This window comes from Panicum hallii, chromosome 7 (genome assembly GCF_002211085.1).
Source record: "Panicum hallii strain FIL2 chromosome 7, PHallii_v3.1, whole genome shotgun sequence".
Taxonomy (NCBI): domain Eukaryota; kingdom Viridiplantae; phylum Streptophyta; class Magnoliopsida; order Poales; family Poaceae; genus Panicum; species Panicum hallii.
Genome location: NC_038048.1, coordinates 28,283,736 through 28,344,683, shown reverse-complemented (window position 1 = coordinate 28,344,683; position 60,948 = coordinate 28,283,736). Strand labels below are relative to the sequence as shown.

The 60,948-nt window shown below is 48.0% G+C and overlaps 2 protein-coding genes and 2 long non-coding RNA genes across 4 annotated transcripts; 2 read left to right on the top strand and 2 right to left on the bottom strand.

Annotated features, from left to right (window-relative positions):
• Nucleotides 1–3,220: 3,220 nt before the first annotated feature.
• On the bottom strand, nucleotides 3,221–4,096 carry LOC112901659. Its single transcript, XR_003230333.1, has 4 exons — nucleotides 4,046–4,096; nucleotides 3,859–3,942; nucleotides 3,337–3,408; nucleotides 3,221–3,256 (listed from the first exon to the last, which is right to left on the bottom strand). It is a non-coding gene; the product is annotated as an uncharacterized LOC112901659 (long non-coding RNA).
• Nucleotides 4,097–15,568: 11,472 nt separating this feature from the next.
• Nucleotides 15,569–16,063, bottom strand: LOC112900581 (glycine-rich cell wall structural protein 1.8-like). The gene has a single exon (XM_025969427.1). It carries the CDS (start codon nucleotides 16,061–16,063, stop codon nucleotides 15,569–15,571), a length of 495 nt encoding a protein of 164 aa, XP_025825212.1.
• A 3,456-nt stretch (nucleotides 16,064–19,519) lies between these two features.
• On the top strand, nucleotides 19,520–20,103 carry LOC112899069. Its single transcript, XR_003229975.1, has 2 exons — nucleotides 19,520–19,699; nucleotides 19,833–20,103. It is a non-coding gene; the product is annotated as an uncharacterized LOC112899069 (long non-coding RNA).
• A 10,624-nt stretch (nucleotides 20,104–30,727) lies between these two features.
• Nucleotides 30,728–31,399, top strand: LOC112900580. Its single transcript, XM_025969426.1, has 4 exons — nucleotides 30,728–30,813; nucleotides 30,939–31,122; nucleotides 31,194–31,319; nucleotides 31,379–31,399. Exons 1-4 carry the CDS (start codon nucleotides 30,791–30,793, stop codon nucleotides 31,397–31,399), a joined length of 354 nt encoding a protein of 117 aa, XP_025825211.1. The 5' UTR covers nucleotides 30,728–30,790.
• Nucleotides 31,400–60,948: the final 29,549 nt, after the last annotated feature.

Here is a 60,948-nt window from a genome sequence, read left to right as displayed (position 1 = left end):
GTTGACATGCAGTCGGACATAGCTTCATAGGTAACAACAGATGATTATGGCCTACAAGTATAAATCAGAGTTTTCTCCAAATATAGTTCTATAACCTAATATAACTCATCATGGGAAAATTTGCCATTTGAATTTTTACAGAGGAAAATGGATGATATTAGATCTTCTTGCTTTAACCCCTGTTAGGTAAAACTAAGGTTTCTGTTAGTCCGATCAAAACTATTGCAGGTAGGGTACGAAATTGGGCTAATTTGAATTCTGTTGACGAAGTGGAAGAAGAAGCTCAAGATAATTTAGAATAGAAACATAATTTTTCGATCATAAGTTGGATTCAATTACGTAATCCCTGCGCAACATTTGTAGTTTATTGTAGCCATTTGTAGTCCTTTGTCCTTTGTTCTTCACCGACACTAGTCGTCCTTTGTTCCGACGCTAACTTTGATTCCACATGTGCTAGCAACTTGGAGGCATCTAATAATGCAATACCACAGTATATATCTATCTCGTGCTCCAAATTACTGAGCATGAGCATTGCAGTTTATTGTAGCCATTTGTAGTGCAGAAAATGGAGCCCCAATATCAATGAACTGATGTGCATTTCCATGCATATAAATACATGTAAGATCATTCTGACTTCCACTCCCACATCACGAAGTAGATGTCATACTTTGCAAGGCTTGGCATGTGGGCAATATATTCTCGAGCCTAAAGCTCATATTCTTATTGCTTACCAACACGACATCTTTTGGGATAGGAAATCCTACAGTGGTCATCGCAGAAAATAGTGTTTCTGCACAGGGAAGTGACTGGGATCGATGCAGTGTGGGTCTGAATGTCTGATCTGGGAGCTGGTTTGCCTTGGCGCGATGGGTCCACTTGTCGTCAGGCGAAGAAGGAAGGCAATTTCGAAGAATGCAAGCTAGATGCTATATGTACATGTAGGAGAGACAGACCCTTTAGCTCATATTGTCGCCACTATTTTTTGACATGACCATTCGGTTGTTTCCTGCTCACAAACTTTCAAATTGTGTAAAACATTAAGGTGGATTCTGGCTGCAAGTCTGAGTGGTTTACAAGTGATACTCCAATATATACCGGAAAGCAAGTTCTCATGGTCACTCTAGTCTCTACCCATGATATAATCTATGTAGTAGGGCATGCTAATTAACCTAGATGTTGCATGCTAATTTGGTATGTGGCACAAAATAAATATTGCTGCTGAATATGGGGCGTTGCGCTATGGATTATTAGGATTCGGAGCCACCGGGAATTTTATGTGCTGATCAGCTGATCACGTGCAATACAAGGCAGAGGTAGCAGACGCCTACGCCACCGGGAATTTTATGTGATGATCAGCTGATCACGTCCAATCAAATAGTTCACGAGTTATGGGCTTTGGTCGCCGGTGGCGGAGCTGCAGCACCGTTTGAAGCTAATTGATGATCCCCCGGAATGTTGCTCAGCTTGCTCGGTTTTAGAGAGCATGAAATATTATAACAATTTTTTAATATGCATTGTGATGTCCACTGCTACCCTGCAAAATTTGAAATTTGAATTCAACATGTGTATGGAGAAACAAAAAAGACAAATTGTATTTTAGGGTAAAATGAACTAAATGACATAGTTTAGGGGGTAAACTGAACCAAGTTATAGTTTAGTGGGTTATTCAGACTTTGGCTATACACTACCGGATTCAGGATCTTTGCCGAGTGTCTGGGACACTCGGCAAAGCCCCGAATACACTCGGCAAAGGCTTTGCCGAGTGTAACACTCGGCAAAGGGCACTCGGTAGAGAATATTCCGGCAAAGACGTCTTTGCCGAGTGCCTTTTGTCGGGCACTCGGCAAAGGATTTGCCGAGTGTCAGGGCAGGCACTCGGCAAAGACTGGCTCTTTGCCGAGTGCCAACCAGAGGGCGCTCGGCAAAGAGCGTGGTCTTTGCCGAGTGCCTATGATGTGGCACTCGGCAAAGTTTAGGTCACTTTGCCGAGTGTTTTTTTATACACTCGGCAAAGAGTTTTTTTAAAATATTTTATTTTATTTTTTCCCACCATTTTACATAGGCACATATTCATATAAGCATATTATATATTCACACAGGTATATTATTTGAAATTTTGCATACACAACCAAATTCACACAAGTCTTATCGTCGCAACCAAATTTAACAAAGTCTCGTCATCACACAAGTAAAATCACATACACAAGTTCACCATATAAGTGTTAATAACGATAAAAGTTCATTTGAAATTCACCACACAAGTTCAAGTTCACCACACAAGCTCCAATATCACATATAGTCTCCAGGGGCAAGACCGTTGAAGTTGTAGCTGAAGCTGCCATAGCGTGCTGAGTGGTAAACAGAGGGACAATGACCACCTTCAGTTATGCTTTCATTCGTTTCTATCACATCCCCTCCTTCAAAGAATGAATCACCAGTAACCTTTACGTTGGAATCACAGCCTTCAATTGCACCGCCACCAGCATTAATGAAGAGAACAGAGTCGTCTGCATCATGACAGGCAACAGAGGAGGTAAGAGCATTGCAACAGCATTGCATCATTTTTTTTTTTGCTGGCAAAGAGAGTGCATCAATTTTAACAATATACTCACCGATTCACCACGATGTCTTGGGAATGTATAACCTTGGTAGTCCACATTTCCCTTGGCTTCTTCTAGGTAAAACTGCAAATTAGTCATGGAATACCCGTTACAAGTACGTTCGAATAAGAAAACAAGGGCTTATGATACATTACAAGAACTGCATTATGCAATGATGGGAATTCAGAGTTCAGATAGAACAAGGAAGACAGAACATGCTATTATCACCATCAGATGTTTCTAATGCAACTAGAATTTCAATTGTTTATGTGGGCATAAAAATGACAGTCTGACAAGAATTAAATGGGGCGTAGCTGTGTAACAACACCATGGTTTGCTCAGATCTTTCACCAACAAGAAAGCTCAAAATGGTGTGCTACAGGTTGAGGCATTTCACAGTAATGATCCACTTACAGAAAATTTTAGCAATTATCTATGCTCAGTTCATATTCTAATTACAATCACGTTATAAAACTAATCAATAACTGACGACCAAAGAGGGAACAGTTGGCAAGTAGCATTTTTAATAGGTCACATTCTGCAACACTCAACTGACTTTTTTTATTCAGTGGCTCAGTGCATCAATAACTAGACAAAGGACCATATCTGTAAATGTCGGCTCTTGGTTGTCAGTCGGTATATAGAGACACAAGGACCTAAAAAATAAAAGCAATAGCTTCAACATATTCACAGCTATTTATGATGAAGAAGCAAAATAAAGAAATAGAAATCAGACCTGCTGTGGTCTTCCATGGTTCTTTTTCTCACCGACGGTCTGCCAACCTCCATCATTTATCCTCTCTCCTTCCTAAAATATTCCAAATCGTAAGCTCAACAAAACACTCTAAGAAGCAACCATCGTTTGGGATTCTAATTCTTATGAATTGCTAGTTCTGATGGTATCTTTAACCAAAACGGGTAGAACAAGCTATGCATGGGCAAAGCTCTAAAAGATAACCAAGAGAGCTGTTGTGCTATTGCAATTTTGTTCTATGGAAGATTTCCAAAAGCAAATAAAAACCTTGCATCTTATGTTAGTGCATTCTCCACCCTATCAGCTCAATAGTGCATCGGAGAACCATTCATTCAACAGAACATAAACATACCACACTGTTCCTGTGACTAAAACACAAACCCAAAATTTACAATATGTGGACATCGGTTGTAAGTACGATTAACAAGTTATAATGAAAGACGAGCAGGTGAATTGCCCAATCCTTGTTACGAAAGTAAAATGAGGCAAAAAGAAAAATCAAACCTGCTGCTGCCTCCCGTATCCTTGTGACTGCTGCTGTTGCTGCGGCCGCCAGCTGCTGCCATCCCTCCTGTCGTCTCCATCGTACTGCAGAAATTGTCAAATAGAACCCAGAGCAGCTCTATCAGCACGCTGCAATCCAACGAAGAAACCAAAAACACAAACTCAAGTTGGAGATTCAGGATTTGACCTGCGGTGGCAGGGGCGCGGCGGGGGCGCGGCCGGGGGAGCGGCGGGGCCGCGGGCAGGGGCGCGACCGGGGGAGCAGCAGGGCCGCGGGCGGGGGCGGGGGCGCGGGCGCGAGCGGGGCCGCAGAGCCGGCGGGGTCGGGGGTGGGGCGGCGTGAGAGCTAATGAAAGTGTGTGGATAAGGTGGAGGGAGCCGGCGGTATATTCAAAAGCTTTGCCGAGTGCCAGATCTGGGGCACTCGGCAAAGATCCCTCTTTGCCGAGTGCCATATTATAGGCACTCGGCAAAGGCCCCTCTCCGGCACTCGGCAAAGAAAAAATTGCTGTATTTATTAAAATTTGAACTACAAGTTATGAAATTTAAACTACAAGTCACACGAATAATGGAAAACAATGAATGAAAAAATAATATTCACGTTATTGAAGGATGCGTTGAGACCTTATCGAGAAAAAAATTATAAATTTCAAACTTGTTGTCCACCAAACATGACGACCAACTTCTTGTCTAGTTGTTTTTAAAATGTATAAAAAGAAAATATGGACCGAAAATTATGAAACTTGTCGAGATGTAATGATATCACATGGGGAGGCTATGATAAAAATCTGACGAGATTTCGTGAAAGTTACAACATACGATGCTTATAAATTGAAAGTTCTATAAAGAGATGTAAGATTTTATATGAAATCCGATTAAGTGTTAAGCATCGTAGATGTCAAACTTTCATGAAATCTTATACAAATTTTATCACAGTGTCCTCACATGATAACATGACATCTCGATAAGTTTCATATTTTTTCGACCAAATTTGCCTTTTCTACTATTTAAACACGACTTGAACACAATTTAATCGCCATGTTTCGTGAATAGTAAGTTTAAAATTTCTGGTTCTTTCTTTGATAAGGCCTTAAAGCATGCTCATTAACATGAATAATAATTTTTCATTCATTTTTTGCACTATTCGAATGACCACGCAGTTCAAATTTGAATTATTCAAGAAATTCAATACAATGAAATAAATTATCGAAATATAGCAAACACTTCGATAAAAGAACCTAAATTACATATCTTGTTGAGGAGAATGTAGGATGGCAATAGAAAAAATTTTAGAGAAATTAAAGAAAAAGAATTTGTATATTTTGCCGAGTGTCTAGTCTAGGCACTCGGCAAAAGGCCTCTTTGCCGAGTGTCTCGGACCAGGCACTCGGCAAAGAGTCATGCCATGAATATTCGTGCGCTCGTTTGCCGAGTGTCACCCTTTGCCGAGTGCTCGACACTCGGCAAAACATTCTTTGCCGAGTGTTTTTCTTTGCCGAGTGCCAGACACTCGGCAAAGCATGAGTTCACCATGTGTTTCTCTTTGCCGAGTGTTGCACTCGGCAAAGAGGCTCTTTGCCGAGTGCCCGATATTTTGCACTCGGCAAAGCAGTTGGCACTCGGCAAAGTGCTCGTTTCCGGTAGTGATAGTTGAAGGAGTACATTAAACTTTTTCCTTCATTTAACTTCAATACTCAGAACTGGAGTATACAAAACATTTCCTTTTTATTTGAAGATGATCTGTAATTTTGCTGTCACTGGTGCCTCTTTAATTTAGCAGGCATTTATTAGTAGGCATTTATATCGAGTGCCAGCCTCTGCGTTTCTTTCTTTTGCCACACCGGCAGCCCCTCATGTATGGCCTTCCAATAAGCTGGCGTGATGAGTGATGACCATCGATCCAGCAGCAATCTGAACATGACCACAGTGGAGTGGAGACCATGCTGTTGCCCTGTTTTTAAGGGCCATGGACGAGGACAAGCTTAGCGTACTATGGGAACTCGAGGAAAGGACCGTGTTTCCACTGAAAATAAAATAAAGAGCACAGTCTGCAAACGAATTAAACTAAACACTAGCAGGGAATCCGTTTGATACCCATACGCACTTATTTATACATCATTGACAAATCAGTAAAGATAACTGGTGGTGGCATAAGAATACTATTTAAACTGAAAAAATGTGGCAAAATAAAAATAGTGGCAGTTAATATTAATGGTATTCGACTACAGTGTTATAGATTTTGTATCTTATAGACAAAAATCATTAACTACTATGACTACTTCCTGTCACCTGTTTCTTTAAAAGTGCTATTTTTTAATGAAATATTTGCCAGCCATAATCTTTAAAACATAAATATAAGAGATACACGCATGTGGCTTATTTTCTTTTCAAATATTTGCCAGCCATATTCCAGTTTGCATATTTCCTTTTCTGTTTTCAATGACCAGCCATCGCAACTTCTGATGGTTAGCTTGAGGAGTTCATGTAGGCATTGACGTTGCCCATGGGTCTTGACAAAACATGTCGAGCGTCCCAATATTTTGTACAGGGTGCGTGAGCATATCTTTCAGTCACTAATAACATAATTAATTAGGGGCACCTAGGTCGTTTCTCATTACTACTACTGATTTGTCTAAAGAATCCACAGATTGCATTGTTTTTGGACCGGAGCGAGTATTAGATAAACGAGGTCAATAACTTATTTTCATATTTCAAATGTAGTTTATTGAAACTGGTGGGAAATCGTCATTGATATTTGTTTGCCCCTAAAAGTATCATCTTCCATATGGAACAACATTTGGCTAAGCTTGCACTTTTGCTGCTGCTCACAAAACACAAAATATCATGGCTGAAGCACCGCATTGTAACAAAAAAAAAAGTAAGACAGTATAGGATGGGAAGAGGATACTGGGCAATGCTCCACATGTTCCTCTTTTATGTCTACATGGAAATAATGTGTTTATGGCAAGGTGGTGTGCTGCTCAGCTCTGGTTTGTGGTGGTGGATCAACTTAGGTGGCAAAGATGTGAGCAGAGCCGAATGGGGATGCTGTGGTGGAGATGTTGCGGCTTGTGGTAGATATGATCGGTGCGTCGGACGTGCGAGGGGATGAGATGGAGAACGAGAATGGCGGGTATGTGGCAGTTGTAGCAGCCGGAATCGAGCCCTCACGCTGTGGTCTGGAAAGAGCATCAGTGCCATCATACTGTTGCGTGTAATCCTGGGCTGACTATGCTTTTGTTTTTTTTCTGAATAAGCTCGCCACGGTGTGATGGTGGAGTGAGTCTTTAGGAAGCTTGACGCACGCCGCGTTCGTGCGGAGCAGGTCTTTAGGAAAGTGGACGACGAGTCCGTGGGGACGTGGGATGGCACGTTCTGTTGATCGGCTTGCCGTCTGTTTAGGAGAGTCAGTTAGTTTTCTTAACCTGTATTTAGGGAGATCAATACATCAGAAAACGCTGCCGTTCTTTTGCAGCACATATCTGTGTGTCCATCGTGTTCGCGTGCGTGTGTTTGCAACTAGCTGTAGTCCGGAGATCGCCGGAACAGCAACAATTGGCATCAGAGCCGCGTCGATAGGGCCTGGACTCGATCGCGGCGTGGTATCGCCACTAGAATCGAGACGTAGCTATCCGGTACGCACTCATGGCCGGCGACGCACTCATGGCCGGCGACGACAACGTGAAGACACCTCCTGTCTCCCCCAAGAAGCACGCCCATGTGAAGGGCGCTGACGCAGGCGGGAGCGGGAAGGAGGAGACGGTGCGCGTCGTCCGGGAGATGAGCGGCGGCGCCGCGAATTGGCCCATGCTGACCAAGACAAACTACACGCAGTGGTCCTTGGTCATGAAGCTGAAGATGCAGGCTCGCAACTTGTGGGATGCAATCGAACCCGGCGGCGTGTCGCTGCAGGAGGACCGCATGGCTCTCGACGCCATCACGAGCGCCGTGCCGTCGGAGATGGTGGCGTCGCTGGCGGCGAAGGAGACCACGCTGGAGGCGTGGAACGCGGTGAAGAACTGGCGCATCGGCAGCGACTAGGTGCAGAAGGCAGAGGCTCAGCATCTCCACCGACAGTTCGAGAACATCCGCTTCACCGACGGCGAGGGCATGGATGACTTCACGTTGCGACTCCAGAACATCATCACCGCTCTAGAGACGGTGGGGGAGACGATCGAACTGCAGAGGGTGGTGGAGAAGCTCCTCCGAGTCGTCCCCAAGTCCCTGAGACAAGTCGCCATCGCGATCCAGGTCACGGCGGACCTCACCACACTAACGCTGGAGGACGCCAGCGGGAGGCTGCGCGCGGCGCAAGAGTGCAAGGCCGAGGACGACACCCTGCCGCCACCTCACGCTGACGGGAAGCTGTACCTCACACGGGAACAGTGGGAGGAGCAGTCGAGGGACAAGCAGAGAGATGTTGGCGGCTCCGGGTCGAAGTCCGGCAACCGCCGTGGGCGGCCGCGGCGTGCTCCGTCCGGCGGAGGCTCGCACTCTCGGTCGGAACACAAACTGGGCATCGACCAGTGGAAATGCTTGAAGACCGGCCATTGGGCCCGTGAATGCCCATCGGGGCCCAAGAAAGCTGAAGCCCATGTGGCCCAAGTCGAGGAGGAGGAAGGTCCAGCCCTCTTCTTCGCCTCTGCATCGATCAATGCTGAGGCTGCGGCACTCCCCACCGTCGTGCATCTGGTGGAGGAGAAGGTGCTCGCGCAGCTTGACGGCGATGACGGCGGCGAACATGATACCGGGCTCTGGTATCTTGATACCGGAGCCACCAATCACATGACAGGGGCACGCGAGGCCTTCACCGAGCTTAACACCCGCGTCCAAGGCACGGTCAAATTTGGGGATGGATCCGTGGTCGCAATTGAGGGCCGCGGGTCGATTCTCTTCGAGGCGAAGACCGGCGAGCACCAGCGCCTCTTCAACGTCTACTACATCCTGCAGCTCACGGCCAACATCGTGAGCCTCGGGCAGCTCGACGAGGGAGGCTGCAAGGTCCACATCGACGACGGCGTATTGCGGATCTGGGACGAGAGGCGGCGTCTGGTGGCTCGGGTGCAACGCTCCACGGCACGCCTGTACCTGCTCAAGCTGAAGCTCGCAAAGCTAGTGTGTCTTGTCGCTCAGCGCAGCGATGAGGCATGGCGCTGGCACGAAAGATTCGGCCATCTCCACTTCGACGCGTTGAGGAAGCTCGCCAAGGACGACATGGTATGTGGACTGCCCGACATCGAGCACATCAAACAGCTCTGTGACTGCTGCGTGGCGACGAAGCAAAGGAGGGTCTCATTCCCGGCAGTGGCGAAGTACCGAGCGCAGGGATTGCTGGACTTAGTTCATGGAGATCTCTGTGGGCCTATCACACCGGCGATGCCAGGAGGGCGCCGTCACTTCTTGCTGCTGGTCGACGATCACTCGCGGTACATGTGGGTGAGACTGCTGAGGAGCAAGGATGAAGCACCGGTGGCAATCGAGCAGTGGCAGGCACTCGTGGACGCGGAGACAGGGCGTGTGCTCCGGGTGCTGCGGACTGACAATGGAGGCGAGTTCACTTCGGTGGAGTTCGGGGAGTGGTGTGCAGGCCGCGGTGTGCGGCGTCATCTGGCAGCTCCCTACTCACCTCAGCAGAATGGAGTTGTTGAACGGCGCAATCAAACAGTGGTGGCGATGGCACAGAGTTTGCTGAAGGAAAGACAGATGCCGGCGATGTTCTGGGGTGAAGTAGTGGTGACGGCGGTGTATCTGCTCAACCGCGTGCCCACGAAGAGCCTGGCCAGGAGAACTCCGTATGAGGCCTGGCATGGCGTCAAGCCGGCGGTACACCATCTGCGCATATTTGGGTGCGTCGTGCACGTGAAGACTGTGAAGCCGCACCTGAGGAAGCTTGAGGATCAGAGCACGAAGATGGTGCTACTCGGGTACGAGAAGGGCACCAAGGCGTACAGGGTGTTTGACCCGACGGCGCAGCGAGTTCACGACTCGCGCGACGTCGTGTTCGACGAATCTACATAGTGGGACTGGAGTGCTGGAGCTGGTGGTGAGGGAGACGGTGTCGTGGACAAGTTCACCGCCATGAAGTACCTGGTGGACGAGGACGAACCTGCAGGGGAGAGCCCGGCCACATCTGCATCCACTGCGACGCCGGGTGTCGTCGCCGCGCCCACGACGCCGTCTGCGCCCGCGATGCCTGCGACGTCTGTACCCGTCGAGTTCGCGACACCACTGGCTGATGCTTACAACATGGTGGATGCAGACCACGACGATGACGCTCCTGCCCGGTTCTGCACGCTTGACAACGTGCTCGGCCCAGGTACGCCACCTGGTCTGGCTGATCGTGATCTTGAGGGTGGGGCACTCATGTTCACCACCGCGGAGGAGCCGACGACATTCAAGGAAGCTGAGCAACATCAGTACTGGCAACGAGCAATGCAAGAGGAGATGAGGTCGATCGAAGATAATGGAACCTGGAGCTTGGTTGATCTCCCTGCAGGCCACAAACCAATTGGGTTGAAGTGGGTGTTTAAAGTCAAGCGGGATGAGCACGGAGTAATCGTGAAGCACAAAGCACGTCTGGTTGCAAAAGGCTATGTGCAGCGCCCTGGAATTGACTTTGATGAAGTGTATGCTCCGGTTGCAAGACTGGAATCTATCAGGCTGGTCTTGGCTGTTGCTGCCCAAGAAGGATGGGAGGTCCATCACATGGATGTGAAGAGCGCTTTCCTGAATGGGGACTTAGCCGAGGAGGTGTATGTTGCACAGCCGGCCAGGTTTGTTGTAAAGGGAGCAGAGCACAAGGTCTTGAAGCTCAAGAAGGCGCTGTATGGACTTCGTCAGGCACCCAGGGCCTGGAATGCCAAGCTCGACGGCAGTCTGCTATCTCTTGGTTTCCAGAAGAGCACAGCAGAGCATGGGGTTTATGTTCGGGGGGCTGGTGAGACACGGCTCATTGTGGGTGTTTATGTGGATGACTTGATCATCCCTGGGCATCAACAAATTCAAGGCAGAGATGAAGAAACTATTCAAGATGAGTGACCTTGAGTTGCTTTCTTATTATCTCGGGCTTGAAGTGAAACAGATGGAGGAGGGGATGACCGTGGGGCAGTCAGCATATGCAATAAAGCTTGTTGACAGGAGTGGCATGTCAGGGTGCAACTCATGTGCAGCGCCACTGGTGCCCAGGCTCAGGTTGAGCAAGAAGAGTGACATTCCTCTGGTGAATGCAACTGACTATAGAAGTCTAGTTGGAAGCCTTCGTTATCCGGTGAACACACGCCCTGATATTGCATACGCAGTGGGGTTTGTTGGCAGGTTTCTGGAACAGCCTCATGAAGAACACATCGCAGCAGTGAAGTACATATTGCGTTATGTTGCAGGAACACTTGGTCACGGTCTGTTCTACCGAAGGAAGCAAGAGGGAGGAGATGGAGGCCGTCTGATAGGCTTCAGCGACAGTGATTTTGCCGGCGATGTTGATGATCGGAAGAGCACCACAGGGGTGCTGTACTACCTGGGACACAGCCCCATCACCTGGCAGTCGAACAAGCAGAAGGTGGTGGTTCTCTCATCGTGTGAAGCTGAGTACATTGCAGCTAGGAGTGGAGCGTGTCAAGGTGTCTGGCTGGCTCGACCGCTGAAAGGATTGCTCGGGTCAGAGTCTGGAGCGCCAGTACCGAAGGTAGACAACAAGTCTGCCATTGATCTTAGCAAGAATCCCATCCATCACGACAGAAGCAAGCATATAGAGGTGAAATATCACTACATCAGAGAGTGCGTGGAGGGCGGGAAGATTGTCCTAGAGCAGATCTCAACAAAGGATCAGCTCGCGGACATTATGACAAAGTCACTCGATCGCGTGTTGTTCCAGGAGCTGCGTGATCGTGTTGGAGTCATCAATCTCAAGAATCAGCATCAGGATTAGGAGGAGAATTGTTGCGTGTAATCCTGGGCTGACTATGCTTTTGTTTTTTTCTGAATAAGCTCGCCACGGTGTGATGGCGGAGCGAGTCTTTAGGAAGCTTGACACATGCTGCGTTCGTGCGGAGCAGGTCTTTAGGAAAGTGGACGATGAGTCCGTGGGGATGTGGGATGGCACGTTCTGTTGATCGGCTTGCCGTCTGTTTAGGAGAGTCAGTTAGTTTTCTTAACCTGTATTTAGGGAGATCAATACATCAGAAAACGCTGCCGTTCTTTTGCAGCACATATCTGTGTGTCCATCGTGTTCGCGTGCGTGCGTTTGCAACTAGCAATAGTCCGGAGATCGCCGGAACAGCAACACATACAATTCCTTCCTCCTAGCTAGGATATATATAGAAAGTGCGGTATGGTGTAGACGAAAGCAGCTAAAAAAATCGACGGGTGCAGTGTATTGCCAAAACTCACCTTTTGGGTGTCATACTGAATTATTTTCCCGTAGTTGTCTAGGTGAATTTACAGTAACACTGAAATAAAAGCCATGGATCCACGGAGTTGTTGTATATGCCAAAAAAAATACTCCATTTGCTTTGCTCGTGCGGTACTTAAAAGGCAAAAGAGAGCCAGCCAACTTAGGCTCTACTTGTCAATACAGTACATGGCACAACATAGTTGCTAAATCATAGGCAAAAAAATTGAATTAGTATTGGGATACGCCAGGAATTCTTCCCCAATGCGAAGTGAAGAAACTTGTGACCCTCTTGATGGATGCCAATCAAATGTTACCAGCAGGGTATCCTGATGGACTTGGGCTATCGCTGTTTATTGATAAGCAGGGTGGAACCCCTTGCATTTGTGCAGTGTATTAGGATGAGTAGGGTGGAACACTGTTGGGATCGAACAAAGGAACGGAGACACCTCGAACCCACCATGTTTTACTCTGCTTCCTGCTACATATTCTCCCTCAAGTGTAATGATTTTTATATGGTGGTTGCTTCCACACTAATTTCTGTTCTGCAAAGTTCTACCCTTAGAATTTATAAGCACGCCAGATTATTCTTCCATTTGAATTCTTTTGTCATAAGAAACAACATGTCTAGACTGATCCTGCAGCAACAACTTTATTGATATGTTTTTCCACAAATTCATCCTCTACCTATCATAAAGTATGTGACTGACCATTGAAGAACTTGTATAAGCTTGTGAGCGTTGCCACATCTACAGATGGACGCTTGCGTCCTTCACAGTGTCGTGACTGCTACTTCTCTTTGTTGAATCTGTCAGCATATATATACATAAATATTATGTTTAGATACACAGCAAAAATTATATATATATGTTTGCCGAAACAACGGAGGGAGTAGTTGCTAGAAATAATAGCAGTTGCGGACCCAGTTTAGAATGATATACGGGGACACAAGAATGAGACTTGTGGAGGCAGTGGGGGCCGGGTGAGCACCGGTGACAGGTTGATGGGCAGCGGTGATGGCTGCAAAAGGTCCAGTTGGACCAGGGAAGGAGGCTGTGGCAGCTGGTGCAGGCGTCGCACTCGCATATGGCCGTTTGCTCAGTAGCGCATATTTGGAGGTATCATAGTGTAAAATCTTGCGCATATTTAATTACTCGGCATGATCATAACAATCTAATAATGCATATTTTTTTTACATCGTAGTGCAAAGATTTCAGTTATTTAGGGAAGAAATTTTTTTGTGGCTATGCAATGGACTTATTCTCCTACTTCAAGCATAAATAAATAATATTTTTCTGGTCAGATCCACATAGTTGTTGGTGGAGAAAATGCATTTATTGTGTACTTTAGACTTTTCAATTGCGAAAGGGTTTTGCTTCTTAGAGCACATAAATACAGCCGTTATAACATTCACCTCTCTGGCTTCGATGGAAGCAGCTTGAACACCTAAGAAGCTAACGACAATCCATATTTTTGTTTTGAATCCCCTACACTAGGAGCCACGTAGAACGTTACCATGTTTGCATTGTCTTGCGTAACATTCTCACCAGTAGCAGTGGCACCATGTTTCCTGGTGGAATGTTACACACTTACACACACCAGGTTATCCAGCCAGAATGAACAATGGTTTCATGAGAGGACAGCATTCAACTTGCTTACGCCGTTAGCAATTTTTGTTTTGAAATCCCCTACACATGTCAGGCTCGGGCATGTGTATATCCATGGACTAGGAGGCATACGGAACTTTAGCATGCGCAACATCCCCTGATGGAGTGGTACTTACATCTGGATTCCCTGTGGCAAGAATGGAAAATAATGTTTGAGAGAACAACATTCCATCAGAGGAAAGACATTGGGAAAGCTAAAGCACAAAACTAATGAACTGATGAAAGTAGTTCATTCCAGGCCGGATTGACTGGTATTGTAGTAAGGAAAACTTGCTTATGCTGCTCAAACTGTAAGGGAGCAAAGCGATGTACTTGCCTGAAATATCTATCCGGGTTAGCAATTTCAGAGAGAGAGAGAGCTCATTCTTTTGTTCTTGCTCCTTTTTTTATTTGCAGTTACCTTTTTCATTTCTCCGACTTGTACAGGTTATGCACTATTCACTTTTTTAACATAATATAGTCTGTAGCATTGTTCAGAGATCCGTACTATAGACAGCAGAGATTTCAATAATAATTAAGATGCTCATTTTACTTTTCCTGGCATAAACTATTGTTCTAGCTTGCACATCTGCATCTGGAGTAATAGAATTAAGTATAATCCAAATATCAAACTTCAATATTTTTATCGATTTCCAGGAGGTCAGCATCTTTTAGGACCATGAGGTGCATGGATGATGGATCCTACACTGCTCAGAACAATAACTTTTTTTGTCAGATGAGCTCAAAGATCAACTCTATCGATGAAATACACACACGTGTATAACTTTGAACTGACCGATGGCTATTGTGATATTATGTCGCCCCAACTCCCAGCAGCCTCTACTGCTGGTCACTATATTGCTTTTATGATTTTGAGTTGATATATACATGGTTTGAAACTTGCATATTCATGCTCTTTTGTGAAGTGTAAATTTCGAGCCTTGTTCAAGGAACAAACCTTAATGCCACGTGTAGACAATTATTCCACCTCTGCCCCAGGAAGCAAACTGTATTGATGTACATGCAAATAAATAATACTTGCAAAGCTTGGGCATATCCGCAGTTCTTGATCCTAAAGCCCGTTTCCTATTAATTCCCTAAAAAATATCTTTTAGGAATTGAAGGTGCATGGAATTCTACAGTGTTCATCACAGCGAATTTCCCCACGAGGATGCTCGCCATAACCGGATCGGAGCATAGCCCCTCCATTACACAAGCCGGCCATGCCTGTCACGACCCAAGTTAATGAAAGATATGATTAAGATTAATACCACATCATCATGAGCATCATCCATTCATAATCAAGTATCGTGTGCATGTTTTGGATGGTGTATTTAATTTTTTCTTGTCTTGTTGGAGTGAAGCTTGTGAAGAAAGTTCACATTTTGTTAAGTAACTATGCCCCCAAATATTTTATTCAAATACTAGATTTCAAATGTTGAATTTTGAATAATTTTTGAGAATTTTTGGATATTTAACCCGAGCCATAAAATTTTTGGAAAATTTGAAAACTATGGTTTGCTCGAATTTTTGGGAGCAATCTTTAATAGCTCTTTGAGTGTTTGTTGTTGCATTATGTTCTTGGTAATTTAATCTTCCTCTAGTAAATTTTTGAAGAAATTTTGGAGCCCAGGAAGTAGCAGTTTTTGAATTTAGAAGTTAGAGCTTGCCTTTTCGGTTATTTTTCCGGCCCGGCCCCACCGGTCAGTCTCTCCCTGCGCCCTCGGCCCCACCCGTCAGCCCCTCCCTCCGTCTTCCCCGCGCCTCCGCCCCTGCCCGTTGGCTCGCCGCGCGGCGGCATCGCTTCGACGCCCGCCGGTTGGGCCAGCATGGCCTCAGGCGGGATTGACCCCGCGGCCACCCGCTCGCCTCCTCTCCCTCCCCTTTCAAACGCGCCGTTCCCCTTCCCCAGCCAAACCCTAGCCCTCTCGCCTCCTATCCCCTCCGCTCCGCTGGCCGCCGCCATCCGCCGCCGCCGGTGAGCCTCCGCCCAATTCCGCGCGCGTGCACCACCTCCGCCTCCTCCGCACCCGATTCCGAGCCTCCACCGCCTCTCTCCCCGCCCGCAGCCGCTCACCGACCCGCACCTCCATCCGCCGCTGCCATTCCCTATCGCGTCGCCGTTCGCCACCTCGCCCCGCTCGCCCGTGCCGCGGGTGAGCACCACCGCCATGCTGTGCTGCTCATGTGCGCGCGCTTCCGCCCCGTTCCGCCTTGGGCTGTGCCGCCCCCGTCGCCGTCGCAACGTCGTACCGCCTGCGCGCGCGTTCGCGCACGGGCCACGTCGCGGGCGCGCGCTAGCCGCGCCCCGTGGCGAGTCAAGGCCCGCTGCTGGCCTTGACTCCGCCCGGGCTGGGCTGGCAGCCTGGGCCCGCCTGTCGGCGCCCAGGAGTGCTAGATCCACCGGATCTAGCGGTTGCAGCGCGTAGTTAATTGTGTAGATCTCCAAAATGGTGAAACTTGTTTTGTTTGTTTACTCTATGATAGATCTACCAGGAAAAATTATTGTTGAGCATGTTAGAGTCGTGTGCTTTGAGTTATATTTTATTCATTCCAAATCAAGTTAATTGCTTAACTTGCTGTGTGATGCTCTAAAAATGCCAAATTAAATCTTGTTAGATTCCTTGTGAAATGCTCTATCTAATGATGTAACTTGTATAAATGACCCTAGGCTGTTTGATAGGGTTTAGTGTGTTTATTAGTTTTCTGCCCTGCAAGCTTATTAATTTCATAACTTAGATTTGAAAAATGATAAAATGGGAAAAAACACTTCTCTTACCTTTGTTGTCATGTCTATGCTTCCTGGTAATTTTCTGTGGATTTATGGAAATTTTTTGCATGCCTTTTAAGATTTAACTTGTGCAAGGCAGCTGAAAATTGTAAAGTGCATAAGTAATTCTATGAAAATAATTTTGCTGCAAATTCAACTCTCATGAGTTCCTTTTGAGATTTCCTATATGGATAATTTAAATCATGATTTATGCTTGTTAAGTAACTCGTTTGAGCAAATTTCGCTTATTGGTCCCTATGATTAAAGTGTAGTGATCGAGTTTTCTTGTCCTTATCATTTGTATTGCTTCCTTGTTTGGAGTGATATTTTTTTCTTCTATTGCATATCATATATACCACATCATTTTCATATCATCGGCATCATTCTAATGCATGCATCTCATTCATGCATTATAGGGCGTGATTGGTTACCGCATGCCCCAGCCTGCATCGCACCGGCCGAGCCAGGCTCTCCTTGGCCAGGCTGCTGCCATGCAATTGCTCACCGTTTGGTTGCCTGGGCGCATGCAGCATGGCCAAGCAGGGAAGCTGTTTGGTTGCCTGGGCGCACGAGTTGTCCTTGCACCGCTGCTCTCTCCTCTTATGCACCTCGCGCATCCCAGCCTGCATCGCGCCGGCCTGGCCCGACAAAAACGCTCGATTCCTACGTTTCCCGCGGGCCTGGCTGGGAGGCGCATCTTGCACCACAGGAGCCTGGCTCGGCCACTGGCGCAGGCAACCAAACGCTCAGAAGTTGCATGCCGAGAGCCTGGCCGGGCTGGAACCAGGCAACCAATCACGCCCATAGTGACCAAAACGCCGGAGGACGAACCTGTTGAGCCCGCCGAGACCGTCGAAGCCAAACCGGGAGCCGAGTTTGTCGTTGAGCAAGAAAATAACCAAGGCAAGCAGCTAAGCATGATTCCTTGACCCGCTTAACTTGTTTAGAATTAGTTATCTCACTTGAGTATATATGTTTATGCTATATATTTATCTATTACATCGTCGATCATAATTTCATGCTATGACTTCCCTTGCTTTTACTTCCACATCCTTAACATGTGTAGTTAACAACTAATTGATTAAGCAAATGCTTAGCCATGCTTAGAGTCGGTTTTTAGTTTGCAAGAAGCTTTGGAATAGGGTCACCTTGCTCACTACACCACTTTTAGCTATATTCGCGCTTATTCGGTTTAAATGTTGGAAGTTCGGAAAGGTTTAGTTGGGAAGTTATGTCATGATTCGAGCGGAAGGTAGGGCCTGGAGAAAGGAGTCTCGGAGGCATAGTCCGCTTGAATCGGTTAAGGACCGTCCGTGGATGACCTCGGATTTGAGCACTTATCGTACTACCACATATCCATTCATGGGGTGGATAAACCGATTACCTTCTATTTCTAATCTTTGATGCACGGTCCTAGATGCGTGGCCATAGGGCTTTGTAGAAAGGCTTAGGGGTGTCCCCGGTGGACCTAGGTAACTCTCCGCGCAAGTTAGGCGTGATGTTCAACGATTAAAACTTGTCGGGAAAGGTTGATGCGAGTACCCCTTTGCTCAACGTGATCGATTGAGTGAGTCGCATGGTCATTATATCGTGTGGTTAAAGAAGTACACCCCAATTTCCAATGTAATCTTCGTAGAAGTATCGGTTTTGTTGGATGGTACATGTTACCTCTTTTACGATGCATAGTGGTTGGATGATTCAATTAACTAAAACCTGAGGTGGGTTGGGCAAGTTAATTAAAATGCTAGGAAGTTAGATGGTGAAATTAGGGAGCTCATGCTTACTTAATATTACTTAACCTTAAAGCCTTATTTTTGTGAGCCTTCATGTGCATAATCCTTGGTTATTATTTAGTCGCGTAAGTCTTGCGAGTACCTTTTCTACTCATGTTGCTTTATTAATTAAGTTGCAGGTGAGCCGGATGTGGTGTTTGGCCACTTCTACCTCGCCGATTCCGGCGCGGGTGAGGAGTAGACCGATGTGGATATGATGGTGTCCTTAAGCAAGATGCCATTGTTCTATCTCGTTATGTTTATTCGCTGCGCTTTCGTATTGGGGATATCAGTTTGAACATTAAACTTTATGGTTTATGCCTCTCTCGAATTTTAAGTGTGAGCCCAAGGCTTGTATCTCGTATTTGGACCTTTAAATTCCAGATTGGGAACCTTCCTCTATATTACTCTTGTAATGACTAGTTGTTTAACTTTATATTAAAACTTGGTCTTTGTGGATCATCGGTGATATATGGGCTTGTGACGGTGTGTGTATGCATGATCTTAAGCATATGGTGGAGCACATGCTGGGACTATCGGATTTTATATCATTTTTAGATAATGATGGGTTGGTCCTTTATAATGTAGATGTGGGTTAACCCGTGGTACGCCATTAGTGCGAGCGCGTGTTAGTTCTCATCTTCATAAGAAGAACCGGCGGTTCGCTTAAAATGATGTTAAATTAGGCGGTTTTCACAGTGCCAAAACCTGCAAATAGTGTTTCTGCACGGGGAACAGATTGAGATGGATGCAACCTGCTTTGCTTGTGATACAATCATTAGTGGTAGATTTTATACTTCTATACAACTCAAGGTTGAATGAGTCTGCTCAATTATCAAAGAGTTATAAAAATTTATTCTTAGCAATGGAAAAGAAGCTACCAGGTGATGAGCAGAGAGAACGCTGCTGCGTTCACCGTTCAACAAGTCCACACCCTGGCCCACTGCATCCATTGCAGTCAAATATGTCCAGCCCATGTTTGTTGAAACGATGAGATGCAAAGTACGAATTTCCTGCATCCATTCTAGAAAAACAAGAGCAGTTAGGTGTCCTGTCACCTCAACTCAAGCCTGCATAAATATCGCTGAAGAGCCCTTTGATTTCCCAAAGGACGGGTACACCTTCAGGGTTCAAGCCGACACTCTGTGGTTCTCAATGGCGTCCGCATCTGTTAGAGTTCGCAGTCTGACTGTGCTAGTACAGGCCTTGGTGATCGTCTGCGTGGTGATCATGTGCAGCTGCAGCTACACCTGCGAGGGCCGTCGATGTGCGTGATGATCGAGCACGAATCCTAGTTATACTTTGTTTCTACATTACTTTGCTCCTTTTGTTCAGAGCATGCATACTGCTTGTCTTTGCAGATCGGCTAATAAGACTTCGGTATATATGCATCTGTGCAGCTCTGCTCCCGTTCTTCCGTGAGGAGAAGCCGCCCATCGCACTTAAACCTGCTCCATGCTTTATTCCGCCGTGCCCCAAGAACTGATGCACAGGTGGGGCATTCTGTACGAGCATCTCCGTTCCTACTGCGAATAATATACAAGGGAATGATGGTAGCTTAATACAGCAAGTAATAACAGATGCTCAACTCACGGGCTAGTGCTGTCCCAAGCACACGATTCTCAGCAGTTTGTTGAGGTCATAATAATAAAGGGCCACACAACTCCTACATAGTGTGTCTGTTGGAGTTTCCTGCTTTGTTTGTGCTAGAGTGTATAGCTGTGTGCGTATTCTTGAGGCCCATATTGGGCGTATAGGCCCATACTGGGCGGCCCATGTCGGGTATATACATCTTCTTGTATTACAAGTCATATTGGCTATATAATGAGAGGTCACCCCCCCATATAGGGTGTGGTGTTTTTCCTATTCCCTCTATCTGTCAACATGGTATCAGGGGAAGCAACGATCCTTTCGTTTCCGCTCCCTTCCTCTTCCGCTTCCGCTCCCTCCCTGCGCCCCACCTCTCTGCTCTAGGGCGCCACCTCCTGGCGCCGCATCTCCTCCCCTTCCTGCGCGCCCTACCTCAGGGCCGCCGCCATGAACCTCTCCTCTTCCTCCGGCGCCGCCAGATCGGACGCCTCCGCGCCTGTGTTCCCCCCCGCACCAACACAGGCCATCGTCGTCCACCCCTACACCACCGTCAACGTCAAGGCTCACGTTCCCGTGACCCTAGACATGAAGAGCGGCAACTACTCCAAGTGGGCGTCGTTCTTCACAGCTTTGTGCGGCAAGTTCAGCCTCCGCCGCCACATCGACGGCACCGCAGCGCAGCCCGACAACCCAGATTGGGACGTCGCGGAGTGCTGCGTGCGCAGCTGGATCTTCGGCACCGTCGACAATTCCGTCCTCGACCTCGCCATCACCGACGAGAACCAGACCGCGCGCCATCTCTGGGTCGCGATCGAGGCTCTGTTCCGCACCAACACGGCCTCCCGCGCTGTCTTCCTGCTCGAGGAGTTCCACACCCTCAAGCAGGGCGACTCCACCATCGACGAGTACTGCCAGCGCCTCAAGACGAAGGCTGCTGCCCTTCGGCAGGTCGGCAACCCCATCTCCGACTCCCAGCTCGTTCTCAGCCTTCTGCGCGGCCTCAATCCTCGCTTCGACTCCACCGCCGACGACATCGCCAACGCCACGGATCTTCCGTCCTTCACGCGTGCCCACGAGCTGCTCTCCCTCAAAGAGCTGCGCCTCGCCAACGACGCGAAGAACACGGTGGCCACTGCCCTCGTCGCCTCCACCACCGCCTGCTGTACCAGCCCCTCTTGCCGCTCATCCTTTGCGGGGGTTGCTACGGGCGGTAGCAGCAAGGGCGGGGACAGCGGAGGCAGCGGCGCGCCCAAGCAGAAGGGCGGCAAAGGTGACGGCAAGGGTCGCCGATCAGGTGGTCAAGGAGGCAAGGGCACTGGCGGCCCGCAGACCGGCGTCCTGCAGGGCACCCCACAGGGGGGACAGTACCGCCCAATGGGACCCTGGGTATGCTTCAACCCGTACGCCCCTCAGGGTCCCACGGGTCAGCAAGCCGGCGGCTCCTGGCAAGGCGACCGCGGCGGGTGGCAGGGCGTGCAGGGCGGGCGCACGCCCGGCCTCCTCGGCGCCAACCCCCAAGCGCACACCGCGTTCGCTCCGGCTCAAGTCTCCACCCCTCAGATGTGGGATCAGGCCGGCCTCATTGCCGCCCTAAACCAGATGGCGCTCCAGAACTCCAACTCCTGGGTCATGGACTCTGGCGCGACCTCCCACATGCACTCGTCGGATGGTATACTTCTCTCCCGCCACCCCCCCTCTCATCCCTTCATCACCGTGGGCAATGGTCAGACCATCCCGGTTTCCAGTCATGGCAGCTCATACCTACCCACCCACACGTCCAATTTTTCCCTTCATAATGTTCTTGTTGTCCCATCTCTAGTGCGCAACTTGCTTTCAGTTCGCCAGTTCACCAAAGACAAAAATTGCACTATTGAATTTGACGCTCTTGGTTTTTCTGTTAAGGATATCCCGACCAGTCGCGTGATTCTTCGCTGCAATAGCTCCGACGGCCTGTACACCATCCCTGCCAGCCCTGCAGCTCCACACGCCAGTCTCGCCATCTCCACCAGTCTCTGGCATCAGCGTCTTGGTCATCCTGGGGTCGCCACCATAGAGTTGCTTAGAAATAATGCCTCCATCCAGTGTAATAAATCTAGGCAGCCATTTTGTCATTCATGTCAACTTGGCAAGCATGTGCGTCTGCCGTTTAGTGCCTCTAGTTCTATCAGCACTATACCTTTCGACCTAGTTCACTGTGATGTCTGGACCTCTCCTGTAGCGAGTATTTCGGGTGCTCAGTATTACCTCGTCGTTCTTGATGATTTTACTCATTTTTGCTGGACTTTTCCTCTTGTTCACAAGTCCGAAGTTACTGGTCATCTAACCAACTTCTGCAGCTTTGCCCAGACACAGTTCGGCCTTCCCATTAGAGCTGTTCAGGCTGATAACGGCACTGAGTTTGTTAACAATGCTCTCGCCACCTTCTTTGCATCCCGCGGCATTCACCTACGTCTCTCGTGCCCTTACACCTCCCAGCAGAATGGCAAAGCCGAGCGCGTTCTCCGAACCCTCAACAATAGCATTCGCACCCTGCTCATTCATGCTGGCATGCCGCCCAAGTATTGGGCCGAGGCTCTCGCTACGGCGACCTATCTCCTAAACAGGCGACCCTCCTCTGCTATTCAGAACAGTGTTCCCTATGAACTGCTCCACCACCAGCCACCCGACTACGCTCATCTTCGCGTTTTCGGCTGTCTGTGCTATCCCAACATGACTGCCACTACCAAACACAAGCTTGCTCCTCGTTCAACACCTTGTGTCTTCCTCGGTTATCCCTCCTCCCACAAGGGGTACCGCTGTCTCGACCTCACTACTCGTCGGATCATTATCTCTCGCCATGTTGTGTTCGATGAGACCTGTTTTCCGTTCAGCGCTCACCCACCCAGTGTGCCTCCGAGCTCTCTGGATTTCCTTCTTTCAGGTCACGCCACCCCAGTACCTCGAACTGCGGCTCCTACTGCAGTTGCTCCGTCGCTTGTCGACGTCGAGCAGCCGCGGTCCCGTGCTCACCTGGAGGAGCTCCTCGAGGACCCTGCTGTCCTCCAGGTTGGGCCGGTTGTCGGCCACGTGCCGGTCGCAGCTCCGGCCGGCCCTCCCCCAGCTCCAGTCGCCCCTCCTCCACTCCGGGTGTACACTCGGCGTCGAGCACCGAGGGCTCCTGCAGCTGCACCGGCACCAGCGCCCACTGCTGCTGGTCCAGCTGCACCTCCCGTGGCGGCCCCTCCACCGCCGCCTCCTCCGCCGCCTCCACCGCCGGCTCCAGTCAGCCAGCCTGTGACGCGGTCTCAGACAGGCTCCCTGCGGCCTGTTGAGCGCTACGGCTTCCCTCCAGCTCCTACGGCTCAGATGGCCTTCGCAGCCACTGCCATCTCCCCGATCCCGGGGAACTACAGGACCGCCCTGGCAGATCCACAGTGGCGGGCTGCCATGGCTGAGGAGTACTAGGCGCTCGTCGACAATGACACTTGGCGGCTCGTTCCCAAGCCTCCTGGTGCCAATATTGTGACGGGCAAGTGGATTTATAAACATAAATATCACTCCGACGGCACACTTGCCTGCCACAAGGCTCGCTGGGTTGTTCGCGGCTTCACCCAGCGACACGGCGTCGACTACGGCGAGACGTTCAGCCCCGTCGTCAAGCCTGCCACGATCCGGGTCGTCCTCAGCATCGCTACTTCACGACGCTGGCCGATACACCAGTTCGATGTGAAGAATGCCTTCCTTCACGGACGCCTGGAGGAGATCGTCTACAGTCAGCAGCCTCCTGGCTTCGTCGACCCTGCTCATCCTGATCATGTTTGCTTGCTACAGCGCTCTCTTTATGGTCTGAAGCAGGCTCCGCGAGCGTGGTACCAGCGTTTCGCTACCTACCTTCGCCACCTGGGTTTCGTCGCCTCTGCCACCGACACCTCCCTCTTTGTTCTTTAAGAGGGAGGCGCCACCGCCTACTTACTGGTGTACGTCGATGACATCATCCTCACGGCTTCTTCGTCGGACTTGCTCCGGCAAATCACAGCTCGTCTTCACTCCGAGTTCGCCATAACGGACCTCGGAGAGCTGCACCACTTCCTAGGGATCTCCGTCACGCGCTCCTCCGACGGGCTGTTCCTCAGCCAGCGCCAGTACGCGTTGGATCTTCTCCAGCGGGCAGGCATGGCCGAGTGTCACTCGACGTCGACACCTGTTGACACTCATGCCAAGCTCTCGGCTACCGAGGGTCCTCCTGTCGCCGACCCCTCTGAGTATCGGAGCCTCGCCGGCGCCCTACAGTACCTGACCCTGACGCGTCCGGATCTGGCATATGCAGAACAGCAAGTCTGTCTGTTCATGCATGACCCCCGGGACCCTCACCTTGCGCTGATCAAGCGCATCCTTCGCTATGTGAAGGGCTCCCTATCAGCCGGCCTCCACATCGGCACTGGGCCGGTTGACAAGTTGATCGCCTACTCCGACGCCGACTGGGCAGGCTGCCCCGACTCCCGCCGCTCTACATCAGGCTTCTGTGTCTTCCTTGGCGACAGCTTGGTGTCCTGGTCGTCCAAGCGACAAACCACGGTGTCCCGGTCCAGTGCGGAGTCCGAGTACCGGGCTGTTGCTCATGTGGTCGCCGAGTGTTGCTGGCTGCGCCAACTCCTTCAGGAACTTCATGTCCCGTTGAAGGTAGCTACCGTGGTCTACTGCGACAACGTCAGCGCCGTCTACATGACTGCCAATCCGGTCCACCACCGCCGTACCAAGCACATTGAGATCGACATCCACTTCGTTCGCGAGAAGGTGGCTCTCGGCGAAGTTCGTGTTCTTCATGTGCCATCACAATATCAGTTCGCAGATATCATGACGAAGGGACTTCCTGTGCAGCTATTTCAGGATTTTCGGTCCAGCCTTTGCATCAGGAATCCTGATGCTTCGACTGAGGGCGGGTGCTAGAGTGTATAGCTGTGTGCATATTCTTGAGGCCCATATTGGGCGTATAGGCCCATACTGGGCGGCCCATGTCGGGTATATACATCTTCTTGTATTACAAGTCATATTGGCTATATAATGAGAGGTCACCCCCCCCCCCCCACATAGGGTGTGGTGTTTTTCCTATTCCCTCTATCTGTCAACAGTTTGTTACGATCAGATTGTTTTCCTGGGCTGTTAAACCGTTGTAATCATTCGTAATGAAGTGCGGATCGACCTCCGCTCGTCTTTCTGATGGTAAATGAAGTTGTTGATGCTGCTGTGATTTTACAGTGAAAAAGTATGGGATATTGTTCAAGCCTTGAGCTACCGACTGTGTTTATCTTAAGCAATTTTCATGCACAAGCTAATTTGCCACTTTGTTGAGTATGAGGGACATGATTTGGGCACCTTGCTCTCAGACATCTAAACTTTAAACCAATAAAAATACTTTAAACCAACGAAAATGACCTCACCGGCAATAGCTTATAATTTTAGTGATTGCGTGACAACATATTTGCACAATACAATGTGTTTGTCAATATATAGGTTTGACATGGTTTGATAGTTCCGGAGGATACAATGAAATAAAAACATTGGAGCCGGGATAAAGATGAAAATAAATCATGGAATGGCACAAAGATTTGTACAGACACACCCTATGATCCGGTGATGTCAGTTATGGTCGCTGGACTATCGGTTTTGATAACTGAACAAAACTGCATAGACTGTAGTATTGGAGTTAGGCTTAGGCATGAAGCTGCAAAGGATATGATCAAGGAATCACTACAGGAAAACAGGACATTTTCGTCGGCCAAAATTAATTTCGTCGGCCAATTAAGTGGCCGACGAAATTACCCATATTTTTTCGTCGGCCGTAACTGACCGACGAAATTACCTGTTGTTTTCGTCGGCCCAGATAGGCCGACGAAAACATATCACTATTTTCGTCGGCAACAACCTAGCCGACGAAAACAAGGACTTATTTTCGTCGGCTGACTGGCGGCCGACGAAAATAGAGACCTATTTTCGTCGGCCTCTCGTGGCCGACGAAAATAACGGGTCCTATTTTCGTCGGCAACCTAGGCCGACGAAAATAAAGTTACCCTAACTACCGCGCGCAGTACCCCCACCCTCACACCTTTCTTCCTCTCGCTCCCCAGCCCGACCCCGCGCCCGCCCGCCCCCGCCGCCGCCGCCCCCCGCGCGCGCCCCGCCTGGGCCCCCGCCTTCGCCCCGCGCCGCCCCGCGGCCCCAGCCTCCGCGCCACCGCCGCCCGCACCGCCCCCCCGCGCCCCGTGCGCCCTGCCGCCCCGCCTCGGTCCCCGCCTTCGCCTCGCGCCGCCCGGCCCCGCGGCCCCCGCCCCCGCCGCCGCCGCCGCCCCCCGCGCGCGCCCCGCCTCGGCCCCCGCCTTCGCCCCGCGCCGCCCCGCGGCCCCAGCCTCCGCGGCCCCACCCCCCCCCCCCCCCCCGCGCCCCGTGCGCCCCGTGCGGCCCGCCGCACACCGGCCGCCCCTCGCCGCCCCGTGTGGCTCGGCCCCGCGGCCCCGCGGCCCCCGCCTCCGCCGCCGCCCCCGTGCGCCCCGCCGGCCACCCCGCGCCCCTGCCCGCGCGTGCCCCTGCCCGTGCCCGTGCGCCGCGCGGCTGCCCGCGCGCGCCCCTTCCCGTGCCCGTGCGGCCCTGCCCCCGCGCGCGGCAGCCCTTTGCCGTGCCGGCGCCCGCGCGCCCCTGCCCGCGCGCGCCCCTGCGCCCCTGCCCGTGCGCCGCGCGGCTGCCCGCGCGCGCCCCTTCCCGTGCCCGTGCGGCCCTGCCCCCGCGCGCGGCAGCCCTTTGCCGTGCCGGCGCCTGCGCGCCCCTACCCGCGCGCGCCCCTGCGCCCCTGCCCGTGCCCGTGCCCGCGCGTGGCAGCCCTTTGCCCTGCCGGCGCCCGCGCGCCCGGGCACGTGCTGCCCCGCCCACGGCCGCCCGCCCCGCGGGCGCCCGCGCGGCTGTGCCCTGCGGCCACCTCCGCCGCATCGCGGCCCCGCCGCCGCTGAGGACCCACGCCGTGCCCCGCTGCCGCCCCCGCAGGCACCCACGGCACACCGCGGCCCACAGGTATACTTGCCCGTTCTCTTTGCTGCTAGTTTTGAACTGACCGAATAACTATTAAACTTAGTGATGCATTGTTGTCCACTACATAATTATTTGTATTACTCTTAAACTGTATTACTTTTAAAATATTTGTGTTACATTTCCTAGATAATTATTGTTTGCTTAGTATCGTTTATGAAGTAATATTTCTCACTTTGATGTGAAGTAGTTATTTTGAGAAAATGAGAGACGATCGAAGTTGGATGTATGATGGTTGGACAAGTAACGGAATACCTACGCGAGAGTGGATGGTCAACACACAGGCTTTTGTTGATCATGTTTTTTCGTTGTCTCCTGGTGGTGGTTTGGCAAAGTGTCCATGTAACAAGTGTCAGAATTGTTCTCGTCAAATCAAGATTGATATGGAGCGTCACCTATGCAAGTGGGGTTTCATGCCGAACTATAAGAGGTGGTATGAGCATGGGGAGTCACAGGAGCAGGAGCCGTACAACCTAGTTGATAGCTTTGAGGAGAACGAAGATAGGATGGATGCAATGATGGATGATTTTGTCCAACAGGTTGAGAATGCTGCTGAGGTACCGGAATATTTTGGTCTGCTTGCATCATCAAAAAAACCATTACATGGGGCTACTACTTTATCACAGCTTGCTGCTGTGACACGGTTAATGGCTATAAAGTCCAAGTACAACTTTTCAGTAAGTTGTTACAATGATCTTGTTGACTTAATTTCGGACATGCTTCCGAAACCTCATAAGTTCCCGAAAGATTTTTACTACTCAAAGAAGCTGTTAGCTAGTTTAGGGATGCCGTATCAAAAAATCCATGTGTGCGAGAACAATTGCATGTTATTTTGGAAGAACAATGAAAATCTCAAGTATTGTTCGTTTTGTAAGAAGTGCAGATACAAGAAGGTGGTGACAAAGGATGGAAGTGTGCAGATAACAAGTGTGCCCGTTAAGGTGTTACGGTACCTACCATTGAAACCCAGGCTTCAACGGTTGTACCTGTCTCTGAAGACTGCAAAACATATGAGATGGCATAAAGAGGGAATTCGTAATAATACAGGATGCATGAGCCATCCATCTGATGGTACAGCTTGGAAGGCCCTCGACCATTATGATCCAAGTTTTGCAAGCGACCCTCGGAATGTGCATGTTGGGTTGGCCACTGATGGCTTCACTCCCTTTAACTCAAATGCTGCCCCCTACTCATGTTGGCCAGTGATAACAATTCCATACAATCTTCCACCATCATTATGCATGAAAGATGAGTATGTGTTCTTGACGCTCATTATACCTGGTCCTGACAATCCCGGTAAGCATTTGAACATGTTCATGGAACCATTGATTGATGAGCTGCAAGACTTGTGGAATGGAGTTAGGACGTATGACAGCAGTCGGAAGGAATACTTCAATATGCGAGTAGCATTTCTTTGGTCTATTCATGATTTTCCTGCATATGGAATGTTCTCGGGTTGGAGCACGCACGGTCGTCTACGTTGTCCGATATGCATGGGTGATACAGATGCTTTTCGTTTGAAATATGGTGGCAAATTCTGCTTTTTTGACTGTCACCGTCGGTTCTTATCTCACGATCACCCGTTCAGGAGTCAACGAGATGTCTTTCGCAAGGACACAATCGTTACTAAGGGTCCACCCAAGCGTTTGACCGGTCAAGAGATTGTAGCAAGCCATTGTCGGTTAATTGCCACAGATGATGGGTTTGAAGGGGTCAAAGAGGAGCATAATTGGACTCATATAGCTGCTATTTGGAGCCTTCCTTATGCTACTGCTCTGATCCTTCCACATAATTTAGATGTAATGCATCAAGAGCGCAATGTTGCAGAAAGTATAATTAGTATGGTTTTTGATTTGAAAGATAAGACTAAAGATAATTTCAAAGCTCGGCAAGACTTAGCTGAAATATGTGTTCGGCCAACCCTTAATCCGAGACCCAATCAAGCTGGCCATATGGGGAAGCCACGTGCGAAGTACTATCTTAAGCCTGCGGAGAGGAAAGAAGTTCTTTTATGGTTGAAGAACCTTAAATTTCCTGATGGATATGCAGCGAATCTGAAACGAGCGGTGAACATTGTAACTGGAAAAATGAATGGTCTGAAAAGTCATGATTACCATATCATCATGGAAAGGTTGTTGCCTGTGATGCTACGTGGGTACCTCCCTGAAGAAATCTGGACAATTTTGGCCGAGTTAAGTTTTTTCTACAGGCAATTATGTGCAAAAGAAATTAACAAGAACACAATGAGAAAATTGAGTAAGGAAATACCTGTCTTAGTATGTAAGATGGAGAAGGTGTTCCCCCCAGGTTTCATGAATGTAATGCAACACTTGTTAGTGCATTTGCCTTATGAAGCTGAGGTGGGTGGCCCCATACAATACAGGTGGATGTACTTTGTTGAACGAGACTTAAAGAAGCTCAAAGCAACCATCGGAAATAAAACACGAGTGGAGGGATGCATTGCCGAGGCATTCTATCTTAACGAGATCTCACACTACACGAGCACATATTTTGCAGAAGAAAATAACATTAATGCTCATATACCGCGCTACCACACCTCGAATGAGACACCGAAGAGCAATCTCAAGCTGTTTCAGTGGACTGGCAAGGCCGTCGGTGCTAGTTTGGTCTATGAAATGTGCATACAAGAATGGAATACTGCATTGTTGTATATGTACACAAATATGGAGGAGATGGAAAAATATTTCGTGTAAGTACCATGACATATATCTCATATGTGAAGCACGCTTAGCAATGTACTTGTGCTAAATAAAGAATCTGTAGGTTGTTTGACCAGGAACAATGGAGATATGCACGACAACCAACTGCTAAACAGCTCGAAACCTTACGGCGTGAGGGTTTACGTGGTGGTCCAAATTTTGTCACATGGTTTAGAAGACATGTAAGCATCCTTACTCTAAGTACCTTATTTATATAACTTGTTATGAGTTAACAAAATTTTAAAACTTGTAGTGCATGAAGGATAGCAGTGTCCATGATGATCTAAGACAGCTTTCACATGGAAGCACGACTGCTAGGAGTTATGGTTGTTATGACATAAACGGATTTCGGTTCCGTTCAACCAAGTTTGAAGCAAAAAATCCACATGCCGCCACAACAAATAGTGGAGTTGTGACCACCGCAAGTGCCTCAGATGGTTCTATCACGGAGTATTTCGGTGTCATTGAGAATATAGTGGAGCTGAAGTTTGAAGGGTTAAAAGATTTAAGAGTTGTGTTATTTTATTGTGATTGGTTCAATAGTAAATTAGGTTCTGGGGTAAAGCATAATAAAAAACTTGGTTTAGTGGAGGTGAACCACAAATTGCGACTTTCTGGTTACAATCCATTTGTCCTTGCACATCAAGTTGAGATGGTCTATTACATGTCGTATCCATGCCGTTTGGAAAGTTTGGAACCATGGTGGATTGTTCAGAGAGTATGTCCTCCAGGTCGATTGCCTATTCCTGGAGATGAAGGTTACGATGAATGTGAGCTTGATCGTACTGTTTCTGAAGCATTTCAGGAAAATGACTGTGATGGAGCCTTTGAAGTTGATATTGGGATGGCACTTGACAGATTAGATGGTGACACTGGTGATGTAATAGTTTCTGAGGTTCGAAAGAAGAAACGGCCACGTCGTGCAAGTAAAGTAATGTTCACAACGTCTGAAACGCGGCATGGTACTACTCATGGTGGCCCCGTAGCTGAAGAAGATGACCCCGATGAATTTTAACATGTAATGTGATGTTATATGTAGTTTTTCTTAATAGTGTTCTATTTGGTAATTTTTGTTATGAAACTTGTTATCTTTTATTTACCTTTGCTTCATATGATATTAACTAACCATATTTTATTTTTTAGGATGAGGTCATTTGTGCACGCTCTGAAGGGGAAGGGAAAGAAGGATGTATCCTCGTCTTCAAGGAGTCAGGGAAAGAAGAATGATGGATCCGCATCTTCGGATAGGCCTTCTCTCTTTAGAGGCAGCAGTTCTCATCTGAGCCGAAGAAGTGCACTTCAGCGATGTCTAGATGAGGCTATGCAAGTAAGTCATATGTAGTTTGCATGTGTAATTTATTTTTTAATAACAATAAATATATATTTGTATTTGAACAGCAAGAAGAGGAAGGTAGGGGTGCGGATGAGGAAGAATATGTCGCGAACGTGGATGGCGATGGAGGTAGCGGAGAGGGAGATGGGTGCGAGGACAGAGAAGAGTGCGAGGATGGAGATGATGGAGATGCAGAGGAGGAGGAGGAGGAGGATGAAGAGGAGGATACTGCTGCACAAACTGTGTTCAGGTACTTACAATCATTTCATGAAAAATTTTGTATGAGCTAGCTAACTAATACACCACATTTAGATTTAGAGGCAACAATGTGATGACTCCTGCAGCAACCAATCCAGCAAATCGTCGACTGATTAGGCCACATGGGGATTGGTAAGTAATATATTTTATTATTGTCATTGTTTTATTTAATATATTGTATAGTTCCAATAAGAAACATGATGGATAACATGTTCTAATTGCAGGCAGTGGGACGATATTTGTTGGGAGGGAAAAAATAGGTTAAGACCTGTGAATGCAACATTGGGAACACTTTGTCGGTTTCACTACCCAGGAATGGTCACAGTTGGAGGTGTGCTTCAGCCTGCATTGAAGTGGGAGCATTATAAGCTGCAATCGGATGACCAGGGCGTCACGACGGCAGCGAGAGTTTGGAATGACTTTTGGGTACTTTTTTATCTTAACTTGTCTAACTTGTATAACTAATATCTATTTGATTCATTTATGAGTTGACTAATGAATTAATTTTTCTTTTTAGGAGAGGTATCGTTTGCCGGAGGAGGAGGAGCAGTGCCTACAAGATAGGGCTCGTTCTGTGTTTGACAAGGCAGCGACGAAGGTGGTGAGGGACATGATGTCCAATGCTCGTATACAGTGCGTTTGTTTGTACTACAAGAAAATAAAGCTGCAACACATGAACAAGAAATTGGGTGCTTCTGAGATATATCTTCGAGAGGATGAGTACCTTGAAGCTGATATTAGCGGTTTGCCTTGGTTGAGAAAGTGTCCGGATGCTTGGCGAGCACTTTGTGCTTATTGGGCTTCACCTAGCTTTGTGGAAAAATCTAGAATGAAGAGAGCTAATCGTCAAGCAGGACCACGGGTTACGCAGAGATATGGGGCTGATGGACATCTTCGTTTGGCTCGTCGAATGGTACGTGTTTATTATTCAATTTGTTTACTATGTGCTTACTTGCAATATCACAATTTTTTCTTTATCAGGAGGCACAAAGTGGGGTGGCACCAAGCTATATTGAAACATACATTCGAGGCCACCACGGCCCAGATCCTACACAGCCAGATTTGCTTTGCAGTGACAATGCCACGCAGACTCTGGTTAGTAAAATAATATGATTTCAATTAAGCGATGATTTCAATATAATCTTATTATTGGTTGTCTAAATGGTAAGGCGAGATATGGCAATGAAATGGTGTCACGTCATGGGGAGGAGTATGATTGGAGGACGAGTGATGTGGATGTCGGTGCATTATACTCAAGCGGGGGAGGGAAGAAACATGGCAGGTTTAGCATGTTGAATGGAGTTATTGATACAAGTGGTGCTTTGAGTGAGGCAAGGTGTTCCCAGTCCACTCAGAATTCTCGAGGCTACCAACAGCAAAGTCAAAGGGAAACTGTAATGCAGGAGAAGATAAGGCAGCATGAAGAGGCGATGCAGAGGCAAGAGGAGTGGGCAAGGCAACAGCACGAGTACATGCAAAAAAAATTTCGCTCAGCATCGACAGATTCAGGTACTATGCAAGTTTTATATTTTTTCAAGTCTTTATGCACTTTTCATTGCTATAAGATATTTAATCTACTTTTGGTTTGTAGGAAATGCTAGCGGCTACTCTTGGCTCACAATTTAATTTGCCACCTCTTCCTTCGCCTCCTCCTCCACCGCCGAATTTTGTACCATTTGTGCGTGTACCGTCTCCACAAGTGGTAATTATATCGTATAACTAGCAATGCTCAACTTGTCTTACATATGCGTACTAAATAGATTTAACTTTTTCTATAATCAGGGTTCGACGAGTACTCATCCTCGAGGAGTTTCCGCCAGCCCGTCCACGCCAGCATCGGCACCGCGTAACATTTCTGGAGGTGACTGCGGCAGCGGACATAACATTACCCCTCCTCCTTGATTTGTGTTTTCGCGTTGTAGGCTCTTGCACTTGCCATGTAGGACTAGCAGGGGAGCGTGTCGAAAGTACTTCGGTGGATAACTTGCTTTGGATATGTTATGCTTTGGATATGTTTGTTATGAATGTTAAGTAGGCCTAGCAGGGGACCGTGTCGAAAGTCCTTCGGTGCAGAACTTGCTTTGGATATGTTATGCTTATGGATATGTATGTTAAGTAACTGCTTTGGAGGTTATCGATATCATGTGATATCGTATCTCGTTCTTCAATTATATTTATTGGATGTTGATGTATTTCATAAATATGATCTGATTGTATGTTGATGGAGGATCTATATAGGGCATCAGGTAGCTGAACCTGCTGGCTGGAGGTCCCAGTATTTTCGTCGGCCACCTGGCCGACGAAAATACTGGACAGTTGTCCAGTATTTTCGTCGGCTTCTGACCGACGAAAATATACTGCGATAATTTCGTCGGCCTTGGGCCGACGAAAATACTCCATGTATTTTCGTCGGCCAAGTAAGCCCACGAAAATGGCTAACTTATTTTCGTCGGCTAACTTGGCCGACGAAAATAGGGGTGTATTTTCGTCGGCTTTTGTGGCCGACGAAAATAGTCCTATTTTCGTCAAGTTTATTTCGTCGGCCTATTTTCGTCGGCAAGCCGATGAAAACGACTATTTTCGTCGGCATTAGGCCTATTTTCGTCGGCTTCTGCCGACGAAAATGTCCTGTTTTCCCGTAGTGGAAGGTCGGTACATGCCGTATAATATGGTGCTCTGGAAGAATATACTCCCGAGAAATGGTGTTTATGTCATGGATTGAAGCAGCCGAAGACCAAGATATCTGCATACACTGTACTATCTGGTGCTAGGCAAAAATACACGTAGTAGTATTGAATAACGAAGTCAACAAAAGGCATCGAAGATGTGCGTGTTTTGAAATTTATTATTTTACTAATAAAACAACATGCGGAGTCATTCTAGATAAACAATATCGGTATGAGAAATTTTACGATTGTTGGAAAAATAAGGACCGTCCGTCGAAAAGAATCTAGTAGTTGAGAAATAGAAATAGAAAGTACCTAAAGAAAAAAGTACTGGAAAGTATAAAAAGGTGGGCCTAGTACCAAAAAAGTGGGACTGTAACTCATATTAATTTATTTTTTATTTTGATAAAGGGTATATTTGTAAACTTTGAGAGAACCGTTGCAAATCCAGGTTATTTCGGTGTACCGTCACAAAACCCTTATTTGGATCATTCTAGCACCACGGTTGCATCATTCATGACTGTTCATGCATCGCCTAGATGAGCGATGGTTACAACTTACAAGCATCAAGCAAAAGCTGCCATCAAGTAAATGCAGAGTGTGGAAGGTACCGCTGCAGGTGCCAAGCATATATATGCGGATTGCCGGCCACCGGCCGTCGGGAGGATGCTGGTGATGAGGCGATGATACAACGATGCCATACAACGTAATAGTGTTTTGTGTCGCAGCATGCAAATCGGTTTTCCTAAGAACGAATCAAAGTTGGGTGCGAGACGGGATCCGGGGGAGCTGGGAGATGACGAACGAGCGGAACGGGGCCGGATGCTCGCCGAGCGGGCCAACCGCATCTGCAACGTGCGCCAAATGGATTGATCACGATTGAGGATAGGAAAGAGGATTGGTTGCTGAAAAAGGGACAATTACTGTAATATCCTTATGTCTATAAATTGAGTTCTAAAATTATTTCTCACAGATCATTGTAAAAGAGCTCGATCGGTATACATGCAAATAAATAATACTTGCAGGATATATTTGTACTGATTTGCATCTCCAAGCACGTAACTAAATAATACATACATAAAGTCTTATTGATCCCCTACAAGATATCTTTTCGGAATAGAAGGTACAAACAGGAACTCTACAGTGCTCATCACAATAAATTTCCTTACCGGGACCCTGACCATAACAGGGTATAGCCTCTCCATCACACAAACCCGCCATGATGCCTAAACTTGCCAATAGTACTGTGATGCAAGCAACATTATATTGCTTGTGATACAAACGTTAGTGGTAGATTTTGTACAACTTCTATATATACATCTCAATGTTGAATGAGTCTCCTCAGTTTTAGAGAGTTACAGAAATCTGCTCTTGGAAAGGAAAAGAAGCGGCCAGGTGATGAGCAGAGCGAACGCTGCGCTCACCATTCAGCAATTACACACCCGGGGCCTCTGCATTCGTTGCAGTCAAATAAGTCCAGCCCACCTTTGTTGAAACTATCAGAGCCAAAGTACGAATTTCTTGCATCCATACTAGATAAACAAGGGCACTTAGGTTTCCTGTCACCTCAAACCTTTTTTTTGGGATAAAGGAATATCCTAGCCTCGAACGCTCACAGGTGAGTGTCTACAGCCAACATAGACACAATACGCAGACTGCAACCAAAACAGTTTTAAACATTAAACACAACCAGCAGAGCAAGGACTAGCCTAAACCTCCAACTGAAGATCAACCATGTTAACCCCCCAATCGCCTCCTGCAATTCCACACGTCAGATGCGCCAAAATCCAGCAGTACACTTTCCAAGCGCCTGCACATCTTCTTCGGGAACTCCCTCGTTTCCTCTTTAGATAACAGCGACCAAATTCTCGTTCAGTATGTCCCCCTAGAGACGATCCGCAGGTACGAGTTAGGCATGGTTCAACTAAAAACTGCATCATTTCTAGTTAGCCAAATAGGCCAGCATAAAGCTTGGTGCTTGTTTCCTAAACTTGTGAGGAAAACCCTCAAGCCAGGAACCCAACGGTTCTGAAACAATAGAAGGGGATTGAATTCCAAACGTATAGAACAGAGAATTCCATACAAATTTGGCTATATGGCAGTCAAAAAAAGATGTTGTATAGTTTCATTAGAATAACAGAAACAACACCTACCCTCCCCCTTCCAGTTTCTCTTGATCAAATTATCCTTTGTGAGTGTCACCCCTTTTTCTAGATACCAAAGAAAGATTTTAATCTTAAGCGGTAATTTCAGTTTCCAAAAAATATGTCTCCTAGGCACCCTCCGAGACAGCATCATGTCACTATACATGGCTTTTACGGAGTAAGTAGATTTTGTACCTAGTAACCGTACCCAACTATCTCCAGCTTCCCCCAAACTCACACTAAGGACCAAAGTAACTAGATCAAACCACATCCTAAGTTTGTCCCCTCTCAGAGCCCTTCTAAAGGAGATATTCAGAGGTCTAGAACTTAATGCACTAGCCACAATCTGATTTTTTCCTTCTTGAAATATTGTACAGAGCAGGGACCGTTTCATCAAAGGTTCATGACCAATCCACCAATCTTCCCAAAACCTTATTTTCTCACCATTTTTGTACCACAAACTTGCCGCTGTAAGAAGATGATCCCTGGCTTCTAGCAGCCCTCCCCAAAATTGGGAATCCCCTGGTTTCTTACTTACTTGAGCCGAAGTGCTATTCCTCAAGTACTTTCTTTTGAGAACTTGCTGCCACACACCATCCTCATTCAGTAGTTTGAACACCCATTTGCTTAAGAGACACACATTCTGAATGTCCAGGTTTATTATCCGTAGACCACCACACACTTTGGTAAGCAAAGGATGCTCCACTTAGCCAACCTGTACTTCTTTTTGTGCCCATCACTCTGCCTATAAAATCTAGATCTGTAGTAGTCTAACTTCCTTAGTATTCCTTTAGGAATTCTAAAAATGGACAACATGTATAGAGGCAGGCTAGACAAAATGGAGTTTGTCATTACCAATCTGCCACCCGTTGATAATAACTACCCTTTCCATCAACTTAGTTTCTTCTGAATTCTCTCCTCAATTTGATTCCAATCTCTATTGGCAAGTCTATTTTGGCTCATTGGAATTCCCAAATACTTGAAGGGAAAAGCTCCCTCTTTACAACAGTATGGACAATCCATCATCCACCAGATGGGGTATCACACCCTTGATCTGCTCATTATCCCTGGCCCTTGTTACTAAAACAGCTAGCATATCAGCCACCGCATCGAAAGCACAGGGGATAGAGGATCCCCTTGCCTCAATCCCTTTCTAGTTTGGAAGCAGCCACTTATCTCATCATTAACTTTAATTCCAACACTTCCACCACTTACAACGTTTTCAATCCATCTACACCATTGAAGTGAAATACCCTTCATCCTTAAAGCCTGCTGCAAAAAACTCCAGCTAACTTTGTCATAAGCCTTTTCAAAATCTAGTTTCAGCATAACTCCTTTTTGTTTTCTCCTCTTAATTTCATGGATTGTGTCACACCCGGTTTAGGAAAGGTAACCGAATGAATCCCATATGTGCGCCAGGATCAAGTTCCACACATACAGTAGACGTCACAAGCGAATATCCAAAGCAGTGCATTAACGAATAAGAGTATAATAGTACTTTATTACATGACCGACAGTCTTAATCTTAAGCGAATAATTAAACGTCGATAAATAGCAGCGGACTTCAACTTCACAGGCAGTTGACTGGGAGACACTCGCCTAGAAATCTCCAATTTCTTCGGGAAACTCCGGAAAGTTATCTTGTTCTGAGCAGCATTGGTTTTAATAAAGCAAGCGTGAGTACACTTATGGTTGGTACTCAGCAAGTGGAGTAAATTATATGACATGCAAGGCCAAATCAAGGGTAAGCTGACATGGTTTGACTGCGATAAGCATTTTAGTTGGTCAAGTTTTATTTAGGAAGCATTAACTAGGTTAAAGTTTATACCAACCCTTATATAAAAACTGATTAGATAAACAACAACCACAAATAAAGAACATCAGCTTAATTCATTCTTCAAGTTCAATTATCATGTGAGGGTCCAAGCCGCGCTTAACCGTGAGCACGACTGATATATCAGTTTTCACTCTGCAGAGGTTGTACACTTTACCCACAGCTCGTGTTTCCCTTTATGCCCGGGTTTGCAAGGCCCTTAAACACTTCCAAGGTGAGTGGCAGGGATTCACTACGAGGCCTTTACAAAGATTTCCTAACTTATGACAATCCGCTAAGGTTTCAAGTCAAAACGGTCATAACTCCTCCTAATGAGGTGGACACCTTACCCAGGATCATATCACACCCTCAAGAGGACCGAGCTATACCCCGACGATGCAACCCCTCTTGCCCTTGCGGTAAGATCATCATAAGCCAAAGTTTCTAATTAATTAGCCAAGACCAGAGCCATATAGTACTGTGGTTGTACTGTTTTCCTAGGTGGTTCTCCATGTTCCAATTCATTCAATAATCTTATTCATCGCCATAACAGAATTCCAAAGGACATGAAAGGTATAGGAGGTAACATGATTTCCAACTATCCAAAAAAACTATTAATAAGCAACTAGCGTAGCTATAACATAAATAAAACAACACAGGTTTAAACAAGGAAGTTAAATAAAATCTAGTCATATCCTTAATTGGGTTCCATCATATTCTAGACACATGCATGCACAAAAGTAAAGGTGTAATTGTGATATTAATAGGACGGAAACATGATCAAGGACCACTTGCCTTCGTTAATAAACTGCTGCTGCTCAGGGAATTCTTCGGTCTTGCCCCTGCGGATCCTCGAACTGCGCACCATCTAACATCGCACACAAGCACATACAAACAAGCAAACAAAATAAAATAAGAACAGTACACCAATCAATGAAAACAGAACAAAATAATATTTTAGAAACATTGCATAAGTCGTAAGGATCGCGTGAGCGCAAGAATCGATGAAATCGGAGTTAAAACGGAGAAGTTAGGGCTAAAACAGGGTTTCAGGGGCTTATCTGCAAAGATTTGGATCTAAAAGGACTTAAAACAGAGAAACCAGGGGCTAGATCGTAATTAAACCCTAGACAGAGGGGTTAGAACACAAACCTAGGGATATTGGACGGCGGGTTCGATTTTGAAAAACCTCAAGGGCCTAAACAGAAGAATTAGGACCTAAACGCGAATACTTTTGAGCTGGGAAGGACGGCGGGTTGATTTCGGGGAAACTTAAGGGCTCATTTGCAAAATCGGCGCGGTTGACCGGTACCCGATCTGTTTGACTCGCGGGTTAGGCGGACCTGAGCCGTTGGATCTAGATCCAACGGCCAGAGGGGGACGGGCTGGCTCGGGCGGCGGTGGGAGATGCCGGCGGCGAGCTGGGGATGGCGGCGCTTCGCCGGAGACGCGCGATCGCGTGCTCCCGGCCTCGGTTTCGCGCGCGGGTTGGACGGGGAGCTAGAGGGCGACGAGGGGAACTCGTTTGGGGGTTAGAGAGGGAGAGACAGCGGCCGTAGGCGGCGGCCGGCGACGAGAGGCAGCGGCGAGCTTCGGTGCGCGCCGGGCGTGCACGGGAGGAGCGGGGGAGAAGGAGAAGACGGCGGCCGAGCATCCTCACCACCTCGGGATGCTCCGGGGGCGATCAATCGTCGGCGCGCGGCAGCGGGATGGCGGTGCGGCGGTGGCCCGAGGCGCGGCTGCTAGGGTTTGGGCGGGGGCGGCGGCTGCGGAGAGGGGGCTAGGGCACGGGGGCTGCGGCTTAAATTGGGGCGCCGCGGAGTACCAGGGCGTGCGGGCCCGAGACGGATGCGGCGCGGAGGGGCGGACCGAGCTCGGACTCGAGCTCAGGTCCGGCTCGGGCGCGAGGGAGGGGAAAGGCCTGACAGGCGGGCCCCGCCGGTCAGCGCGATAGGGAGAGAAGAGAGAGAGCGGAGACGGGAGCGAGGCCGCGGGGGAGAGAGCGGGTTGGGCCGGGGCGAGGAAAAAAAAGAATGGGCCGCGCGCGCGAGGAAAGAAGAGAGGGAAAGGCCGCGAACGGCTGGGCCGGGGGGGTTGGCGGGCTGCGCGAGGGGAGAGAGGAGGAAGGAGAGGGGGACTGCGAGCCGGGCTGCAGAGAAAAGAAAGGAGAGGAGGGGGTGGCCAGCCGGGCTGGGCCCAAAGGAGAAAAGAGAAAGGGAAAAAAAAGGAGACAAACAAACAAAAAGCTTTTGAGTTTGAAATATGAAATTGGAATTCAAAGAAAGACGACCAAAATATTAATGCAAAGAGCATGAGATGCACAACATATGGTTTTTCCCTATATTTATTTAATACTTTAAGAAAATTGCTTATCAAAAATCATGTAACCCTTTAGCCTATCATGTCATTCAATTTATTTTTGTACTTTGCAAAATTAGGGTGTTACAAACCTACCCCCCTTAAAAGGAATCTCGTCCTCGAGATTCGGCTGGGCTAGCAAAGAGCTGGGGAAAATCTGCCTGTAACTCATCCTCTCGTTCCCAGGTAGCCTCATCCTCTGAATGGTGACTCCACTGAACTCTGCACATTCGTACCCTCTTACTCCGGGTAGCTCTCTCTGCTGTGTCCAGTATTTTGATCGGGTGCTCCTCATAAGTCAAGTCCTCCTGCACATCCAGTTCTTCCAGTGGCAACTGCTCCTCGGGTACCCTCAAGCACTTCTTCAACTGAGAGATATGAAACACATTGTGCACGTCTGATAACCGTGCAGGTAACTCTAGTTGGTAAGCCACCTCGCCTTTCCGTTCTAGAATCTTGAACGGACCAATGTAACGAGGCGACAATTTCCCTTTGACCTTGAATCTGCGCAAACCTCTGATAGGTGACACCTTCAGATATACGTAGTCACCTTCCTCAAAGGTCAACTCTCGCCGTCGAGTATCTGCATAGCTTTTCTGCCTCGACTGAGCCACCTTCAGGTTCTCACGAACAACCTGTACCTGCCTTTCAGCCTCTTTAATGATCTCAGGCCCGAACAACTGACTTTCACCTGTCTCACTCCAATACAGCGGAGTCCTGCACTTCCTGCCATACAGTGCCTCAAACGGTGCCATCTTTAGACTGGCCTGATAACTGTTGTTATAAGAGAACTCTGCGAATGGCAAACTCTTATCCCAACTGCCACCATGTTTCAACGCACAAGCTCTGAGCATATCCTCTAACACCTGATTTGTCCTTTCGGTCTGCCCATCTGTCTGCGGGTGATAAGCGGAGCTGAAGTTCAACTTCGTATCCATTGACTCATGCAACTTTTGCCAGAATCGAGACGTAAACTGAGTACCCCTGTCTGATACTATCTTCTTAGGTACCCCATGCAAGCACACAATTCACGAGATGTACAACTCTGCCAATCGTGCACCTGTATATGTAGTCTTTACCGGTATAAAGTGAGCCACCTTGGTCAGCGGTCCACTATGACCCATATAGAATCGTAACCATCTTGTGTCCGTGGCAACCCCACAATGAAGTCCATACCGATTTCTTCCCATTTCCACTCCGGCACCTTCAAGGGTTGTAACAATCCGGCTGGTCTCTGATGTTCTGCCTTAACTCTCTGACACACATCACACAATGCCACGTGAGCTGCAACGTCACGTTTCATGCCATACCACCAATATCTTTCCTTCAAATCCTGATACATCTTAGAACTGCCAGGATGTATAGAATAAGCTGAGTCATGAGCTTCCTGCAGAATTTTCTCTCGGAGGCGGTCCACATCTGGTACACATATCCTCTTTCTGAACCATACTGTCCCATGTTCATCTTCAGTAAAATCTGGTGCCTTGCCTGCTTCTATCATCTCCTTTATCTCCTGAATCTTAGGATCCTTAAGCTGACCCTTTCGTATGTCCTGGTCGAGAGTCGGCTCTACCTCTATAGTGATTCCTTCCGTATGAGCGACGAACCCCAGGTTGAGTCGTTCAAATTCCTTGTACAACTCCCGAGGCATCTGACTAATCATCGTCGTGTTCACATAACTCTTGCGACTCAAGGCATCCGCAACCACATTTGCCTTCCCTGGGTGGTAGTGTATCTCCAGATCATAATCCTTGATCAGCTCTAACCACCTTCGCTGCCTTAAATTGAGGTCATTCTGAGTGAAAATATACTTCAAACTCTTATGATCGGTGTATATCTGGCATCGGTGACCTAACAAATAGTGCCTCCAAATTTTAGAGCATGTACCACTGCTGCCAACTCCAGATCATGCGTGGGATAGTTCTGTTCATGCTTCCGCAATTGACGGGATGCATATGCAATCACGTGTCCCTCTTGCATCAATACACAACCAAGACCCTGCTTAGATGCGTCACAGTAGATATCAAAGCTTTTGTAAATATCAGGCATAGCCAACACTGGTGCAGTTGTCAGCCTCTTTTTCAACTCCTCGAAACTGTCCTGACATGCCGCTGACCATATAAAGTTTCTTGTCCTTCTCTACAGTGATGTAAGGGGTTTCACTATCTTAGAGAAACCTTCAATAAACTCCTGTAGTATCCCGCAAGTCCTAGGAAACTCCGGATTTCCGAAACGGTCGTGGGTGGCTCCCATTTCAACACATCTTTTCTTTCCCTGGATCCACTGCAATACCTCCGCTGGTAATGACATGACCCAGAAATGAGATCTCATTCAGCCAAAATTCACACTTGCTGAGCTTAGCATACAACTGATTATCCCTGAGCTTCTGCAAAACGAGTCTCAAGTGCTCCTCATGTTCCTCCTCATCCTTGGAGTATACCAGAATATCATCAATGAATACCACCACAAACTTGTCGAGATACTCCATGAACACTTTGTTCATCAGGTACATAAAGTAAGCTGGAGCATTAGTCAACCCAACGACATCACCGTATATTCATATAATCCATATCTGGTAGTGAATGCTGTCTTGGCAATATCTGAAGGCCGTATCCTCAGCTGATGATAACCTGACCTCAAATCAATCTTTGAGAATACCTTGGCTCCCCTCAGCTGATCAAACAATCTTCTATACGCGGCAATGGATACTTGTTCTTGATAGTTACCTCATTCAAGGCCCTGTAGTCAACACACATCCGCTGTGTACCATCTTTCTTTTCAACGAATATCACAGGTGCTCCCCACGGTGACGAACTTGGACGAATGTACCCCTTACCTAGCAATTCTTTCAGTTGTTTCTTAAGTTCCTCTAATTCACCAACTGACATTCTATATGGCCTCTTAGCAATAGGTGCAGTACCAGGTAAAAGATCTATAATAAATTCAATATCACGTTCGGTGGCATACCTGGCAAATCATCCGGGAAGACTCCGGGTACTCGCTGACCATTCTGATATCCTCCATCGAACTTGCCTTCAACTGATTCACGCACAATCTGCTGCCGACGGAAGCGTTGCAACAAACTCGAATCTTTCACCTTCTGGACTAGTGAGAAGTACTGACCTTTTGGCACACTGAATACTGCATCAACTTTGCTCAGCCATCCCATTCCGAGTATGACGTCGATTCCCTTGGAATCCAGCACCACAAAGTTTGCACGGAACTCTCTGCCCACAATTTTGAAATTGACCCCAAGCACTGATACATGGCCCTCATATTTCCCCCAGGTGAACTAACTAGCATGTGGTTTGACATAGAATGCACGGGAATGCCATGTTTTGCAACAAACTGAGCGGAAATAAAAGAATGCGATGCGCCGGAATCAAACAAAACTGAAGCAGGGCAGAGTTGACTAGGAACATACCGAACACAAGTCCTGAGCTTCCTGAGCGGTCTCCGCAGCGACATGATTCACACGCCCGCGGACGTAGTTTTGCTGACCCTTGTTGCTCTGGGGCGTCTGCATGTTGTTTCGGGGCTGTTGCTGCTGCTGTGGTGTCTGCTCTGTCCACTGCTGTTAAACTGGCCTGGAGTGTTCTGGCCATTTCCCTTGGGACAACGGTTTGCATAGTGTCCTGCTTCACCACATCTGTAGCAAGTATTACCACCGGCGGGAGCAGTAGCATTGTTTCTCATCGGTGTACCCGTAGGGGTGCCCTGGCGATTCTGCTGAAAGTTGGAGCACTGCACTGACTGACTGGCATGTTGAGCTTGCTGCTGCGGCTGCCCTGTTGGTTGAAGCGCGGGTACTGACTCTGCCCGAAGTTGACATTCTGTCCCCCGAGCGGAAAGGTGTTCCCTGCGGGGCGTTGAAGCGAGGACGTGCATTACTGCTGAACTGCGTCGGTGGTTCGTACTTTCTTTTCTGCTCACCCATCTCCTTGCGAGCATGCTCCACCATGATGGCTTTGTCCACCATCTTCTGGAAACTGTCAAGGTGTGCACCATTAGTTGATATTTGATAGGACCAATCAGACCCTCCCTGAAGTGATCCTGCTTCTCCTCATCATCTGCGACATCTGCAGGGCGTAACGAGACAGTTGGATGAACTTGTCACGATACTCGCTCACAGACATTGCTCCTTGTTTCAATGCAAGGAACTCCTGCTGCTTGAGCTTCATCAGGCCCTTGGGTATGTGCTGCTCCCTAATTTGCTCCTGAACTCCTACCAGCTGATAGTGTCGGGGTTGTCATGAGCTGCTGTGTAAGCATCCCACCAATCTGCAGCGGTCCCTTCCAGTCTGCCCGAAGCATAAAGAACCTTCTCCCTGTCGTACACTGGGCGAGGTTGAGCATCTTCTCCACAGTCTTGATCCAGTCATCAGCTTGGAGTGGATCCGGTGAATGAGAGAATGTGGGAGGCTTGTGACTCATGAACTCCCTGTGCCTGTCCCTTGCTGGTGGTGGTGGAGGTGGTGGCGCTTGGTTCATCTGAGCCTGCATGTTGGCGATGGTGTTCGCCATGTTGGTCAGCAGCTGAGTCTGGGCGGCGAGGAACTGCTCCATTCCTGCGGTGGCGTCTGGTGCGGTTGACTTGGTGGCGGGTTGGGGTTGGTGTTGTTGCGCACCCTCCGTCGCGGCGCTGCAGGCTGATCGACTCCTGACCCGGACCTGGTGTTCACCATCTGATTGGGTTAGAAAAAGGAGACTCATGAATTCAATCATGGAAAATGGATAGGAACAAGGGCAAGGTAAAGATAGCGAAGGAAAAGACATCCCCAAAATTTTACTAAACTATATATTTGTATTAATAACTTGATTTGGTTGTGGTCATCACTCCACAACCTACCGCAATCATTACAAAGATCCAACTCAAACATTGTCACAAAACCAAGCACACTTTCACATTAATCTAATTTAACACACTATTAAGATCGTTCGTACTAACGATTACAAAAGACTCTTAGAAAACTCCTATCTAGAAAGAAAATTTACTCCTATCTTAACTCCTAAATCTATCCTCTAACGGTAGGTAGTGCGTAGCCGGGCTCTCCATAATGAATACGCTTGCGAGGGGGTGACTCCGGCAAGTACTCCTTTGGTTCAATGCTGTCGCACTCCGGAGGTAACACTGGATCTCCTCTCAGCCGAGCCTCCAGAATTGCCTTCTCCCTGATGGTCCTCATCAGCTTCTTCTTGACCTCCTGGATCTCTGCCCCGGCTGCATCTAGATCCGTGCTGAGAGCGGCGACCAGCTCCTGTGTAGTGTCCATGAGCAGACTTCCTTCCCCAGGGAGTGGAGCAGGAATCTGCGCACAAGTAGCTCCCCTCTTGCGTTGTGGAAACTGCTAAACTCAGTGCCCTGGAGCTCTTCCTTGTAAGCGTAGCAAAGAAAGTAGAGTGCCCTCCTGGCAGCTTCACTAGTCTCTGCCTCCAAAGTCCTCCTGGGCACCTCGTCAATGTGCTTAGAGTATTCCACCCAGCATCTAGGTCTCTCATCCGGAACGCAAATCAACACAGACACCAACCACTCTTCTTCCTGCTGTGCATTCTTGAACAAGTGAGCCTCAAAATGTGGCTTCCGCGGAAAGCCAATCCTCTGCATGGCCCTCCAGAGAAGCGCGGGGAATGGACCCTCGGCAGATTCCAAGTGAAGTATCTGCTTCTCGTAGCGAGGCTCAGGTGGTGGTGGGTTTGTGGCGACAGCTGGCTCCGGACCCTCATCTGGATCGTCATCGTCATCCCCTGGCGCATCGGAGTCCTCAGCATCACCCTTATCCTTGTCTCCATCTGCGGCACCTGAATCACCACCATCCCCTCCTGCAGGGCCCTCATTGCTGCCACTTGAGACCTCTGGATGGTCGTCTGGCAACTCCATGGGCTCCTCCTCAGTGTCGGTGTCCACCCATCCTCCATTGGAATGGTCGTAGTGATGGTCATTCAGTGGGTCGGACACTTCCTGCGAGTGATGAATTGGATGTGGTGGTCCACGGGTGCTCTTACGGGCAGTCTGCCTGATTCTGACCATCTGCAACAGAAGAGGACAACGCAAGATAGAGGGCATTTTAAGAGAGTGCTATGGGTGACCTTAAAGCAAGATAGCATTTTTGTAAACATCAACACACTTGAGAGACAAGCATGAGTTCGAGGAGAAAAAGATAGAAATAGTGGTATAACCAAGAAATAAGCAGTTTTCAAAAACAAGCAGGCAGAAGCTTGGCTACTAAGCAAGATAAGATTTAAAATTCGACCATTACTAGCTAGGCTAACGTCCTACAGTCAACACGGCTCTGATACCACTTCTGTCACACCCGGTTTGGAAAAAGTAACCGAATGCATCCCATATGTGCGCCAGGATCAAATTCCGCACATACAGTAGACGTCACAAGCGAGTATCCGAACAATGCATTAACGAATAAGAGTATAATAGTACTTTATTACATGACCGACAGTCTTAACCTTAAGCGAATAAATAAACGTCGATAAATAGCAGCGGACTTCAACTTCACAAGCAGTTGACTGGGAGACACTCGCCTAGAATTCTCCAATATCTTCGGGAAACTCCGGAAAGTTATCTTGTTCTGAGCAGCATTGGTTTTAATAAAGCAAGCGTGAGTACACTTATGGTTGGTACTCAGCAAGTGGAGTAAATTATATGACATGCAAGGCCAAATCAAGGATAAGCTGACATGGTTTGACTGCGATAAGCATTTTAGTTGGTCAAGTTTTATTCAGCAAGCATTAACTAGGTTTAAGTTTATACCAACCCTTATATAAAAACTGATTAAATAAACAACAACATCAAATAAGAACATCAGCTTAATTCATTCTTCAAGTTCAATTATCATGTGAGGGTCCAAGCCGCTCTTAACCGTGAGCACGGCTGATATATCAGTTTTCACTCTACAGAGGTTGTACACTTTACCCACAGCTCGTGTTTCCCTTTATGCCCGGGTTTGCAAGGCCCTTAAACACTTCCAAGGTGAGTGGCAGGGATTCACTACGAGGCCTTTACAAAGATTCCCTAACTCATGATAATCCGCTAAGGTTTCAAGTCAAAGCGGTCATAACTCCTCCTAATGAGGTGGACGCCTTACCCAGGATCATATCACACCCTCAAGAGGACCGAGCTATACCCCGACGATGCAACCCCTCTTGCCCTTTCGGTAAGATCATCATAAGCCAAGGTTTCTAATTAATTAGCCAAGACCAGAGCCATATAGTACTGTGGTTGTACTGTTTTCCTGGGTGGTTCTCCATGTTCCAATTCATTCGATAATCTTATTCTTCGCAATAACAGTATTCCAAGGACATGAAAGGTATAGGGGGCAACATGATTTCCAAACATCCTAAAAACTATTGTTAAGCAACTAGCGTAGCTATAACATAAATAAAACAACCCAGGTTTAAACAAGGAAGTGAAATAAAATCTAGTCATATCCTTAATTAGGTTCCATCATATTCTAGACACATGCATGTAAAAAGAGTAAAGGTGTAATTGTGATACTAATAGGACGGAAATATGATCAAGGACCACTTGCCTTCGTTAGCAACCTGCTGCTGCTCAGGAAATTCTTCAAAGTCTTGCCCCTGCGGATCCTCGAACTGCGCACCGTCTAACGTCGCACACAAGCACATACAAACAAACAAACAAAATAAAATAAGAACAGTACACCAATCAATGAAAACAGACAAATAATATTTTAGAAACATTGCATAAGTCGTAAGGACCGCGTGAGCGCAAGAATCGATGAAATCGGAGTTAAAACGGAGAAGTTAGGGCTAAAATGGGGTTCCAGGGGCTTATCTGCGAAGGTTTGGATCTAAAAAGGACCTAAAACAGAGAAACCAGGGGCTAGATCGTAATTAAACCCTAGACGGAGGGGTTAGAACGCAAAACTAGGGATATTGGACGGCGGGTTCGATTTTGAAAAACCTCAGGGGCCTAAACAGAGGAAAAAGGACGAAGCTGCAATTATTTTTGAACTGGAAAGGACGGCGGGTTGATTTCGGAAAAACTTAAGGGCTGTTTTGCAAAAACGCCTTGGTTGACCGGTATCCTGCTCTAATTGACTTGCGGTTAGGCGGACCTGAGCCGTTGGATCTAGATCCAACGGCCAGAGGGGGACGGGCTGGCTCGGGCGGCGGCGGAGCTCGTCGCCGGTGGCCTGAGCGGCGGCGCTCGGCCGGACTTCGCCGGAAAACACGATAACGCGTTGCCGGCCTCGATTTCGAGCGGGGTTTGGACGGGGAGACGGAGCGCGCGACGAGGAACGCAACTAGGGGGTTGCGAGGGGCCATCGGGGACGGCAAGAGGCGGTCGGCGACGAGGGGCGGCGCGGATAGGGCGGCGGAGCCGGGCGGACGCGGGGAAACCGAGGGAGGAGAAGAGGAAAGGCAGCCGGAGATCCTCACCACCACGCGGTGCCTCGGGGTGGCTCGTGCGACGGCGGGAAGCAGCGAGGCGGCGGTGCGGCGGTGGCCCGAGGCGCGAGCGGCAAGGGCAGCGGCGGCGGGCGCGGTGGCTAGGGTTAGGCGCGAGCGGCAAGGGCGGCGGTGGCGGGCGCGGTGGCTAGGGTTAGGCGCGAGGCGGCGGTGCGGCTAGGGTTTAGGGGCACGGGGGTTGGCGGCGCTTAAATAGGGCGGCCGCGGGTGCCTGGGCGTGTTGGCCTGAGGCGGAAACGGCGCGGAGGGGCGGACCGAGCTCGGACTTGAGCTCGGGTCCGGCTCGGGCGCGGGGAAGGAGGAAGGCCTGACAGGTGGGGCCCCCCTTGTCAGCGCCAGAGAGAGCGGAGAGGGAGCGGGACGCGGGCTGGAACGGGATGGAGGCGGGGTGCGGGTGCGCGGATGGGCCGGGGAAGGCCGATGGGCCGCGCGCGGGGGAAGAAAGAAAAGGGAAGAGAGAGAGAGGGCCGCGGCTGGGCTGCCAGGAGGAACGGGCCGCGCGCGCAGGAGAAAGAAGGGAGAGGAGGGAGGCTGCGGGCCGGCTGGGCTGGGCCCAAGGGAGAGAAAAGAGAGGGAAAAGAGAGAAGAACAAAACAAAATCAAAAAGGGCTTTTGAATTTGAACTGAAATTTGAACTCAAATTTAATCCAAATAAACTGCAACCAATGAAGCAATGCAAAGAGCATGAGATGCACAAACATATGGTTTTTCCTATATTCATTTTATACTTACGAAGAGAATTGTTTATCAAAATCTTGTAACCCTTTAACCCATCATGCTATTCAATTTATTTTTGTACTTTGCAAAATTTAGGGTGTTACATATGGTAATTCATCCACTTGTAGTAAATAGCTTTAATAAAAATCTGCCAAGACTAAAAGTAATGCAGTTGAGTCAGCTAACCTTAGAGCCTCATAACTCGTGTTATAATTGTTGGGTACAAGTTCTGTACTCACACTTGCCTTCTCTGCTCTTCTGTTCTCTCTTGGACATCTTCGACTACGGCTCAGTACCAGGTGACGTGGAGGACTACATCAGCGGACTCGATGATTTCTAGGCGTTGTCTCCCAGCCGACGTCCCTGTGGCGCCCTATTCTTCGTGTATTTATTTTACGCTTCCGCATTCCTTGAACTGATTCTTGATTCAGTTGTAATAAAAACATTCATTTATAATTTATACGCTTTATTTCGAGATACGTGTTGTGATATCTTGATGATTCTGTTGTATATATGCGTGACGTGATCCTGGCGCATATATGATTGCTCGATTTATGTTCTTATAAATTGGGTGTGACATATCTGCTCAACTTTACTTACATCAAAATCAAAGCGTTTTAGAGGGCCCTGTTGTTTCACCCACTTGCAGGGCACAGGCTTTGCCCCCCGTGCCCACTCTACCACTATAATCTCTGGGTCATCCTCGGAGTCTTCAGAATCTTCAGCGTCAACCATTACTACTTGACGTTTGAACTTATCTTGGTACAATTCTAGGTGATGTTGCTCATATATTGTCATTTTCTGCACCAGATGAGCCAAAGAGTTGAACTCCAGCTGGAAAACCAAATCTTTGATCGGTTTTACCAATCCCAAAGTCGCTAAATCGACTGCCTCCTTCTCTAAAATTTGAATCGAGTAGCATCAATTCATGACTTCCCTGAAACGCTGGATATATTCCGCCACTGTTTCTCCTCGCTTCTGGCGGACCTGTGCCAAATTAGCAATCCCAGCTTCTGCAGCTTCTGAATGATATTGTACATGGAATTGCTCTTCTAGCTGCTTCCAGGTGCGGATAGAATCAGGGCCCAATTACGTGTACCATCCAAAAGCTAGCCCTGTGAGAGACTGCGAGAAGAACCTTACTCGCAACGGATCCGACACCGAAATCATCCCCAACTGTGCTAGATATCGGCTTACATGTTCTATGGAACTAGATCCTTCTGCTCCGCTGAATTTGGTGAATTCAGGTAGCCGATACTTGGGCGGCAGAGGAATCAAGTCATAGTCACTTGGATACAGCTTGGTGTAGCCGATCGCTCGCCTTCTTGGGAGAATGCCAAATTGATCTCTCAAGATGGCACTAATTTGATCCACCGTATGAACTCCTAGGGCCGAGTGCGTAACTTCATGACTCGGCCCTGTTGCGTAGGTAGCCAGCCATGCCTGTTTGTCGGCATCGACTGCAGATGTTCCTCCAGTTGCTCTATGCGTGGGTTGCGCCGGGTTACCACCATCTGGTATATACGCACAAACATATCCATGTGGTACCTCCTTGGGTGGTTCACTGAAGAATTGGTGATCAGCAGGGTCACCTCCCACCTTGTATATGACATAAGCTGGAGAATTATGTTGCTCTGGGGCTGCGAATGCATACGGCACTGGTGGTCTGGATTGAGAAGGCAATTCCCCTTTGTGACTCCCTAAAGCAGGTCCTGTTGGAGAGTACTGGTGTTTCATAATTTCTTGTACCACGCGCACCGTGACGCGCTCGAGGGTGTTCACCAGACTCTCAGAATGCCGATGTAACGAGTGAGCCACCAACGGAAAGCCCGCGTACGTTCTTCCGTAGGGGTAGACAGATCCACTTCGTCGAGTGCCCCTTCAGATGAAAACCCCTTCCACCTGATATCGTGGTGACGGGTTCTCTCAAATGAGCTGAGGAGATCGGCCTCAAAAGTAGCCTTTATTTCGTCATACCTCTACTTATGCTCTTCAGATAACTCTTCATAAGTAATCGGGTTCTCGCTCGGCATCTTGACAATGGAAGTTGATGAAGCCAAAGAAGATGATGTAGCCGATTGCAGTCGATGTAGTCGAAGTAGTCACTGAAGTAGTCGATGTAGTCGATGCAGTAGTCGATGTAATCGGTGAAGTCGATGAAGTAGTTGATGTTGTCCCACTGGACGTGCCAGAATGTGTTGTTGGTCAAAACCCATCGGCGAGCAGCGACAGGCAACACGAGGAGCCGGGAGGCTTCCGGGACTGCTGGTGGGTCTCGGTCCCTCGGTCAACGGCCTAGAAATCCGGCACAAGCCCTGGCTTGGTGAAGTGCTAGGCATGCCACCTGACCTATACCTGATCAGGAAGGTGTAGAAACCGTTCGTTAGCTATTTTCCTGCGTACACAGCGAAATTAAACATTAGTCCGAGCCGTGATCGGCTCTGACAATGACCCCAGATCAGTCGAAGAAGCCGATGGAATCATTGTATTAGATCGGACCATCGGGTACCTTTCAGAATCGGCTGAAAGAAGCCGATTGCTACATTTAATAGATCGGATCTACTAAACATATGAACACTTTATATGAATCCGATAGGAGAATAAAAGCATGTTCTGTAATTGCCAAGCCAACCCAATCTGCGACGGTAAGAGTTTTCACCGTATGAACAGACGATTCTGAATCGAATTTCCAAACCTTGCAAGGCAAACCTAACTCACACGCTTGGAACACAAAAAGGTTGTTCCGAAGCAACCGTTTGCCTTTCATTTCGGGTTGTGGAATAGGGCCACCACAAGCGACTATAGGACCGTACGCACACCAATTGTGTAGGACATACGTCTGTAGCGCGACTACATGACCGTATTCCTGTCTGCTGCACGGAACGTACTCCCGCACGTCGGTGCGTGAGAAAAACCAAATTACGAGTGGTGGGAGGTATGTCCACTTGCCGGTCCGATCGGTTACTAGGCTTACCGCTTACCATATTTCGCGGCATGTGGCTAGTACTTTCAAACGCTTAGCCACCACTACCACACACTGCGACCTTATCAACTTTTATCAACATAGACGAGATAACCTTTCGAGTCATGATATTGCGCATGATCCCGTCCATGATCCTTATAGTGATTGCAGAATAGTAAACATTCAACTCCTATATCGCGCGAGTGGCAGGAAATCACCCGACTTCTACCGGTCCTATTAGTAGAGCATCTATGCGATAAGGACTCGGGTACAATACATTGGTTCCTAGAATTCAATGCATCTAGGGTTCCATTTCATCTCCTAGACTTAATGCAAGATATAATATATAAGTATAAGATTGCATAATGTAGTAATTTGAAATACTGGGTTATGCACCAGGGCTTGCCTTTACTGGTGGGGCTGGAGTCAGTAAAGTTAAGATCTTCCGAACTTGGGTTCGGGCCTTCAGAGAATCTTGCAACAACGTTCACATGGTCTTCAGAAACATCCTCTGCAGACTCCTGGGAGATTTCGTAGGTACCATTTGCGGAAGTAGTCGTATCTACATGCAATGCAATATTACATTCAAAGTGTGCACATGAAACTACCTTACTTTACAATAAAGTTGTAATCCAACACTCATTTAACATACTACTCACATAATAATCAAAAAGATCAGAAACTAACTTGGGTAGAGCTTTAGTTGGACAACTGATTAAAATCGGCTATTTGTTGAAGGTTACAACAGAGTCGATTGAAAACAACAGGGTTCAGCCGATAGAATTGGCAAAGGAGGGAGTTATCTACACCGCATTAGGACTACTGATTTCTGTTTAGAAGAGAAATCAGCATGAGTAGTTTCTGTATATGAGCAGAAGAGATTAACCGATTTGGTTTCACCTAAGGTTAAAACGGCTGATAGAGGTAGGAATATTAAAGGTACAGTGTTTCAAGGATAGAACAAGAAAGCATCTTCCTGATTGGATCTAGTTATCAGCATGTTTTTGCCTAACTGATGGTTGGTGTATTGGCTTGCCTTAGTCGACGAGGGTGCATCAGGTTTAGCCAATTGATAGTTGTATCGACTCCCTAATTGATCGATGAAGGTATCGATTATTTTAGCAGAGGGGTGTTTCCTAAAGCAGCTATGTCTTAGCTAATCTGGGTGAGTATCGGTGTAACTAGCCGATCGCGTGCGCATCGGCATAGCCGATCCATGTTTTAACAAAACTAGTTGATTGTGTGAACATTGGCTGAGCCGATTTGTGTACGTGTTCTAGTCGATCTGTGAATCGGCATGCTAATTGATTAGTGCGAGTAACCAGCCGATGGTGTATTGGTAGACTAGTCAAACTATGCACCCGTATGGTCTGTGTCTTGGTGTATTTAGCCGATTGGAGTGTGGTTGAGGGTATGTGACCGATAGGTATATAGCCGATTTCCTAGCCGATAAATTGGCTGATAGAAGTGTGCAGATAAGGATGGGAAAACTAAGGATTGATCGGCCATATTTGACCGATATGGAAAATAACTAGAATCAGCTTGGATCGGCCGATAGCAAGAACCCTAAGATTGTGTGGGCACCTCAGATTGATCGGCTATGTGGCAGCTGATGTAAAATATAACAGAAGGCTGCATCGGCAGTAGCCGATACAAGGAATAAAGTATCGGTGAACTAGCCGACGTAGGAGCATATCTAAGGAAGGGCATCGGTTGGACAACCGTTATGCTAAACAGATCTAACAAAGACTAATATATCCTATACAACCAGACTAAGTACATTAAACATCACTATTAACTTTGCACAACAAGCTAACTTATTTCTTAAAAGAACTTAGATTATTACTAATTAAGAATTATAGCTTTTGATTAATTAGATAAGTCCTAAGTTAGCAATGGATTCTAATACCATTTAAATTAGGATACAAGGAGTTATCAGAAATAAATTTATCCTAAATTTTTCATAATATTTTATGCATCAACTAAATTAGAGTAAATAAGGTAAGTAAATCATGTGCAAAACATGAATCATTTTTATAGATCAAACTACTGCAATACTGGGGTTGAAAGTTGTACTAGGTAATTATGGTCCTATAACTAAACTACTGTGAATTTATCAAGATTTTATCTTTACAGAAACTGTGCCAAAAAAATAAAAAAATAGTACTAACAGATTAAGAGTTGTTCATAACTGTAGATATACACAAGATCTAGTTCTAAAATTTTGTGAACAAGTTACACTATTGAGGAGCAATACCTTAAAATATTTTCATAACATTTCATGAAATAGAGCTATTGTTTATGAATTTTCTTTGAAAATAAGCATAAATTCATAATTTGGTGTATAGCCTAATATTAATCCTAATATTTTTACTATGGGTTACACATGCAAAAAGGAAGTTAGAGTATAAATTTCAGATATAAATATTTACAGAAACAACCTTAAATAAAATCTAAGCGTTGTATCAGCATACAACAAAAGTACTCGAATTTCTAAGTAATAGAACAGTAAAGAACTTGAGGTTTTTTACATAGAGCTACACATGGGACATACAATCTAAGTTCCAAAAATCAGCCACAACACATGCATATATCATGAGATACAAATAAAACACTCATTTCCTAATATTTAATCTACATCAGAAAATATATACCTACAGCTCAAACTTCCTAAATAAAAGTAGTTGAATTTTACTTAAGGATTCCAACAAAACTGGTTTTGCATTTTTCTGAATTTTCTACAATTTCCTACGAATTTTACAATTTAGCTGCTTTGCACACTTGAAATAATAAAAGAATTTCGTAGAGAGGCCCTCGGTTTCTTGCATATGGGACCCTAATACATAAACCTAGATTACAATTGGGTCCTTGCCGGGGTAAGACGACGGCCGTGTTCTCGCCAGCGATGAGAGTTTGGCCGGGGAATAACTGGTCCTACATGATCTACATGATCTACTGTGATCACGGGTGGGTGATGTGCACCGGACAAGTGACGGAGCAGGGCCGGCGACAAGAGATGGCGGCGGCCGTGGCGGCGCGTCAGTGTTCCCGGCGAGGGGCCGGCGAACCTGGATCGATAGGGCGTGCATGAGCACCGTGGGGATGTGGAGATGCGATTGCAGTACCTAGTTTGGGCGAAGAGGGGGTGAAAGGGGATCGTCGACGGTGGGGCGGCTCGGGTTCTTACCGGCGGCGATGGCGGCACGGTGTTCTGCAGGCTGGGATGCCGGAGGTTGGCGGGGAAGTAGTCGAGGAGCTTCTACAGGTTGGTGTGGTGCTGCTGGTGCCCTTGGTCGGGGTGAAGGGGCCCTGTACCGGCAAGTCGACGGCGAGGCCGAACGGGCGGCAAAGGAAGGTCGTCGGCGAGCGTCCGTGGAATGGTCTGGTGAGGGGTTTGCGCCAGGGTGGAGTCGGGGAGCTTCAATGCGCCGTGTGGAAGCGAGTAGCAAGGTCGATTGGAAAGCGGGGAGGGGCTGATGATGGCTGCCCACGGCGAACAGGGGCGGCGGCGGCCATGGCATGCGGTGGTGCCACTAGCGCGCGGGCAGGGGCTCGGCTTGGCTCTAGGAGAAGCGGAGCAGGTGCGGGGCGAGGCGAGGCAGCCTGGAATGCAAAGAATTGTAGCAGGGCAGTGGAGGATGGCTGGAGGGGAAGTCCTCACGGGCGGCTGTCACACCCGATTTATAAGAACATAAATCGAGCAATCATATATGCGCCAGGATCAAGTCACGCATATATACAACAGATTATCAAGATATCACAACACATGTCAGGAATAACATTAATATAAATCGTAAATAAATCATAAATGAATTATTTTATTACAACCGAATCAAGAATCGGTTCAAGAGTTGCGGAAGCGTAAAAGAGATACATGATGAGCTGGGCGCCACAGGGACGTCGACTGGGAGACAAACGCCTAGAAGTCGTCGAAGCCGCTGACGTAATCCTCCACATTGCCGGGCACTGAGCAACAGTCGAAGATATCCAAAATAGAACAGAAGAGTAGAGAGGCAAGTGTGAGTACAAACTCGTACTCAACAAGTATAACACGAGCATGAGGCTCTAAGGTTAGCTGACTCAACTGCATTAGCTTTTAATCTTGGCAAATTTTATTAAAGCTAATTACTACAAGTGGATGAGTTACCATAACCCAAATTGCATAAGAATTAATCAATATTAATTAAGAACTACTGAGAACCATCCAGACCAAAACCACCCGGGGAATCTCCCTAACCAAAGGTTGATAACCCCACTAATCAGACGGAGGATCTGGGCCGCTCATGACTGTGAGCACAGCTGATATATCAGTTTTACACTCTCGAGAGGTTGCACAACTTTACCCACAAGTCGTGAGCTACGCTAGTTGTTCATCACACTTCCTTAGGTGAGATGGCTAGCAAGCACACTACGAGACCGTTACAAAGGATCACGTTGGTAAGGTGTAACCGCTAAGGATTCTGGATCAGCAACGATGGGGCCCACCTCCGGGGGTACAAGACACACAGCACAGACCAAGCCGGAGGAGCAGGGACCATTGAAGCTTACCACCCCTCTTGCCCATGCAGGTAAGTTACTCCCGAACCAACACGACCTAATTAGTAAGTCAAGACCGTCCCATTCCAGTCTTGTGGTTGCGCGGTTGTCCCAGGTTGTCGCTCTATGAACCGGTCCTTATGGAGAGTGGCCAACCAAGCACTAAGCACCGTGCTGGCCCCCTAAACCATGTTTCTAACAAAACGTCTTTTAAGGACGCACAAACCACTCAAGCACACAGCACAGAGGGTCGGCTCCAGAATTAAGTTGCATAAGACCATTAATCAAATTAATTAAAAAGGAGCAAGATTTGTTATAGCGCAGCAACCTAGCACAACTAACCAAAAATGCAACCCATAGGATATATATAAGGATATAAAGGTGGCTAGGAAGTCCTTATAGGCATACAGAATTAAAAATGCAGTATGAAATTGTATTTAAAAGTGATAGGAGGTTCATGTTATACTTGCCTTCCTCGTACTCTCCCGGCTGCTGCTCGAACTGCTCGGAAGACGGCTGCTCCTGGTACTGGTCCAAAGGCTCCGTGTCTACTCACGATCGTAACAGCAATACATGTCCACACATGCACACACATGCAAACAATAGCAAAATATAAGAAAACAGTACACCATTACACAGAAACAGCACACAAAACTAGTCTAAAGCTATTCTACGCGTTACAACGATCGCGTGGATATAAAGAACACCTAAAACGGAGCTAAAACGCGAAAACTGCGCCTAAAACAAGATCCAGGGGCTTATTTGTAAGAAAAACAGGGCAACTAGGGGCTTCTGCACAAAAACCGAGGACCTAAACGTAATTAAACCCTAGACACAGGGGCTAGCGCGTGAAAACACGAGGTTTGGACTGCGGTTTCAATTTCCAGCAAAACCAGGGGCCTAAACGAGAAGAAAAGGACCTGATCGTAAATACTTTTGAACTACAGGTGGACTGCGGGTTTATTTCCCTAAAGGGCAGGGACTCTTTAGCAAATGGACGGCTGAAAGGGTAAGATCTGTTCTGGGCCCTTAGATCGACTCTCCACGGCTCAGATTAAATCCATCTCGCGAAGGGGTACGCGCTCACCACGGCCATCCGATCTAGATCGAACGGTCGGGACCTATACTTAAATGGATCTAATCTAGACCACCTAATCCAGATCTGACGGCTCCGATTCATCCTTACCCCGAACCGGTACGCACGATTTAGATCCCTTGGATCTCGATTTCACGGTTCGGATCTAAGTGTGCCCGATCTAATCTCCGCCCTTGGTTGCAGATCGGAGGGTGCTGAGGGCTTCCGGCCGGTTCTGGCGGCGGCGGCTACTGATCACGGCGGAGGACGGCCGGAGCTCGCCGGAGGACACACGGTTGGACGTTCCCGGCCACTATTCGGGGTACGGCTGGCACTGGAAGAAAGAGGGGACGACGACGAAATCATCTAGGCGATCAAGGAAGCGGTTTAGGGTTTGATTTGGGGTTCCCCACGGCGGGTGGCGGCTCGGGTTTGCCGGCGTACCGCGCGAGCGCGGTTCCGGCCACTGGGGCGACCCCCTGGCCACGATGTCGGGTGCACAAGAGAGCGTGGGTCGGGGTGGTGCTCACCTAGGCACGAATTGAACCGAGACGGCCTGCTGGAAGCGCGACGGCGATGCTCGGCGGGGAGGGCAGAGCGGTGCTCGCGGACAGATCGATGCGGCGGTGCCCCAGGCGCCCTGGCACTTCGGTGACCTCCCAGGAGTCTAGGCGACGCTGCCGTGCGGCTCCAGCGGGGCAGGGGTGGGGCAGAGCGGCGCGTCCTCGCCGGCGCAGAGGTTCTGTGAGGCAGAGCTGTGCGGGTGCGGTGAGCTAGGGTCTGGGTGGCGGCGGGGTAGGGTAGAGGGTGTGGGAAGGCGCTGCAGGGCCAATTAAAGGTGGGGGGGGTCGAGGCCTCGGCGTGCGGCTCAGGGGGGGAAAGCTCGCCGGGGATCTCGGAGTTCGTTGGGCGCCGGGGAAACAGAGGAAGGGGAGGAAGAATGGGGGAAGAACCGGCGCTGACGGGTAGGACCCAACGGTCAGAGAGAGAAAAGAGGTGGGAGAGGCGCGACCGGCTGGGGCTGAGGAACGAAGTGGGCCGGGCTCGGTCCACGCGGGGGAAAAGAGGAGGGAGGCGCGGGCTGAGGGGAGAGGGGAGCTGGGCCACCGTGGCCCATGCGGGAGGGGAAAGAGGGGAGAGAAGGAGTGGGCTGGGCCAAGAGTTTGGGCTGCTTTCTTCCTTCTTTTCTCTTCCTTTCCTCTTTTCCAAACTCAATCTATTCACACAAATCCATTTGAATTCAATCAAATTTGAACTCAAACCCTACAACTCAACACAAACAAAATAATGCTGCAGCATGAATGCACAAACAATTTAATCCTATGATATATTTTAATTACTTGCGTTATAAAATTACTTTAAATATGAGATCATTTAGAGAAGACCCTGGAAAATCTATTTAAGCCCAAATAGATTTTATTAAAATTGGGAAAAATTACCTTAGGGTGTTACAAACCTACCCCCCTTACAGGAATCTCGTCCCGAGATTCGGATAGGCTAGCTAGCAAAGAGATCGGGATATATCTTCCTCAGCTCATCTTCTCGCTCCCAAGTAGCCTCATCCTCCGTGTGATGACTCCACTGAACACGGCACATCTTGATCTTCTTGTTTCTGGTAACCCTCTCAGACGTCTCCAGAACCCTCACCGGATGCTCGATATAGGTCAGATCCTCCTGCACATCCAACCCTTCTATCGGTGCTTGCTCTTCTGGCACTCTCAAGCACTTCTTCAGCTGAGACACGTGAAACACATCGTGCACTCCCGAGAGATTGAGGGGTAGCTCCAAACGATATGCCACTTCACCTTTCCGTTCCAACACCTTGAACGGACCAATGTATCGAGGGGCTAGCTTCCCTCTCACATTAAACCTGCGGATTCCTCTCATCGGCGAGACCTTCAGATATACATGATCCCCCACTGCGAAGGTCAAATCTCGGCGACGAACATCCGCATAACTCTTCTGACGAGTCTGAGCGACCCTCAGATTCTCTCGCACCTGCTGTACCAGCTGTTCGGCCTCCTCAACAATATCCGGACCAAACACCTGCCTCTCGCCAATCTGATCCCAATACAGCGGAGTCCTGCACTTTCGACCATACAGGGCCTCGAAAGGGGACTTCTTCAGACTGGCCTGATAGCTGTTATTGTAAGAAAATTCTGCATACGGCAGGCATTTATCCCAGCTGGTACCATACTAAATAGCACAGGCTCGAAGCATATCCTCCAACACTTGGTTGGTTCTTTCTGTCTGCCCATCTGTCTGAGGATGATAAGCAGTACTGAAACGCAGCTTCGTATCCAACGAATCATGCAACTGCTCCCAGAACCGTGAAGTGAACTGAGATCCTCGATCAGATATAATCTTCTTAGGAACACCATGCAGACAGACAATCCTGGAGATGTACAACTCCGCGAGTCTAGCACCGGAGTAAGTAGTGTTCACCGGAATGAAGTGGGCAACCTTCGTCAACCGATCCACTACTACCCATATGGAGTTGTACCCTTTCTGAGTACGAGGCAAGCCAACAATGAAGTCCATAGTGATTTCCTCCCATTTCCACTCTGGAATCTTCAGCGGCTGCAATAAACCTGCTGGCCTCTGATGCTCTGCCTTGACACGCTGACAAGTGTCACAGATAGCCACGTACTCCGCAACGGAACGCTTCATTCCATACCACCAGAATCGTTCCTTCAGGTCGTAATACATCTTCGTGCTGCCTGGATGGATAGAATATGCTGTATCATGAGCCTCACTCAGAATCAACTTCCTGAGATCTGCTACATCCGGCACACATATACGACCCTTGTACCACAAGGTGCCCTGATCATCCTCTCTGAAATGAG

Excerpts from the sequence above, each read along its gene's own strand:
- LOC112900581 (XM_025969427.1), bottom strand. The coding sequence starts at position 16,063 with ATGGCGGTGGTGCTCACCCGCGGCACGGGCGAGCGGGGCGAGGTGGCG.
- LOC112900580 (XM_025969426.1), top strand. The coding sequence starts at position 30,791 with ATGACCCCGATGAATTTTAACAT. Across the intron at positions 30,814-30,938 it reads ACCCCGATGAATTTTAACAT|GATGAGGTCATTTGTGCACG; the intron begins GTAATGTGATGT and ends TTTATTTTTTAG. Across the intron at positions 31,320-31,378 it reads AGGATGGAGATGATGGAGAT|GTACTTACAATCATTTCATG; the intron begins GCAGAGGAGGAG and ends AACTGTGTTCAG.